This window comes from Culex quinquefasciatus, chromosome 1, assembly GCF_015732765.1.
Source record: "Culex quinquefasciatus strain JHB chromosome 1, VPISU_Cqui_1.0_pri_paternal, whole genome shotgun sequence".
NCBI lineage: Eukaryota > Metazoa > Arthropoda > Insecta > Diptera > Culicidae > Culex > Culex quinquefasciatus.
In genome coordinates, this window is record NC_051861.1 from 74,668,344 (window position 1) to 74,740,432 (window position 72,089).

The window sequence follows — 72,089 nt, forward strand, 5'->3', positions numbered from 1 at the left end:
TAAGCAAAAAGGCCAAAAACGTCAACAAACGAAAAAAGGCAGAACGAACTTTGTCAGGTAATGGCCTATCTACAATCACTTAGCTTAGAACATCTAAGTAAAGTAGTTACTTAGGAAAGTCTGCAACTTACGTTCGTCATCCACAATCAACTTAGAAAACTTGCTGGGCTGATATACGTTGCTATGCAGTTGTTTGTTTACTTTTGATATGGAAACGTCAACTTACCGTAGATTTTGAAATTTTCCAAACCAAACGTCAGTTTCTAATTGGATTACTTTTCCATTGTAGAAACTCAGATTCATTTCCATTAATTCCAATTTCTAAGCTAAGTGATTGTAGATAGGCCATAAGGCTTGTTTCTAAATAAAAAAAAAATACAAAAATGTCACTTAAGCGGTCATAACTTGAGACTGAGCGTTGTCAGATCTTCAATGTTTTAGACTCATTAGAAAGGTCTGTTGATTACCTAACCAACGATCGGTCGGAAGATGGATCCGGACATAGTTTACATGCATTTAAGTGAGATTCGGCATCAAAAAAGTACATAAATATCACTAAAGTGGTCATAACTTGAGACAGGGATGCCAGATCTTCAATGTATTCGACTCATTGGAAAGGTCTTTCGATTACCTACCCAACGATAGATTGGATGATGGATCCGGACATTGTTTACATACATTTAAGTGAGATCCGGCATCAAAAAAGTACATAAATATCACTTAAGTGACCATAACTTGAGATAGGGTTGCCAGATCTTCAATGTATTGGACTCATTGGAAAGGTCTTTTGATTACCTACCCAACGATGGGCTGGATGATGGATCTGGACATAGTTTACATGCATTTAAGTGAGATCCGGCATCAAAAAAGTACATAAATATCACTAAAGTGGTAATAACTTGAGACAGGGTTGCCAGATCTTCAATGTATTGGACTCATTGGAAAAGTCATTTGATTACCTATCCAACGATGGGCTGGATGATGGATCCGGACATAGTTTACATACATTTAAGTGAGATCCGGCTTCAAAAAAGTACATAAATATCACTTAAGTGGTAAAAACTTGAGACAAGGTTGCCAGAACTTCAATGTATTGGACTCATTGGAAAGGTCTTTCGATTACCTATCCAACGATGGGCTGGATGATGGATCCGGACATAGTTTATATACATTTAAGTGAGATCCGGCTTCAAAAAAGTACATAAATACCACTTAAGTGGTCATAACCCGAGACAGGGTTGCCAGATCTCCAATGTATTGGACTCATTGGAAAGGTCTTTCGATTACCTATCCAACGATGGGCTGAATGATGGATCCGGACATAGTTTACATACATTTAAGTGAGATCCGGCTTCAAAAAAGTACATAAATATCACTTAAGTGGTAATAACTTGAGACAGGGTTGCCAGAACTTCAATGTATTGGACTCATTGGAAAAGTCTTTCGATTACCTATCCAACGATGGGCTGGATGATGGATCCGGACATAGTTTACATACATTTAAGTGAGATCCGGCTACAAAAAAGTACATAAATACCACTTAAGTGATCATAACTTGAGACAGGGCTGCCAGAACTTCAATGTTTTGGACTCGTTGGAAAGGTCTTTTGATAATCTAACCAACGATGGGTCGGGTGATGGGTCTGGATATAGTTTACATGCATTTATGTGAGATCCGATTCACAACTCTGACACTTTTTTATACGTAACTTTTGAACTACTTATCGGATCTTCAAACAATTCAATAGTGCAGTATGGGGCACCAAACCGGATCGAATGCAACTTATTTGACTCAAATCGGATCAGCCAGTGCCGAGAAAACTTGGCAAGAATTTTGAGCACCAAGGGGAATACGCACACACATACACACACACACACAGACATTTGTTCAGTTTTCGATTCTGAGTCGATAGGTATACATGAATATAGGTCTACGAGCTGTTTTTCAAAAGTTCATTTTTCGAGCAGGATTATAGCCTTACCTCAGTGAGGAAGGCAAAAGATTAAGCTAAAATTTGGAATTTATTTTACATTTTTTTCAGTTGTTTAAATAGGCAATTATCTACGATTTAAGATTTTTGATCCAACTTTTGGTTGGAGATATTACCTCAAAATAAATACAAAAAAAAATTAAATTAGTTCATTTTTCAATCTTTTCAATATCTTTGAAATTATTAACACTGGGACGCCCAACGCATGTCCCACGGATGCCAAAGTCTCTCTAAAACGTTGGAAGGGTAACTTCAACTCACAGGTTTTCGGGCTTGTCTCCGAGGATTTTCGGGCGATTTTTTTTTACTAGAGCAAACAAAAGTTGGAACGACGTTTTTGATCGCATAAATTACAGATTTGATCATATCGAGTTCTGCAAAGTTTGAGGATCATCTAGACATCCTTATAATTCACTCAAAAAAAAATGTCCCGGTTGGTTGAGTTATGCCCGAGAACCAGCGAGTTGAAAGTACCGTTCCATCTTTTTTAATGAATTTTATTTATGTTGATTTAGACGGCATTGTACATAAAAAAATACCTACAACTTTGACGATGGATAGTAAACGTGTATTATATGAAATGTTATGTAATATAACAATCCGAACTGTGTAACCCATCAAATAAGGAATATATTTTAGACCAAAATATTCATCAATTTTTTTGGTGAATCTTAAAGTATGCATCGTTCGTTTTTTCGTTAATGGTTATTTTTTTTTATGTTAGACGTTTCACTTGCAAATGAGGTAGTGAAACTGAAATTTTGCGCGATAATCCTGAAATTGGGGTTTTTAGTTTCTTTGAACTTAAAAATATATTGCATGAGAGAGGAGATACAAGATATCTTGAGTTTGTTTTAAGTGTCAAAAGGAAATCTTTCGATTAAGATTCTTCGATCACTTATAGGACCAGCTACGGTAATTAGCTAAGATCTGAGATTTTGAATTTTTTTCGCAGAGAATCATTTTAGACACTTCATTTATAATACATATTTAGTTTTTGCCTTGTTACGAAAATCTTATAAAATTGTCAGCAATATTTATTTTTTAAGTTGTTCCAAAATAGAACTATCAAAGACTACATCTACTTTCAATGCAAATTTGCAAGCACATTTTTAGCTACTTGATACCATCAACAAAAAAATGAAATTGTGTTTGCATTTTGGTACGCATTTTTTAGGGTATATTAACTTTGGATACTGTCACTTTATTTTTTAACAGCTTTTAAAATTTGCAAAACGTAGTTACATGAGTATCGAAAAGTGTACATTCAATTACAGGCTCAAAGTATTGATATGAATCTGCCGAACTATACAATTCAATATTGAATTGGAAAATATTATGACATTGAAATATAAGTAATAATTTTAAACACAATAATTGTATGGTTTTGAAGTGTAACAAAAAATGTATGCATATAAGTAAATTCAAAGCGCGTATTTTTTTGTTTTTTTTTTTAAGAAAATATTTTTTTAAAGGCCACGTGGTCAGCCGTCGACCCCCTCCCCATGGCTTTTCATGGTTTTTCGGTCGGATTTCGGACCCCTCCCCCTAAGGAGACCACGTGGTTTATGCACGACCCCTTATCGCAGTTTTAGTGAAAAAAGTCGATTTTTTCCCGTTTTCGTCATTTTCTCATTTTTGTGCGTGGCGCGTCGTAAAAACCCAGTTTTTATTTCCTAAAAATCGTATCTAATTGTATTGAAAACATAACTTCACCATTTGTTTATATGTCATGTAAAATTTTTCGAGGAATCTGATAAAAATATTTTCAGACAAAGCTTCTTTGGCCCGAGACCTTCAAAACAGCATTTTAAATTTTTTTTTCCACCTTTTCAAATGTTAAGCTAGATTTTTGGAACTTCTTACTATTTTTCACAAATAGCCAAACTAATCTCTTGCGCCTAAGACAGCTAAAATCGGATGAAATGGCGCGGAGATATGATTTGAAAAAGTGGTTTTTGCGAAAATCGACGAAAATTGCACTTTTTTTTTCGAATCATGCTGTTTTTGTGGGGAATTGCTGATAAGCCTTTTAAGGAACAATTGTTTGAAGGCCAAAATTTTTTGCCTAATGTTTGAAAATGTTGTATTGTGGTGTTTATAATGGCGTTTTTACAGTTTTCAAGAGTCTGGAACATAGGCTCTTTGTTCCAGATACGGTAAAACGCAATTTTAAGTTTTCATATGACATTTTAAAATGTTAGGCTGGTTTTTTCAGCCCTCAACTTATTTTTCCTTGAATGGCCAACTAATCATCAAATATTCTTCCCTACAGTTACGATCAAACGTAAACTGTTCATGATCTTAATTGACTTTGCTTTCTTCGTAACCAATTGCTACCAATTTGACCCCCATCGATCGATATCTCGAATTATTTTGCTACCTTTTCCGCTCCATGCCTCGATCTACGATCTTGTCGTCGTTGCCTTCCCAGGCCGCCATCATCACCGCGATCATTTCATTAACGACATCGCGAATTTCGTCGCCTAGTAATACTCCCAGGTCGCGCCCGCGTTCGTTTCGAGGGTCCTAAACAACTCCCCAACCGCCAAAGTCGTCGTCGGCGACAGTCTATAAAGCTAGGTACTGCCATCGGCCCATCGCTCAGTGTTCAGTTTGTCGCGGAACGCGGATCAATTCCTTCTTCACGCGCGCACAGGTCGTCGTGCGTAACTTTAACTCGAAGAGGAGGAGGTATTCCGGCAGTTTGTGTAGTGTAACATCCACGTGGCCACAGGTCAGTTGCCGGTACGGGCCAAGTTCCTGACCGAAGACTTGGACATCAATTACCCGCGTGCAGCAACAACAACTGCAGTGTCTTCAGCTACAGTAAGACCTCGATGGATTGACATTGACTGTTGCTTATAAAATGTTGAGGAAGCATATAAGATTGATTTTATTAAACCAACGGGGATCACTATAAAACGTGTCAACAAGTTGCACAACTGTTTTCACGACCGTTGTTTAACTAAAATAAGTTAAACAATAGTCAATGTATCTGCAGTTCAACAAGTTTACCCAACTTAAGAAATGTCAAACCATCAGGGTCTACTATACTCCAAGGAGTAGGAGAAGTTCGTGTTGCGAGGAAGAAGCTCGGCAAAAACAGTGTGTACAAATTACCTGGCCAACTGCTGGCAACCCGGCGGGCACAGAGGGCGGGAGAAGGTGGTGTTGGACCAGGCCACAAGACTCCCAAGCTCAAGAGACCACTTTCATTTTCGTTCGACCAGTTGCCGCGTGCGGAGTGTGTGCAGAGCTCACAGAAGTGCCACGCCACAGTGCTGCGGGTTTGTGCTGTGCTTTGTAGTGTTCGGGTCTTGGCCAGCGTCACGTCACGTCACGCGTGACGGTGGTGGGTCTCGCGTAATATGCGCGCTTCAAGTGGTGGCCAAGTGAAGAAAACTCAAAACCGCGTGCTTCCCTCTTTCTCTTTCGAACAACAACAACGGACTGAACCGAATCGAGACCCTCTCTTGTTGCTGTTGTTGCTGCTGCTGCTGCTGCTGCATTGCTGATTATTATTGTTATTGGCGTGTTGTGATGCCTGACTGTTGATAATCGGCGTTGGAGGATGGCACAGTGAAAAATGTGCTAACAATACATGTGATAATCAAACTGGGTTATAAGGGAATAAATCCGCTTGAAAAAAAAACAGCTAATATGGGTAAGATTCTATACTTTCCAAAAAAGTACCAGCAGCTAATCAAAATTTCAGCCAATTTTATGTTCATGTTTATAAAGGTTTTTTATAACATTTGTTCATAATTAAGCTGAAGATTTTTAAGTGTTTCTGTGAAAAATTACCATCTCATAGGTGATTTTTTAAATTAACTTGTCGATTTATTATGTCCTTTTTACTTTTGACTCAGTTGGATTTTTTTTACCATATGGAAGTAGTGTTTAAAATAGACATAAAAAACAGATTTAATAATTATTTCCAAAAATTTATTATAAGTTATATATAGTGTTTATCTCCTATACCTTCTTTTTATTTCCAAAACATGAAGGGGCAAATAAAATCAAGAATATAAATTTTCATTAAAATAAGATTAATTGACTGGTTGCAAACATTATTGAATGCATTTTTTTCAATCAATTGGGCCACTTAATTTTTTTCGAAATTTTTAATATCTGAACCATAGATCAGAATATCCTTTTCCTGAACCTGAATGTATCAATATTTTTCATTTTATCGCAATAGAATAATCTCAAAATTTCAAGTTACTAAAAATTTTATGAAATCCACTGAAAAGATGATTTCCATTCACTCCTGAAAGTTTCATGATTACAGTGAGTAATAGACGAATTAAGTGTGAAGTTGCGCGAAGCAAAATGTCAGACATTTTGAGCATTTTTCTCGAAACACCGAGTTAATTTTCGGGTGCCACGATATCTTGAGATTGGATGAACCAAATGGGCTGAAATTTGGGGTGAAGGCTCTCAAGACATATCGAATGTGCATGACGAAGTCTGATTTCAAAATTTTGCTTAAAAAAATACAAAAATAAAAAATAGACGTTTTTATTTGAAACATAATTTTAAAACATATCTTTTAGTAAATAAACCTTTTGAAAAGCGACCATCGTCATGCACACAGGACCGGTTTAATGGTTCAACAGAGTTTTGAAAATGTTTATTTTATGTCAGGTGAAAAAAAATATTAGAATGAAAATTTTCATCAAGTTTAGTGGATTTCAACATTAAGGCTATTTAGTTTGATACATTGAACGCCTAATGTATGGGTACATTTTAAAGCTAATCAATTTTGTTTAAAGAGATTTGTGCATGATATAATTTGAATAATTTTTTGAATAATGCATTTTTACAGTGCTCCAACAGAAAGAGAAATGTGCTCATTTTCCATAATTCCCAGTTCAAATTATTTAACATTTCGGCTTCACCACCCTCTAAAGCCAGCTAAACCACCACGCCAACAATAAAGCAGAAAACACAAAGACGACGATGGTGATGGCTCGAAAGAGATTTCGCATGGACCGGTTTTTCTAAGTTTGTGGGTCGATCGGAAGAAAATGCACCCCCGAATATAAAAGTGGGTCCACTCTTTCTCTTCTTCTCTTTCTCCTTTGATTTGGAGATTCCAGTGTGTGCTGTCACAGTGCCCGAGTGAGAGTGAGAGTGTGAGTGTGAGTGTGAGTGTGTGTTTGTGTGCCGGCTCGTTAAAGGTTACACGTTGTCTGATTGAATTGCAGCCAGCCAGCAGTGTTGCGTAATTTTATGAGCTGCTGCTGTTTGAATCTTGTTTTGTTTTTCCTTGGAGAGTGCTTTGAATTGGATAATGCTCAAGAGTGAGCGGATCGCTTTCTTGTGTATGTGTGTGCGTTTGTTCAGTCAAGTGTGATATGAATTATCTTTTAGGGGGACCGAAAAATTGACGATTAGAGATTGCGTTGCGTCAGGGCCTTTCAGTTTTTCTCTTTTGAGAGTCGATAATTGCCGACTGCAATTTATTACCGGAGTTGACCAGGAGTGCAATTACGGCTGATTTTTTTTTTTGCAAAAAAAATGTTAAGCGTTATTAATTGAAGTTATGATGCAAAAGCATTGTTGAAGACTGTTTGTTACAATTTTGTTTTGAGCTTAGCAACCACAGGTAGTTTGATGAATTGTTTACTTTTGGTCTGGCTTTTGAAATATTGAATTCAATAATTGGAGCCTAACATTTCAAAAGGGCACAAAACTTTTGTAAACAATGGTGTATCCCTTTCACTCAAATGACAGTTTACATATGGTATGAAAGGGACACAAATCAAAGCAATCCACTTTAACGACCCCCGGGTCTTTTGTGGGCTCTGTTGCAAGTTTCTGCTCATTTCTGGGCGTCCGAAGGTTATGTGTGGTGAGTCACTCAAAACCTCTTTTACGCTAATGGACCGACGTTTTGCTTCCCCATCCGATAGAAGGCGTGGTCAGGCAAATTTCGTCTCGAAAAATGTCCGTCTGGGATTGAACCCAGACCATACTGGGGTTTTTGAGGCTACCACGCTAACCACTAAAACACCGGACCCAGCTAACCACTAAACCACCAGAAAGGGACACACTCTTGTTTAAAAAAAGTTATGTGCCCTAATGATATGGCAAGCACGATTTTTTTAATTTTTGTTTTTATAACGTGCACAAAATTATTTCGTTAAGGGGACCGAAAAGTGTATATTGCGATTGAGTTAAGAATGAGGATTTTTTTTCTTATTGAAAAAAGCTAAATTTATGGGTACAAATTCAAATTAGTAATCGAGAATAATTATAACTTGTTGTTGCTGTTCAAAGAACTTTGAGGCTAAAACTTTCAAAAAAGTTTTCAGTTCTTTTTTGTAAAAATATTTCATGAAGCAAAAGCACTCACCTAAAAAAAATTTTTGACAAGCTGAGAAAATTTCGATCAGTTTTCTTTTCAATTCTTAGTAGATAGAACTCTTGAAATTTCAAATCGGTGAAAAATTATTTTTTTCAGTATCAGTGCCCTCATTTTTCAACTCGCGATTCCTGGAAGCTATTGGTTCGAATTCCACCCAGATCAAAATCCAGATTTTCATATGATCCTAGGTTTTTGTACGCACAAGTTTTTTTTTTCACAGGCCCTTTTTGTGGCACATAGACCTGATAAGAATAAAAAATCGAATTGTTTCATTATATTCAGTTGAATTTTTAAAATGAGTTTTTCAAATGCATTCACTTCTTGAACATAAAAAAAGAAGACTAAACAATTTTGTACGTTACAATAATCCATTTATCCACACAACTACACAACCCATTAGGGGGATCTGAGCAGATTGACAAACTGATCTCAAAAGTTGAAAAAATAACACAGAAAACCCATCAAACACCACCAAAGTGTGCTGCAAAGGGTCAAAAGAGAGAAAGTTACAAAAACTGCAAATGACAAGTTGCACATTCAGTAACGGAAGATGAGGTTCGGTTCGGTTCAGTGTTGGAAAGCTCATCGTGATACGGAAGGCAAAAGTTGGCCGTCGGATGTGAAGAGATGAGCGCCAAGTGCCACGTGATGAATGAACATTGTGTTGAAACAGTTGTTAGTTTTTTGGCCATCCAAGTGTGACTGTAACTTCTCACAATTAGTCTTTTCCACTTTTTTGTCTACTTTCGTTCAGTTAATCTTGTGCTGGTGCACTGACTGAGGTAAAATTTCGATCATTTTTTTAAACGAAGAAAAGTGCTGCCGAGAGTCGAGAAGAAAAAAAATAAAACGAAAGATTGGATAAGTGCATGTCCGAGCAAGAGTCGTGAAAGAATCCTTGTTGCAAGTGTTTTTTTTTTTTTTACTTCTTGCTGCAACACGGACGACATCGGGAACAGCTAGTTGTACCGTTGTTTGATTAATCATCCTGTTTGTACCCTGTTCCAACGAGAAATCGGAAAGAAGCTTCCATCTGTAACTGGATTATTACCTTTCAGCAAAATTACCTCTAAATATAGGTCATCGTCAAACTGCCTATCAACATCAGAATTAGCAGCAGGTCGCCTCTGTCGGTGAACCCGGAAATTACGAAATAATATGAAGGTAAGTAAAGAATGCGAAAGTTTGGACCGTACAACTGTATAAAACTTTCGATTGATTTCGGATTGGCAATCAGCTAAGGCTTTTTTACTTGAGTGATATTTTCATTTTATGTTTTCTTGAAAACCCATTTTTTTACTAGCCACATGAATGTAAAATGAAAAGAAACATGGAATGAATCATTTAAGTTGATCGCGGTAATATTTCATCAAAAATATGTTACATTCAATATAAACGAAGTAAATAACATCTAATTTTAAAATTTGATTCTAAAATATTTAATTGAGATATATTTTCTTTAAAAATTACCTTACGATTGCAATGATGCAGTTTTTCAAAGTTTTTGTCATCTCATGGCATTGGCGTATTTAATGTTTATCTTGACATCAGTGCTGATTCCGGCAGTGCTTCGAGAGTAGTGTGTGCGTATGTGTCTCACGTTTCACATCTCAATTCAACGACCCAAAGACTCTGTCATCAACCAACGAACCCAACTTTGCCACCACAACCACCTCAGGAAGTTCGTGTCGAACATATTTTGTGCCGACAGTTTTCTTCGATTAACACATAGACAGTCGTTCGGTGGAGACAACTCTTTCTGCTCTGCCCGTTGCGTTGCGTTCGTGTTGGTGATAACGTAATCGACGGTGCCACCTGGAGAGCACGTTCGATGCCAACTCACGGTCCGTCGACCTAAATGCAGCTCGGCACAACGTGTGAGGTAATACTTTTGCGAAGTGAAAAGGCCGGACTGATCAGCTGCGTATCTTCATCGGGGACAACTCTCACTGTTGACCGAGTTATCATTTTGTTGGTTGTTTGCTTTTCTTCTAGATTTTGAATGCGACCATCAAATTATATGGTTTTGTTTTAGTTTTTTGAACCACCCTCAAACCACATTTTTGGAAATTCTAGACAATCGCCAAAAGTGTTCACGTGGGTTTTTATGTCCCCTGCCATATTTTTTTTAGTTTCAATTCAACTGATCGGAAACCGGAACTGTTCGCATTCGATAAATTTATTAACAGTTCGACGTCGTCGTGCTATCTTGTCGCACCCGCCATTTCGACGTTCCGAGAAAAACGCGTTTTAATGTTTGACCTTGAATATACAAAAACGAGAGCACGCAATGTAAACAACAACAAACACGTTTTGTTTGGCTCACCATTCTGTGCATTGTCCCAAAGTTTGGTTGAAGTTGTTTGCTGGAGTCCCGAGTTATAATTATAAATGTTTACGGTAGTCTAGCTTTTACGTGCGACAAACGCATCCTGACTTTCCTGGCCTGAAATCCCTTTGGCCTTTTGTCACACTTACATCAATTTTCATGGAGTGACAAGATAGCACGACAAGATTGAAACTACTTTCATATATAAAGTGACAAAAATGCACGGAGTTTTTTCGGTTTTTGTTGAATATCTCAGGATTGAAATCGAATTTTGGGGATCTGTGACGGTCAAAAGGTGGGGCATTGTGAGCTGCACAATATGGCGTTCTTAATTCAATTTGGCCCAAAATGCACGTACGACAAGTTAGCACGATGGCGACGAGTTACTGTCGTGGATCCAAAACGTGTTTATTTTATTTACCAAAGCGGTTAATCAGTTTGTCTCGTACCGGCGAAAGCACTCTATCAAATAAAGTTTTTGGTTTGTTTTCGATTGCTGAAGATGGAATTTCAGAAAATATTGAGATTTTTTCCATCGGAGCATAGGCTGAGGTGTAAACGTGAAGATTACCTGAACAGGTGGAAATGACTAGAAAAGTTCAAGTTCTGTTATTGTCTGCAGGTCAGAACTTGTATAAAACACCCAGATTAGCTGTTATGATAACACAAAATGACAACAGAGTTTTATAAAAAAAATGTCATCCTGTTATCGAAAATTATTGAAAGAAAATCAGATAACAGAGAAAAAAATGTTCCCGGAATTAATGAGATATGATTTTCGTATTAGTAAATAACTGATTTTGATATTGTTTTCTTATTTTTAGTTTTTTAAAAACAAAATTTTAATATATAAAATCTTCTATATAAATAAAAAATTTCGACAGTTTTGTTCGAACGCGAATGTGCTATTTGTTGCGTTGGGTTCGTATAAGTCCAAGGAAGGTTTAAACGCTAACTAATTAATACTTTGGCCACTCTGGAACCGATTCCGGAGCATCGGCAAATTGTATGGTTTATGTTACGTAAAATCAAATTTTGATCACAGGAGGCTATAATAAGCAAAAAAGTAAAAAAACGTCAACAAACAAAAAAAAAAAGGCAGAACGAAGTTTGTCGGGTAAGGCTTGTATATATATATATATTGCTTGGTTTCAATAAAATATTGCTTTTTTTAAATCTGAATGAATGATAAAATGGCTCTCACAAGTCGTAGCTTCAACCAATCAGGCTAATATTTGGGGGAAAGGTGTATCTACTGGATACACGTCCGCCATAATAGTGGCTTTGGTTATGGACACTTCCTTGAAAAGATATTCATTAATGTTTGATTCTGCGGTGTAAAAGTATATTTTGGACAAAATTTACGTTTTCGCTCGTCTGCTGCCATTGACACCAAAACTAATATCTCTTCGATTTTTTTTCGACATCTCATAGGAAATGAGTTGGGCTACAATAATGTCTTTTCATCAGGTTCGATCAAAATTAAGAATAAACCCAGAATCCAGGGCTGTCTCATTGTTCCACACTCCTTTCAGTCTATGGGTAACAATGAGTCACTTTGATTTTTCTTCATTGAACTTTTCAAAATCTATGTAAATCTTTCAAAACATTAATTGTAAGTGATTTTTTGGCATATTTATTGAGTTTAAACTTCATTTTAAAAACAATATAAAGTTATTTGGTATTAATATATAAAATTTTTTAGCATTGCGTGGCCGAATGGTTACGCTGTCCGCTTTGTAAGCGGATGATTCTGGGTTCGATTCCCATCTGCTGCAACCTTCCATCAGATGAGGAAGTAAAATGTCGGTCCCGGCCTTGGTTGTTAGGCCGTTAAGTCATTCCAGGTGTAGGAGTCGTCTTCATGCCATAAGTACAAACAACACACCAAACCAAGCCTACTCCGGTGGAATCGCTGGCGGCGGTTGGACTCGCAATCCAAAGGTCGTCAGTTCAAACACTGGAGTGGAAGGTTCCTTGGAGTAGAAAGAGGTTTGGGTGCTCTCCCCATTCAAGCCTTCGGACTCCTAGGTTCGAGCAGAAACTTGCAATAGAGACCACAAAAGACCCGGGGGTCGTTAATGTGGATGGTTTGATTTTTTGATTGATATGAATTTTACGACGAATTTTGCCTTCCCCACTGAGGTAAGGCTATAATCCTGCTCTAAAAATGAACTTCGTATAAAAACGTCATAGACCCACCTTCATGTATACATATCGACTCAGAATCGAAAACTGAACAAATGTCTGTGTGTATGTGTGTGTGTATGTGTGTGTGTATGTATGTATGTGAACAACAAACTAGCTCATGTTTCTCGGCACTGGCTGAACCGATTTGACCCGAACTTGTTGCACTTGGTTTAGGGTCCCATAGATCGAGTTTTATACAGATTGAAGTTTCGATAAGTAGTTCAAAAGTTATGTATAAAAATGTGTTTTCACATATATTTGGATCTCACTTAACTGTATGTAAACTATGTCCGGGTCCATCATCCGACCCATCGTTGGTTAGGTAATTAAAAGGCCTTTCTAATGAGTCCAAAACATTGAAGATCTGGCAACCCTGTCTCAAGATATTGTGTGGCCGGAAATCCACTTGGGAAATCACCCACCACGGAGCACCGACGCTGTTGCACATCTTACCTGTGAGTCTGTCTGAATACGAATGCCCTTCGGCATCCGATCGTCGTCGTCGGGAGACCGTTGGTCGACATAGAGATAGCGTTGTAGTCTGGCCAATGCTATGTCGACTCAACATATAGTCTGGCGGACGAAGATACGCATCAACCCACACATCTCCCTTCCTTTCTCAAGAAAAAAAACACAAAAAAAAGTTCTAGTCATAATTTATTTTCCTTCACTCAACAGCCTGGTGCTTTCCGTCTTGGCCATCAAAACTCTTCCTCAACCGCACGGATATAATCCGAGAGGTGTGAGGGGATCTTCACTGTTCTTCTCGGCCGCTGTTGATCAATCTCCTTTACTTCCTGATCATGACACCCCAGCTCGTCGGAACGTTGGGCCTCTTGGATGATCGGTCGGGGTTCTCGCCACTGCTGAACCTTTTTGGTTTGTGTAACATGGCGTCTGAGCTGGCGGCCATCCGGATCACAGACAACCAGACTGCCGTTACGCTCCTCCATTACCGTGTAGCGTTTAGGATCAAACCGAGTTTCTCCCTTCGCCTTTGACTGGCGCTCGATCAAGACCGCATCCCCTGGTTTGACTGTACTCCGTTTAGCTCCACGGCGTGTGTCTTCCCGTGTCTTGGATTTTATCTTCGCCTCGTGATCCCTGGCGTCGAACACCAAATCATCATGTTCCGTCCTACCGCGGAGAAGTAACGGCAGACCGCGCTTGATTTTGCGACCACTGAAGACCTCTTCGGGTGGTACTTTGGTGACTGTGTGGTCCGCGGCGTTGTATGCTTGTACCGTTGCTTGAAGCTCCTTCCGGTAATCGCTACCCGTAGAAAGTGCAGTCGACATGGCTTTGTTCACGTTCTTCATGAAGCATTCTACAAGGCCATTCTGTTGTGGAAAAAACGGCGTAGAGAATACGGTCTGGATACCTCGTTCAGAGCAGTAGTTCGCATAATCCTCTCCATTAAATGGTGGGCCATTGTCGGATTTCATGGCCCGTGGGAAACCTTCTCTACCGAAGATCGCGTCTAGTACTGTCCGTGTGTGTTCGAATCCAGTCGACTTAACAGGGTAAGCCATCGCATAGCGGGATCTAAGATCAATGATGACCAAGATCAATATCCCACCAAGCCTTGCGTATGGCCCGTTGAAGTCAACAGCCACGGTATCCCAAACGGCCTTTGGAGCGAATGAGCGCTGCATGGGCGTTGGCTTCTCAGGTCGTCCGTTAACCGCGCAAGTCGAGCACGACTTGACCCACTTCTCCGCATCTCCAGCCATCCCAGGCCACCACACGCGTTTGCGCAGGATGCTCTTGAATTTTGCTTCAAGGGATGTCCTGCGTGCGCCACTTCTAGGGCTGATTCACGAAGGTTCGCTGGAAGCACCGCACAACCATTTTTGCTCAACATTCCATCACTGTAGTGAAGATCGCTCGCGATGGCTTTAAATCTTAACAACTCGTTCGACCACTTCCCTGAGGCCAGCGAGTCAATCACCTGAAAAAGAATCACAGTTTTGAATGATACCTTACTAAATTGAATTTGGCCTCCGTGGAAAAGTACCTTTTGCAGGGTGTCATCTTTTGCAGTACACTCCTTGATCTCGTCCTCAGTCAGGAATTCCACTCTGTTCAGCTCGAGTTGGCACACCTCCCAAGAGTTCGCCCTCTCATCAAATTCGTCGTCCTCTCCCTGGTACAGCCTTGACGAGGGGTCCGCAATATTGTCACGTCCCTTAACGAATTGAACTTGGTATCGGTACGGACTGAGCCGTAGCGCCCAGCCATCGGCCCTTGTCAGCGCTCTCTTCGATTCCTCACGTGGCCGGTCGAGTATGAAAGACATTCCTTGTGCATCTGTCCGTAGAACGAAATGTCTTCCCAGCAAGAAATAAGAGAAATGCTCCACCGCCCATATTGCTCCCAACGCCTCTCGCTGATTCTGTGCGTACTTTCTTTCAGTTGGAGAAAGGGCCTTAGACGCAAAACTGATAATCCGGGGTGTCGAATTATCGTTTTCTGGGACTAGTACAGCACCAAGAGCGTATGGTGAAGCGTCCGTGTACAGGATGGTTTTGTCGCAGTCAGAGAAGTATCCCAGCGAAAGCGTCGATTGAATTATGTTCTCCTTCACCGCCTCGAATGCGGTCTGCTGTTCTTCGCCCCAATGCCACTTGTTGTCGTTGACCACCGCCCACAGGGGGCCGGACATCCCGGCGAAGTTCTTTATATACGGGCTTACGAAAGAGGCGAGCCCCAGGAAACTCCGCAGTTCAGATGCTGTCGATGGCTGTCTGAATTTCTGGATGCTGCTGATCTTGGATTGCTCGATGTTGAACCCTTTCGCGCTCAACTCATGACCCAGAAACGTGACTTGCGTCTGGTCAAACTTGCACTTGGCAGTGTTGAGCGTAAGATTGTTCGCTCGTAGTATCTTCAAGACCTCTGCGGTAGTTTTCCGCAACTCGTCAATCGTTTTAGCGAAAATCAGAAGATCATCAATGTAAATGATGATATTCTTGACGTCCTTGAAGATTCGTACCATCTCGCGTTGGAAAATTTCTGGCGCAGCATTCACACCGAACATTAGTCTGCAGAAACGAAACATGCCACTCTCCGATAGGAACGTCGTCAGATCACGTGAGTCCTCGCACAGTTCAAGATGATAGTAGGCGCTTTGTAGGTCAAGTTTTGTGAAGTATTCAGCACCATGCAGCTTTACTCATTTCGTCCATCAGCGGTAAGCGGAAATACTCCCGGAGGACCGCTTTGTTTGGTGCTCGCATGTTGACGACCAGGCGGAAATCGTCTTGTCCTTTCGGGACCGCCGACATACCGCTTATCCACTGTGGGGCTGAAGTCACCTTTTCTATTATTCCTTGTCGCTCCATCTCTGCAAGTCTCTGTCGTGCTTTGTCGCGATACGCAGCTGGGATGTTGTAGTAGGCGTTGCGCACAGGCGGTACAGATCTGTCAACACTAAAGCTTATCTTCACTCCTGGCATTTTTGGGAACTGATCCGGATTCTCGCAGCTGTTTATTGCACATCCCACCTTCAGCAGATTCAGGTCGCTGGCCGTTTCTCTACCAAGCAGTGAACGCCTCCCTTCTTCAACCACCAGGAACTCGGCCTCGATCGCAGCTTTGTTGGGTCCGCAAACTTCGATTGTTGCCTTGAAACTTCGGTCTACTCTCATGGGCTTGTTGGACGCATAAGCTTGCAAGTTCCTGTCGTTTGTGCATTTTGCCGGGGTCAGTTCAATCTCCCCTCGTTCAAACTGCTTCTCCAGAACCGACCAGTCTGCACCGCCCACGACATTAGCGTCAGAACCGGAATCGATGAGGAATTTTATGGGGTGGGACGAGCCAATGCGGCAGTCAACAAGTACGTCCTGGAGTGAAAGCGCGTTGACTTGCTGAAGAGGAGAATTCAATCAAGAAAAAAAACAAATCGTTTGTCTTGCACTGAAGTGACATTGTATTCAAATCAATCTTAATTTAAACGAAGTTTACCTGATCCTTCTTCTTTGCAGCTCGCTCTCCCGTGGTGCGCCCTGCGTCCTCAACCGAGTACGCCTCACGTTGGTGGCAGGCAATCGCAAAATGCCCAACCGTGCCGCAAGCGAAACATGTCCTTCCGGCCGCTGGGCAGTCTTCTCCCTCATTGTGAATCTGTTTCCAGCATCTGCTACATCTGCTACGGCGTCTGATTGGCGCCCTTGACTGATTGTTCATGGATCTTCCCTGGTTGAAACGGGCTCCACCTTGGTTGAACTGCGACCGTCCCTGGTTAAACGTTGAGTCTTCCTGCTTGAAACGTTTCATCGGCCTACGTTGGTCTTCGTACTTCCGCTTGGATGGACCTCGATGTTCTTGAGGCTTGTCGATCGCGAAAACGTTCGTGTCGGGTGTTGCCGGTGGACGTTCATCACGGAAGGCTTCGGCGCGAGTCGCTGAAGTCACGATGTTGTTCGTGTCCAGGCCATATGTGCGTGCTGCCTTTTTCAGCTCTTGGTTCCGGAGTCCTCTCATTAGCTGAGCTCGCACGAAACGGTCCTCGCTTTCTCGGCCACCTGGGTAATCGCACAATCGTACCTTTTCCGCCAGCCGCGCGTGAAAATAGATGGCTGCCTCCCCCTCCTGTTGCACCATGTTGGTGAACTCCTCATGTTCAGCTGCTGGGTCCGTAAGTGATTTGAGGTATCTCCCAACGTTGTCCACGAACTCTTCGTAACATCTATCACTGTCCAGGTCCGGGAGCAGCTGTGCTGCGCGGGTGATGCTCTTCAACTGGGATCCCATAGACACGAGAAGTAGCTCGGCACGTCGTCTTGAGCTTTTTACACTAGAGAGCGTTGCAGCCATCTCAAAATCCTCAATAAACAGGGTCCAGGCCTCCCACATCTTTGTAGCGGGAACGTCTTTAGGAAACGCTCTGATATTATCCCAACGAAGTGCGGCCTCCGACGGCGTTGCAGGAAGGGTACCAGCGGTGCTGCCCCGGAAGCCGTCACCCGATGATCCATCGTTCCGAGGTTCTTCTCGCTGAGAAATCGAGCCATGAGTTTTCCCAACTGGGGTGACCGGAGCACCGTACACGGCGACTGTAAGATTCCCCTCTGCCGGAACCGGTGGGTCATCCTGGTTGACCGCATCCGCCGCCGGACTACCGCCAAGCGTGCTACTGCGAGTTTGACTCAGCTCCTTGATAATATCTTCCAGCTGACGCACCCTGGCATTCAACTCTGCTTGAACCTGTTGGGCTGTCTCCCACGGAGTGTCGTAGTGAGCATATGGATCGACCTCCCGGGGTTCACCCGAACCGTGGTCGGGACGACGACTGCGATCGAAGAGGGCCTGGTTCGGCGCCCGCACGAACTTTCCAACGTCGTGGTCATCCTCGCGGTCAGGTGATACTGACGGTGCGCGAACGTACCTTCCAGGTGCGTACATCTCTACGAATCTGTTGATAATAGAAAAACAAACCGTCGTCATTTCAGCCGTGTCGTTGAAGTTGCCAAGACCGAACCAACAGTCTTCCTATTTTTCTGCCAAATTGTGTTAAACGTAACAAAAGCAGTAGGCTCAAAACACTGGTACTTTACCACGCGTCAACCTCAAACACTTTTTAGGCGACTGTGTCAACAAGACTCAAACATCTCTATTAGAGAAATCTCAAGCTCTCACCAATACTACCAAAGCTCCGCTTTGACTGTTGAAGAGCAAGCAGCCGTTTGGTGGTTCGAGCAACGGCACACACATTTGAGTGGTTGTCAAAGCTTCGCTTTGTTCGTGGTTCTCAAACTTCACAAAATACTGTTCGATGCGCGATCTTAGCCCTCTTGTACACACATACGTTCAAGCGGTTCTCAAACTTCGCTTCTTTTGACCCGATTTTTTTTAAACTTCACGAAGAGCCGTTCGGTGGTCCTCGCGACCTCACCTCTACGGCGGGCACACATTCAAGCGGTTCTCGAACCTCGCTTTTTTTTTTCGTGGTTCTCAAACCTCACGAGTTGATGTTTGGTGGTCCGCGTGACCTCACCATCCCAGCACACACACATCCAAGCGGTTCTCAAACTTCGCTTTTCCCTCGTGGTTCACGAACCTCACGAGAAGCTCTCACCTTCTCAGCACCCACACATCCAAGCGTTGAGCGATTTTTTTTTGCCAGAAAGGTAAAAAAAAATCCATTACACTTTCGCTGTTCAATAGAGCTTCTGGAACATTTGAATTCATCCACACCACGCGCTTGTTTGTCCACAATGCCGCCATTTTGAAAAAAAATCTCTTGGCAAAATTTGGTTTATTCCACTTACCCCGCGCGTGGGTGATTTCCCGCGTGATAGTTTTTAAAAGGAAAACGCCGAAGAATAATCTTTGCGGTTTAAATTACTATTTAAACCACCTGTCACGGTCGCCAAAATGTGTAGCCGGAAATCCACTTGGGAAATCACCCACCACGGAGCACCGACGCTGTTGCACATCTTACCTGTGAGTCTGTCTGAATACGAATGCCCTTCGGCATCCGATCGTCGTCGTCGGGAGACCGTTGGTCGACATAGAGATAGCGTTGTAGTCTGGCCAATGCTATGTCGACTCAACATATAGTCTGGCGGACGAAGATACGCGTCAACCCACACAGATATAGCCCCTTAAGTGATATTGATGTACTTTTTTGAAGCCGGATCTCACTTAAATGTATGTAAACTATGTCCGGATCCACTATTCGACCTATTGTTGGTTAACTTATCAAAAAAACTTTCCAATGAGTCCAAAAATCGAAGATCTGGCAACCCTGTCTCGAGATATGGCCACTTAAGTGATATTTATGTACTTTTTTGAAGCCGGATCTCACTTAAATGTATGTAAACTATGTCCGGATCCACCATCCGACCCATTGTTGGTTAGGTTATCAAAAGACCATTCCAACGAGTCTAAAACATTGAAGATCTGGCAGCCCTGTCTCGAGATATGGCCACTTAAGTGATATTGATGTACTTTTTTGAAGCCGGATCTCACTTTAATGTATGTAAACTTTGCCCGGCTCCACTATCCGACCTATTGTTGGTTAACTTATCAAAAGAACTTTCCAACGAGTCCAAAACATTGAAAATCTGACAACCCTGTCTCGAGATATGGCCACTTAAGTGATATTGATGTACTTTTTTGATGCCGGATCTCACTTAAATGTATGTAAACTATGTCCGGATCCACCATCCAACCCATTGTTGGTTAGGTTATCAAAAGACCTTTCCAACGAGTCTAAAACATTGAAGATCTGGCAACCCTGTCTCGAGATAAAGCCCCTTAAGTGATATTGATGTACTTTTTTGAAGTCGGATCGCACTTAAATGTATGTAAACTATGTACGGATCCACTATCTGACCCATTGTTGGTTAGGTTATCAAAAGACCTTTCCAACGAGTGCAAAACATTGAAGATCTGGCAACCCTGTCTCGAGATATGGCCATATTGATATTGATGTACTTTTTTGAAGCCGGATCTCACTTAAATGTATGTAAACTATGTCCGGGTCCATCATCCGACCCATTGTTGGTTAGGTTATCAAAAGACCTTTTCAACGAGTGCAAAACATCGAAGATCTGGCAACCCTGGCCACTTAATTGATATCGATGTACTTTTTGGAAGCCGGATCTAAAAAATAGATGAAACTTGTGTACAGCCATTGTTGTGAGGAAGGCTCCAACCACATAGGTGGATTAAGTTAGTTTTTTTATTAAAGTTTAAAGTTGACAAAATTGCTTCAAGGGATTACATATATGTAAATTGACAGAATAGTCAGAGGTTGGTGTGAGCACACACTTAATGTTATTTAAAATCTGTTTTCAGGGCATTAAAATATATAATGTGAATTAGCATCGCCTATAAAAAAATACTTTTAATTACTTTTTGAACTATAGAATAATATTTATGGTGATCCTGATACTATTTAGCTGTATTTTAAACCTTCAAATAAGAAAAAAAAAACTGTTATGGTGCAAATTTTACAATCACGTGGTAGCTGTTTGACATGTGGCGTCGCGGTGTTCATCAAACATTCATAGCATGCTAAGGAAAATTTGATGCTTTTCTGGGGAAAACCGTTGTTTCCGAAAACCCCGGATGTATTGCCGTTGAGCTCGATGGGGGTTGAACGAATCGACCTGGTCTCTTAGGAAAAATTGTTCTCCAGATGATTCCGCTCATTTCTGGCCATCCTAGAAGTTTCTACCTATTTTCCCCAGGCCTGTAGGAGTGAATGAACGAAAATTCAAAATTTCCCATAGTAAATCCCATGTAAACTTGAACTCGCTTGAGACAAGACAGTTTTCAACCAAATGAGCTGAAATTTGGCGTGAGAGTCCTTTTCGGTATGCCTTACAAGGGGAACCACATCAGAACTTGATCTGAGAACTTTTAAAAACCCGTACCCACCCTAATATACATATTCATTTATTAACAAAACAATTTGCAGACATTTGGTTGTATCATTGCCGAGACATAGCTATTTCAATAAAGCAGTTTCAAAAAACGAGTGCCACGATATCTTAACACTACCTTTACCAAATCGGCTCAACATTTTGGTGAAGACTCGTTAAACCGGTACTGTGTGCATGACGAAGGCCGATTAAAAAAAACTTATTAAAAAAATTCAAAAATATTTTTGTGTTTTCCATGTCAAAAATCTTCAATTTTTGATTTTTTGTATTTTTTAATAAGCTAAATTTCAAAATCGGGCTCCGTCATGCACACGAGGTATGTCTTGAGAGTCTAAACTCCGAATTTCAGCCAATTGGGTCCATCCCATCTTTAGATATCATGGGACCCGTAAATGAACTCGGTGTTTCGAGAAAAAACGTTCAAAAAGTTTGACAGTCCGCTTTGCGCACGGCAAAATCTTCATGAAACTTTCAGGAGTAATTTAAAATCATCTTTTTAGTGGATTCAACGAATTTTCTGTAATTTGAATTTTTGTGATTTTCTTCATGTACGTAACCCCTTAATATGTTCAAGGCAAGTCACCTGTAATGTTGTTGTCGTTGATTTTATTGGGGGAACTTTAACCCTTTGGGTCTTTCGCTCCCGTTGGTAAAAATTAAATAAAATTTGTTATTCTAGGCCTAACAAACACGATTGTGTTTTGTGGTGATGCTCGGTCCGTTATGCTCGATGTCCGTATTGATCGCCGTAGCTGTTGCCGATTGAGGTAACCGCCGCTTGTTGTCCTAGCAGCACCTCCAACGCTGGGCTTGCTGTGCCGTCTCCTTGCTTCTTCCCTAGGAACAGGGGGTTAAACCCCCTTTTTGCGTCCTCTTCCAGCGGTAAACCGGGAGCCCGGGGTGTTCCCTATTCCACTCCTCCAAAGACTTGTGGTTAGGGGGGCCCCGAGTCTACCGGACTTCCCGTGGGTTCTTCTTGACTGATAATCTCTCAGGCACCCCGGAAGAGCCGATAGTTTGTCCCTGTTCCACGCCTCCAAGACTTGTGGTCAAGGGCGCCCCGGGACTTCCGGGTGCGACAGTGGTACGCCTTCGGGTCCATTACTCAGTGCTCGTAAAATTTTCGTAAAATTATTCATGGTCAAGATAATGTCCTTGATGGAATTTGTCAATATTTTTCCATATTTCTAATCATATTAACCAAAATAAAAAATAATAATGAAAAAAAAAAATAATAATCCACAATAATATAATTACGGAAAACTGGTCAAAATTTATCCATAATTACAGTAAAATTTTACAATAAATTTTAATAACATATTATGTAATGAGTGCTGCTTGCTTTTTTTTAAGTTGGAATATCACATGAATAACACGATTAATGATTGATTGATTTTACATATTTCATACATTGAGTTGTTATTGTCTTACTCTCTCATAATATCTGTTCCATAACAATGTTTAGACCAAGTGCTGAAAATGTTATTATTTTTTCTTCTCATTATCGTGATTTTTTGATAACAAAATTAGATATTTTAACAAGACTTGTTATTGAAATGACCAACCTGCTCGAGTACAGACTGTCTAGGGGAAATAGACTGGTCGATGCAAATTAAATAGGCACTGACAATGTATGTATTGAGCTTGCAACACTGCCAGTACTGCTGGTCGTAAAGGGCGTTTGGTGTTTAATTTGTTGTAGTGAAGGTGGGTGTGGGAAATTCATTTTCCAAGTGATTTTATTTTGAGATTAAAACGTTTTCTGAGCTGCATGTGATTTAAAAGCAATTTGATTCTGCTTCCATATCTCCATTGCAAAACAAAATATAAAAACATGCCATAAACAGAATTTTCAGTGAGGAATGCACAAAATGATTGAGAATTTTCTCAATGGTAACTAATATTGAAGACCACAATTATGCAATAATAAGCTCCATTGTCGTCTTTCAAAGCATCATAAAAATCCGGAAACCAGCAGCACTCCAACGGCACTTCTAATTAGGTGTACAAACGATAAAGTGCCATCATTACTGCTATCCCGCTATGCGATAGCTACTTATCAATTTCCACAGATCCTCCTTGTTAGGGACGACTAAGTCGTTTGCGGTATCTCACAAGAATACCACCCCCAGGCTAGGCACACGCTTCGACGGAGCTCCCTTCGTCCGGCAAGCACTCCAGGACAAGGACATTTCTGGTGAGGTAGACTTTCGCGTGCTTCGCAAATCCGCCCTGGGGAGAGATATGACATTGATCTTTATTTGGCAGGAATCTTCGCCTCTTCGGTTGGCGAATTCCGGGAACGAAATTTATCCTAAGGATCATATCTTTATAATAAATATAAATAATATTGATTGAATTAAACTATGAAATTTGAAATTATGTCTGAAACATTTTTGAACCAGCTTTCCCAGAACTTATAAAAAAAATATTTTTATAAAGTCACGATTTTAAAGAGAATTTCCTCAGGCCCAGCCTCAATAGGGATCGAGATTCACATATCAAAAAGCTGCCGAAGAAACGTAGTCCTACCTCTGTAAGAGAGGAAAAAATGACGAGCATGCAAATGAGCTCACAAACTCTTGAAGGAACTTTTCCATGCTGCTCGACAACAAAGTCTGTGTGAACGATTGAGGTGGTGGCGACGTGTTTGCTCGACAGGATCTCATTTGTATAATATTCAGATTGGCCCCGGATTTGAATCGGAAATAGTTCATTGACAGTGGGGGTTGGCTAGAGAGGAAGTCATCGTCGGACTAGAAATGAGCCTGCGATGAGTCGGTGTGACTTTTCCGGCCGCTTGAACTGATTTATTTTGCAAACTTGATGATGACACCCTCCTGAGAGTGGTGCCGCGGGGGACAGATGGTGGTGAAAATTGATTTGCTGATGGAAGTGAAACAGGCCTGGCCATAACTCAAAACGATGAGCAATTGCGTGCCAGGAATGATGAAAAGTTTACTGTGGTAGAAGTTGAAAGCGGTGGTTGTTGAACTTTGTCGTAAATTTTTAAATGATAGATTAACTTCAGGGACTTCCAGATGGTCTTGGAAAATTATTTAAACCAAATAATAAGCATCATGATAGTGGTCAAAAAGTTTAAATTCAATATACTTGGAAATTGTGATAGAAGAAGTCTTTACTGATTTTTCTACAAAACTAAATAAGTATGACAATCAATTTGCAGGTTTATTTTAAATATTTGCAAACATAGGATGAGTTGTGTTACGAATGTTGAAATAACTCCTTCAAATCTTGGAATGAGATGTCAAAAACCGATGAAATTTTTACAAGTGGAAGCGGAAGTTTGTATAATTCCATTTAAGTCACAAAAACAATGTTGCGATTCTCCGTAGTTCAATTATCCGAGATTCTTATTGAAGTTAAAATTGTTTGTATTTATGGTTTTCTTATTCATTAAGTCAAATTCGAGTTCAGTTACCGTTAACTTTGCAGCATTTTCTTTCTTTTTTGAACACAGCGCCTGAATACAAAACTGTTTTTTCGTGATGCAGTCATCCAAAGATGCGATTATCAGAAGTATTTTTTTGTGGGGAATTCGGATAATCTAGTCTGGACTGATAAATCTTTACTCATGTGTTTATTGTTTTCGATTATTATGCGAATTATTCAATATCTATAATTCAAAATAATATGATTAGGCTATTTAATGAGTCCTAATTCAATATTTTCACATAATTAGTTTTTCTTTAAAATAAGTAAATTTTATTTCAAAGCCAATAAATCTGCTAATGGTATTTGTCTCAATTTGCAATCGATATTTATGTCTTTGACGCTCCATTAAGTTTGAATTAACCAGTTGACCGGTCCCGGAACCCAGTCCAGTTGACCCAAAAGTTTCAACGTCTGCCACAGATTTAGTTGGTATTAAATTCCTCTACCGTCGTTCACGGGATCGCTTCTTCGCCGTAAATTTCTTCTCCGCTGAGAAATATCTTCCCGCAAAACGAGCAAAAGATTCTCTTTAAATTTATCGGGTAATTGCTTTTTTACACTGTTGAGCACTTTTATCGTCCATTTCGTACAGCCAGCCAAATTAGCATCCTTCCAATCCAGGAAAAAGGACCTTCCATGGGCTATACAAAGTATCAGCTTCTGGTGGGGTATTTGCGCAGCAAACATCAAAGATTACGTCCAATATAAACGGGATTTAAAACATCGCGGAATGAGCTTCCGGCGGGAATTCATTGGCCACGCGGGAAAGCGCCAAGGAATTTGATGATGATTTATTTAATTATGCTGGTGATGGTGGATGGTGTATGGAGTGGTGTTTGGGATGGTGGGGGAAACAGCAACACAGTGCCTGGAATTGTTGAATGGCCAATTCAATGATGGAGGTATTTCTGAGTTCTGTTTGTTTATCAATTAAGGACGAGTCGGCGAGTTTGATATGCTGTGCAATGTTTGATTTTTATTATGACGAGAAGTCTGCCACTTTGGAATATTGAAGCGTGACCATTCGGAAAATGAATTTTGTGTTGTTTAATTGAAACCTGTTGTGGATTATCTTATATTACAATTTCAAATGACTTTCGAGTTGTAATGAGATATGATTTCAATCGCAGATGTTATGCTTTGACAGATTTAAATTTATTACGAAAATTATGCTTTTCTGTGATTTTATAGCAATAGATTTTGACTTATTTGAAACTGTGCAACAGGTCAAGGCATTTTTGGGCACTCATCTTGTTTATACAATTTTAAAAAATATGATTTGCACAAAAACATGCAACAGAACTCGAAATAGCTTTAGTGAAAATAAATAAGGTTTTGCTGACAAGTGTCGATCAATGATTTTCAATTATATCATTATGAAACCAAAAAGCATTCCAGTAATTTAGTGGGCAAATCAATACAAGTCCAACCCATGCCCAACTAAGATGTTACCCAACTTCTCCTGCGTGCAACTTAAGCTTCCCATCGACCAAAACCGGCCACAGTCAGTATTGGCGCGCAGCCTTGAAACCAACCCGACTGGTTCTCCGATCGTGGAAACATCTTCCTGCTCCAAGTATTATAGCTGGGGCACACGAAATTTTATGGCTATTCGAGTACCTGCGATTGCAAAACACTTCAAAACCACTTTCTCCAACGTCAAGAGGCCAAGCTTCAAATCAAAGCTCGCTAAGTGGTAAGGAAACCTTCCGCGTGTGTGTACCCGTGGTTTGTACACTTGTACTATTGGGGATGCCCCCCTTGACAGTGCCAGGAGTGCCCATAGTAGGCGATGCCGCACCGTCGATGGTTATCACGCGTAGCCACGCATTGGGCTTCCGACTAGCTGGCCATGGCAGAGAAATTATATCATAACTTACAGTGGGCTGAAGTGTTCTTGTTATTTTTTATGAAAATTATACTGTTTAGAATTTTGATTCCTTTGTATTATTTTCGGAAAGGGCAAAAAACGCAATACGAAATACCCAGGCTCAACTCGAGGGGAAGCATGAAGTTTGGGGTCCTCAGAAACATTTTTTTTTTTTTAATATTTATGCAGGACCAAATGGTTTTTCTTCCGAATTAGTATGGAGAAATACGGCGGTTCGTTGCTCTTGCATACAACCAAAAAATTGCACGCAATATGTGAGAGTAGCGAAAAGCACTTATTCTACATACAAACCTTGGAGAAAAACCATTCTGGCCTGTCTAAACATTGTTGAAATATCAAAGTGCACGTGTTTCTGGGGACCTCAAACTTCATGTTCCCCCTCGAATTGAGTCCGAAATTTTGTCTGCAGAAATTTTGTTGGTCGGTGTTACTCATCTGATTGCCTTTTTGAATTAAAAAATCTGTTCTACCTGTCTACCTGATTTCCCAGAAGCTTGTGAATCTAGAAAACGATGCGCTTTTGTATCGATTCTCAGAATGCAGGATAAATAACACCACATTGTGTCGTTTCAGTTTATTCAGTTGCTATTAGTATTAATTTCTATAGTTAAGTTATTTATAAATTAATCACTTTCCAAATGTTTGTACATTGTTAAACTAAATTCAAAGTTCAATTTAAATGTTTTTTTTATATTTTCAAATATCATTACAGTTTTCCCAAGCGAAAAACATTTATCTTTAACTTTTCCATTGATATGTATCGTACACATTCAAAATGATGTCAATTCTCAGGAGTTTTTCCCTTTTTCTTGCAACAATGCATGCAAACGATTCAGGTGCAGAAAAATATACTGAGAAACTTGCACCACAAATGCTACTTAGTTCACCTGACAGAATCTGATTTTTATTCAAATTGCTTCTGGGTATTGAAATGTAGCAGATGTGTACTGAATCGCATTCTTTGCCAGGATTCAATTACATCTGATTGAATAAAGATGATTGGAAATCTTCTCAACGATAGCAAATGCAGATGATGGGTTGGGAAATAAATTATTTTGAGATCTTTGTAAGTAAAATTAACATTTTTTGTAAGTGAAAATACAAACGGAGCATGATGATCGCAATGAACATTTAAACAGAAATCAAGTTTCATCAGGAGCACGTCCAACTCTGTTTAACCAAATCACCTTCATTCAGGAGACAAATTTCACGAGAGAAAAAACTACGTTTTATTAGATTTCCTTTGCCTTCTGTTTGTTTGCAGGCTATTAGTTTAAAACTCGCTTACTTTTTTTAAAAGGTCCTATGTGCATAGGAAACCTATGGCGCATTTATTGTTTTGAAAAAGTACGCTAGAAAAGCAAGCTGTCGCCACCTGGCGCAAAGAAACCCCAATGGGGATAAAGGTACTAAAGTCCCCCGTCATACTACCACTCGTGGGATGAATAAAACATGATGGCTTTAGCATAGTTTGTGGGTAACATCAACGTAAAGCTGTTCCACGCACCCCAAAAAGGATTGTTTTGCGGTGATTTTGAGGTGAGAAAAGCTTTTTTTAAGATTTTGTTTCAAATTAACTTCAGGGTGAGCGTTACTTATCGTTTCAATCTCTGCAAGTCGATACAATCGGTTTTAGCAGGATTTATCGGAGTCTGATTGAATTGAAATTCAATGTGGTCTGGCAAGATTTTTTAAACATGACATTGTGCTTCACATTTTTCAAATCGTTTGGTATTGTCATGAAAATACCTTCGTCCACAATACGACACGCAATCAACAAATGGCCCAATCAGAACATGGTCACTTTTATGTTTTTGCCATGAAATTCAATATTCGCGAAAACGATTAGTACTTATGATACAGTGGCGTCCATTTTTTGGTTCAAAGGATTGGGTTTTCATCAAGTGGGTGCTCTGTTTGAACAATTGAATATAATCTGAGTACATTGCTCTAAAAGAAATGAAGAAACATAAAAAGATGTAAATTTACTCATTTTAGAGACTTTATTAATATTTTTTCGGTGCTATTTTTACGAAAAATTGCAAAATTTTAAGGCATGTACCGAGCACTAGAGTCTTCAAAACTTCAATGATGATGATTGCCTCTGAAACACGTACCACTAGGGTGCCCAGAATATGGGAATATGGGTCTCTGGGCCAAATATGAGCAAGGAGAAGTTTGTATGGAAAAAAATTTAGAGCAGGATTATAGCCTTACCTCAGTGAGGAAGACAAAATCGAAAAAATGCATGGAAAATTCAATTTTCATACGGATGGCTTTGCAGGGTGCGCTACTTTCATCCGAATATTCCCAAAAGTAAGATTCTCGTTAAAAATTTAATGCTCTACAACTTTGTACAACATAGTAAAGCTGTAAAACTCGATTCTTAACAGATATTAGCGATTTAAAAAACAACATTTTTTCACCAACTTTCGGTTCGGATATCAATGGGTTAATCTCAACCAATTTTGTTCAAAATTTGCACAGATGTCTAAAATATCCCAATGAACCGTTTTTCGCTTATGGGTCATATGGGTTTGCAGGGTGCGCTACTTCCATCCAAATATTCCCAAAAGTGAGATTCTCATTAAAAATTTAATGCTCTACAACTTTGTAGAACATAGCAAAGCTGTAAAACTCGATTCTTAACAGATATTAGCGATTTAAAAAACAACATTTTTTCACCAACTTTCAGTTCGGATATCAATGGGTGAATCTCAACCAATTTCGCTCAAAATTTGCACAGATGTCTAAAATAGTCCAATGAACCGTTTTTCGCTTATTTTTGAGTAATTTTTTGAGCACCCTAACGTATCACATACCGTCTTTCTGCATAAACGCGACATAATAACCCGTCGACAAATCACGCTATAAAGCTATTTCACTATCATCACTAAGGGAATCTGTGTACCTATGTGTGTGATGGTGGTGGACACCTCCAACCAAACCGCCAAACACCCAAACCACAATTCCACGGTGAAAATAACGTGCCATAAGTGGTACTTTGGCTGCACCTTGATGCCGGCAACCTGCGCTCCAGCTGTGCTATGGTTTGGCTTTCGGACTGACCTGACAGTGGACAGTAGGGTGACAATAAAGCAACTCATTCATGTATTTTCTAGTCAAATACTGCGTTTCCATGAAACAAGAGATATTCAGTACGATTCACAATTTCTCTTGATAGGTGATAATTTTGTGAAAAAAGGAAAAGGTTTTCTTTTTTTTAATTCGAGCACCATTTTAGTCACCCTAGTGTCGTCATCTACGGTCGGTGGCCGGGCGCCATCAGGCACGATATTTTACGTCGTTTTCGCTAAACTTCCGGAGATCCAGGAGGTATCGTGATGTAAGGTTGTCTCTGTGTTTGTGTTATGCCATTTTTGTTTCGTGTAAATTTTGGTTATGCAAAAGGCTTGGTTTAATTAGACAATTGAGCTAAAGAGCTATGCAAATAATAGAAGAAAAATAAATCGGGAAATTGATGCATTATGAACAAAAATCACTTAAACTTCAATTTTGAAGTGATGCATAGCATAGCATAGCATTGGTGTCTACCCGTAGCTGCTACTTCGTTATTGACCAGGACCCCCAAACATTGCTCCGTGGACCACAGATGAAAAGTAGGAACCAATCATCACCCCTTCGCAATTTTCAAAGGTCCCTATCGTGCTGATCAATACCGACGCCGGCCACGACCAGTGGTAAGACACGGGAAGTGGATGGGAATGTTAGCCGATACTTGAGTGATGGGACCGCCAAATCGACTGCGTCTCCGACAAAGTATCACATGAGTTTTGAGGGTTAGTAAGATGGGTATGAGGTCAGGATTCACTGTGGTAGGTGATGCGACCATGAGCAATTTGTTTATCGGTTGAAATTTTAAAATCTTAGGCAGCCGGCTGCGGAAAGATACCTATCTAGGGATTTAAATATAGTATTAATTCGACCGCGATTCTCCAGAAATTCTCCGTCGGCGTGCCTTCCGATCAACGGTGATGTAGGAAGGGCTTCATTCATTAAAATTATTTTATATCATAAGCCTTAAAACATATCCGTCGACGTGCCTTCCGATCCTCGATGATATGGAAAGGACTTAATCCAGCAATACGACTTGCTTGTCTCAAAAAACAAAAATCGGATCGTTTCTATCGAAAACTATATAAAGAGAACAAAAATAAAATTCATCGGCCAACGAACGCGTGAACAAAAAATTAATGAAAAAAGAAGAAGAAGAAATCCAATCACCCCATGCACTCGAACAGCGACATAAAAGAGACGGAAAATAACACGAAAAAACAGGACTGCGCGTCCACACAGGCACCGCACTACTGATGCCATTATTTAATTATAATGACCCCATGCACTCGAACAGCGACATAAAAGAGACGGAAAATAAAACGAAAAAAAAAACAGGATTGCGCGTCCACACAGGCACCGCACTACTGATGCCATTATTTAATTATACTGACCAATCACCCCATGCACTCGAACAGCGACATAAAAGAGACGGAAAATAACACGAAAAAACAGGACTGCGCGTCCACACAGGCACCTCACTACTGATGCCATTATTTAATTATAATGACCCCATGCACTCGAACAGCGACATAAAAGAGACGGAAAATAAAACCAAACTTCAATTTTGAAGTGATGAGTATCAAAAGTAAGAAACTTTTTCTCCGATCTATGGTTTCTTTGTTAATCAATCGAGATAAATCTGTACTTCCAAGGAAATGCAAACAGATTGATGGGTGAAATTGAATCAACAAGCACAATCAAACATTGGTTGAATTCTGGGAATCCAAGGAAATCGCATATTTAAAATGCCTAAAGCAGTTTCTCGGGACAGAGCTGTTCAGAGAAGAGTGGCACTGGCAGATTGAAAATGGAAGATCGTCTGGATTCATTATTTCACTGTAATTTAAAATAGTAGAAAAAAGTTGTTTATGGTTGCTTTAATATTTCGATGCCTTTATGCTCTCTTTTACAAAGTTTACTAGTTTTCCTTCCTAGTAAGCATAAGAGACCACAGAGGCGTCGATTTGTTAATCCAATTCAACTCAATTATGAATGTCACAAATCGACGTCGTCGTGCTATCTTGTCGCACCCGCTATTTCGACGTTCCAAGAAAAACGCGTTTTAATGTTTGACCTTGAATTAACAAAAACGGAAGTACGCAATGTAAACAATAACAAACACGTTTTGTTTGGCTGACCATTATGTGCATTGTCCCGAAGTTTGGTTGAAGTTGGTTGTTGGAGTCCCAAGTTATAATTACACTCAAACCCCGATGGTTTGACACCAACTGTTGTCAAACGAACGGGGTCACGTTTTAGTTTGACACCCCTTTTACACGGAGTTCACACACACTACCAAACGTTTGTTTTGATAGTGTGCGTGAGCGCCGTGTAAAAAGGGACAGTTCGTCACTTTTTAGTTTGACTTTGACCAACCAACGGGGTACAAACTAAAAAAGTGTCAAACGAAAAAGTGACCAACCACCGGGGGTTGAGTGTACAAATGTTTACGGTAGTCTAATTTGTACGTGCGTCAAACGTGTTCTGACCTGGAATCCCTTTGGCCAGTTGTCGCACTTACATCATTTTCAGGGAGTGACAAGATAGCATGACAAGATTGAGACATCTTCCATATGAAAAGTGACAAAAATGCACGGAGTTTTTTTGGTTTTTGTGGAATATTTCAGGATTGAAATCAAATTTTGGGGATCTGTGAAGGTCAAAAGGTGAGGCATTGTGAGCTGCACAAAATGGCGATCTTAACTCAATTTGGCCTAAAATGCACGTACGACAAGTTAGCACGGCGGTGACGAAATGAAAACAAACCTTGTGTAGAAATAACAAAAAAAAAACATTTTAACAGTCAAAATATCAGAAATATGAAAACGTTCTTTGATTTGGGGCTTTGAAAGAAGAAAAAAAAATCGCGGCAATTCCCAGATAGTAGCTAATTGTATTTCTGTAGGTACCAGATGTTATTACCATCGCATAATTTTCTTTTGATTTTGCCCGGGACATCTGAGAACGGTTCCATCAAGCTCCGCTTTGAATGACTTTATTGAGCGTATAACAGCCAATCAACAGCTTTCCACATATCTAGTTCCTACCTTAACCTACTCCCAGTAAACCGGGTAGTCCAACATCAAGAGCCGTTCATTCTGCGCTGTTAAACCTTCCCTGCAGTCCACGTAGTCTCATATATCAAATAAAGCCAAGACAGTGTGTTCCCTGTCATCAGCGTGTTTTCTGGTGCTCCTGTTCGGACTCCGGTGAGTCCGATCCATCTTGCCAGCTAGTGTTCGGAAAATTTACCGCCCAAAACTCCGGTCGATCCGGTGCGCAAATTCAGCACAAAAATAAGATTAATTAGAATCACTGATAATGACCCGTGTCCTTGTACTTGTCGAGCTACTCTCTCTCTCTCTCTCTACACTGCAAGAGTACCTTCCAAACAACCGGCTGGATTTATTAGGATTAGACCTTTGAACAAGTGCTGGGGCTGGGTTACGGCGTAGTATCAACTCCGGGTAATCGAATGGATAGTCAGTTTAGCATGGTTTAGACATAGGTGTCTATGTTTAGCTTCGGCCTACAAATAAAATGCAGCTTCTGAAGGATATGCTATGCAAATACAAACAAACAAGCTTCTCTGCACAAGGTTAAAATTATTCCACCATAAATCCAGCAGATTTTGTCTCTTCAAAGAGTGAAAACTATGCTGCTTCACTTCAGCTTCCATTCCCTCTCACTAACATTATTCCTCCCATGTTGACATCGAAATTAGAATATAAAAGCGACCATGAAATATTTACCAAGATCTTATCACCCCCGGCCTGTCAACCGGCCTGCAACATCTCGGAATTGACTTTGCTTTACAACCTTTGACGGCATGACCCCCATAAATTTGCGCGCGTTTGCTTTTCCAGAAAAATTCTAAGTGATATCTTTTTCTGCAAGGGAACCCCAACAGAGTCTGCAGAGAATGTCGAAAAGGCATACTTTAACTTGAATTTCTTCAACAGAATAGGCAGCAAGGATATGTGGTGTAATCACACAGAGAGACGGCGACGAAATGCGGATTTATCCCTTTCTAGTGTCTCACCAGACCGGACTGAACGATGCAATATGGGGGCCATAAATTACGGTCACACTTTTTCATTGCGATGCTGCATAGTTTGTAGTACCAGGCAGATTGCGATTGAAGCATTTTATGCAAAGAAAATAGTTTGAGTGGCATGTTGATTGTGTTTAATTTAAATAATTTTCTTGTCATGAAAATAGCACAGGAATTTTGAAGAAAATTATATTTGAGCTAGAGTAGTAAAACATTTCTCAAGAATGGTTCAATCCATTTGCCAATTTAATTTATAGTACTGTGGTTAGTTCTTTTTGATCCGTTCTGGTTTATAGATTTTTGGTGATTTCTGAAGCTCAATTTATTCTTTTGAAGATAAAACTTTCTGTCCTTGCAAATAATTCAATACCTTTGTTAGGTTTATACTTTTTGTAGGACTGTATTGTTAATCTTCTATGGGCTAAGATAGTATTTTTAAGGGAGCAAAAATGCAAAACTTTTGTTTTTTTCTGTTTTTTCTGCACAGTAAAAAATTGTGTAAATTTGGAGGGTGTGATTTTACAAGGTACAATATTTCATCTTTTTTTATGTAATTTTACCTCAATTCAGAATGAAAAAGTGACAAAGAGCGGCCGTAGCTGACTGGTTACGGTGTTCGCTTTGTAAGCGAATGGTCCTGGGTTCGATTCCTATCTGCTCCCAACGAGATAGTTTATTAAACATAATTCTTGAAACTCTGGGACATGAACGAAAAATCAAAGTCGCTCGAGTCGGGGTTCGATACCCAGTGCTTTGGATTAGTAAGCAAAAATGCTAGTCACAAAGCCATCATGGCTTGGTGAGCTATGACTGGGATTAGGAATACTGTTACTACTAACTATATATGCGCTGGGTCTTTGTCCATTTGACAAGGGTTCGGAAGTTCTAAATAACGTTTGAATCCGATTGATGCAAACGTTCTTTAGGGCGGGGTTTGTCGATTCAAGCTGAAGTACCTCGCGCTCGGCTAGTCAGCGTAGAAACGGGTCACCGAAGCTCGGCAGAGCTAACACCATCCAAATGCCTATGCGAGTTATTTGCAAGTAAAGAATGTAAAAAAATAATAATAATAATATAAAAAATACATGGAAACAACTACATTTGTAAGAAGCGACCGCGTGGTCCCGTTTGGTTGATTGCTTACACACAATTTATAATGAAAAAGTGTTATTACACCAGCAAAGTGGTAAAATTGTTTATTTTCAGAGGTAAAATCACACATTTTTCTGACATAAAAGATGTCAGATGATTCTCAGGTGTAATATTACCATGATTATGTTAATGTGTGTTTCAACCCATGTGAGTTATTTAAAATTTTCATTATGAAAATATCCTTGTATTGCACCTTACGCACAATTTGCACCACGCAACCTAATTCTAGGAACGCAACTGGATCTGCAAAATATTTCTGAATCTTTCCTGACACCACCTCTACGCAGGACAAGTTTCAACGAAGGATAACTTAATTTTCAAGAAACTCGAGAGTGGCTATTAATATTCCTTGCGACAACTAGCTGGTTACCGTGCTCGGTAAATTCTTGATTCTGCCTAGAGCTTCTATTGCCAACATTGCACACTAGTTCAAAACAAATATTTTTTTAAATATTTTTTATGTTTACCATAATTAGTATGCACATTACAGGTTCTACAATTAAATATTTAAAATTGATTTTTGTGTAATTTAAACAAATTTTGTCCAATAAACCTTCTGAATAACCTTCAAGACACGCCACCTTGTAAAATTACCTTCTTCGACACACTTCGCTGAGCGTAAAATCCGAGCATGAGTTGAGCATGGCTCCCAAAAAACTCCCCATCCAGCAGGACGTGCCGGAATAAATGTAATTTATAGCACCAGCACCAGTTTGTCAAAAGGAACTCGACGCTTAAGCCACTGCATTTGCATCCAACCGTGAGAGAGCACAACTTGTAGATTTTAATCTGGGCCACCACTGAAAGTCTACTGCAGTTTTAGTTTAAAAGTGGAGGAGACTCACGTTGTGTGTTCCGAGTTCTATCTTGGAGAATCGGTTTGAACAACCGATCCAAGAAGGTCACGTCTGGAAGATGACATTTGAAGGATGGGACCAATTCTGGATATTGCAATTAAACTTTTCAAGTGCCAAGCGGGCACTCAATTTGACTCTGTAATCGAAATTTGAATTGCTACACGACAATTTCGGGACCATCTATAAATCACATGGACACTTTTTTTTGGAAATCTCACACCCTCCTCTTTCATGGACAATTGTCAAAAAAAAAAATCAATCGCAAATGTTTTGGTCTTTAAGGTCTTTGATCTTTTTAATACTTTCTTTTCTAAAATGATATGTGTTTTTAAAGAAATAATCCTTGCATTCAAGCAATGTAGGATCATTAACAAACGTTCAAGGAGAGACAAAAAAGCGAAAAGGGAATCACATAAAGTGTATTTCAATGCTTTTGAAATTACTTTGTTAAACTACTTACTTTTTGTATCATTCTTAAAAGGCCAAAAAACACTTGTTGCATTAAAAGCATAGACTAATATTTCGAGGACACTATAAGTTTCTTTTTTAATATTCTTCTGCAACGTATTTTTTTTTAAGGTTGTCGTTTCCGGTTTCATCCAAAAACAGAGACAGATCCATAAATCCACAGCATTAGAAAAAAATCCTAAATCCAACAATTCCATTCTTCAACGCAATTTTCACGGATCTTTCGCTTTGCAGCATCATTCGACCGCCCTGTGGCCCATTTTCCAGCGATGCTATTTTTAACTCCACCGACTGAAATCCAAACCACTAAACGCACTCAACGCGCGCGACTTGTGGAATCCTTTCTGTCAATTTTCCCTCTTCACTGACACATAAATTCCTAACTTTGGCGCGTGGGTATGACAGCCATGATGGATAAAATGGCCACCCTCCTGGAAGGGCAGCACCCTCGTACAGTCGCATACATTTTGCAGATTTGAAGAATGAAGTTGTGGATTTAGCCTTTCCACATTACCCCCACCCATGCCTTGTTTATGTCCTCGTTTCAGTCCGTTTTCTCGTGATTCCGAAATACTTTTCGAAATAATACGGAAACGGAATGCAGATGATGATGCCCTTCGATGCCGGTGCAGTTGGCTCTTTGAAAAGTTTTTCAATCATGAAAATGGAAACGGGTTGAAATTTACTTTTAAAGTGCTCTATAACGAGAAGTGTGCTTCGAATTGGCTTTTATCTATACTCGGAAGTATTTTTAAATTCGTCGAATATTGTCAGATAGTTTTCATGATTTAATCAATCATGAGATCAAAGACTAACTATCCCTGTAAGTGAAATTCAATGCACTAGAATGATATTCCATTTAACGCATACAATGAGATTCAGTATCATAGCACAATGACAATGTTATTGAATAAAGCAGAACTAATCATGTCTAACTATCAAGCCTCTTTTCAACATCATAACATTATTGCTCTATGTAATGGAGCATCAGAGTGGTCTAATTTATAGGTTTTACAATAAGCCATAAATTGTACAGTATGGCCCATAAAAAATGCGACATTGTTATTTGGTGAAAATCGGCCCTGTTTTGACTATTTACGATGTATGTAGCATATGTACATGTTAAATGGGATCCAAACAAACGAATAGTGCATTGAAATCCTTTTTTGCAATTCCGTCGTGAAACTACTTATTTTTCCTGTCATTCTTGAACGACGAAATAGCCTACTTTTCTGTACCAAAAATAACAGAATCGAATAGCAACACTTTTCAAAATAAATGCTGAAAAGTTCTACTTTTCAGCACTCAAATGGGTGCTGAAAAGTTGAACTTTTCAGCACTTGTTTCGAAAAGTAACACTTTTCAACATTTTTTTGATTTTAACGATTTATTGACAAAATACATGAAAATTTGACATAAAATTTCACTCAGTGTGTGTTTTTTTGGAATTGCAAAAAGTGTTGTATGTAACTCGTTACAAAACTTGATTTTTTCAGCACTCTTCGTATTTATCCAACTCGGTGAACCTCGTTGGATAAATGTACGACTCGTGCTGAAAAAATCCTCTTTTTTTGCAACTTGTTGCATAAACTACTATTTTAGCTTTAAAAAATGTCACAACACATTTGAACTTAAAATTCTCCAATTTGCTCCCTTCCCAGGCCATATAAAGGAAAAATGACTTTTCTATGTTGGTCGTTCTGAAGAGCCACCTCTGATATTTTGTATGGATTAAAAAGTAAACAGCCTCCAAGGTTACTGTTTTTAAGACGTGTCACAATTAGTTTCATCGAATTTTACACATTCTATTTATTTGATTCTTTTCAAAAATACCCCGATTCTGAAAATGCTTCAATTTTTAGGAGTTTGTGGAGCCTGCAATGATTCAAGGAGAAAAAATAATTCAACAAATGATGGTAATTGACTCTAACAGATGCTCTGATATGACTTTTAACAGTATAGAGCCGTTGGGCACTCTTTAGAGCCATTCTTCATAGGTTTTAAGTTATTACATTAATTTATTCAGACCGAATCACTCAAGATGATAACCCAAATGGCATTTTCCTCTAAAATGACTGATTCTATCAAAATTCATGATTTTTTTCGATTGGGCGTATTTAAGAGGGACTTCTAACGATGCTTTGGACACATGGTTGGATATTTTAACATGTTTCGTTTTGAAGATATAAGGTATGGAATTTTAGGTAAATTGTGTACCAAAAATACATCCATCATTGTAGCCCACCAATACCCAATTTTGGCGAACTGAAAAAACTGTCATGAAAATATCTTCAAAATATACCAAACTAACACCATGATGCATAACAAAATCAGTTTGACAAATACATTTTAGAATGGAACAATTTTTCGGTGAAAAAATGCACATGTCGCATTTTTTTATGAGCCATACTGTACAATCATCATTTTTTGATAACAATTTATTCTGGTACAAATTTTATTTGAAGTTTTTGTCTCCCCCCCAAAGTTGGCCCAAAAAATCAGGCGGCAAAAAAAAAAATTTTTTCAATACAAATTTAAGTACAATAAGTTGAAATCAATTTAAAATGGATTCCTCTGCGTTTAGAATCATTTTTTGCATGTTTGAATAGATTTCAAAATTTGAATTTTTGAAAAAATTTGCGATTATTATTATTATTATTATTATTATTATTATTATTATTATTATTATTATTATTATTATTATTACTATTATTATTATTATCGCAAAAAGTTGTTGTAATTTTTGATTTCGTCAAATTTTACATATTTTTAAAACTAATGATTGCAAAACAACTTAACTAGTGTTAAATGCATTTTAAAACACTTTCTTCATGCAAATATTGAACCTATGTCTCGTTATTTCCCCCCCCCCCCCTCTTCACTCGTCCCCAGCCAGAGCCGAGGGACAAAAACTTTGAAAAATATTTGCATTTGCCTTATGGATGATAATTTTGGCAGGAATAAAATGGAGCTATTTAATTTTATTTATTCATTTATTTCTTTATCAATAAAAAACATTTGCCACGATAATGACTAAATTTAATTAAAAAAAAAATTGTAGATGCTTCTGATTCTGTTTCGTTATTGAAAATAACTATCACCCTATTTGGATTTGGTAGCCCATCAACTGTATGATTGTGGGTTCATACAATATATCTTTTTGAAAAATGCAGCCTTCATCGTTGAATAGACCAGCATCCTTCCAACAGTCACTCAGATGCAACAATCTTTGCGTTGCACTGAGGTCAACAGATTGATTGGAAAGTTGGACTATTCCTTTGCACCCTTTAGTAACAAATATGTTCAGTGATGCTGGGAGAGCTTGAGTTGCGGAAAGAGTTTTTTTTTCAATTTGTTACATTATTGGCCTCGACGATGTCGCAGTTGTATGGTATCGAGAGGGTACAATGAAATGTAATTTGATATCTTCCTTAAATATGTAGTATCGCTTTTCATGACAGAATCCGTAATAGATTTTGTCTAAGAAATGTAAATCATAGCGTCTCTTTTAAATTTAGCTTGTTTTCTTTTAAATCAAACTCAGCTGCAATATCAATTTGAGCCGGTATGTCAACAACAATGGATAGTTTAAATTTAATTGGAATGTAATTATAAAACGAAGAAAAAGTTGAGTAAAATGTTTTAAAGCTTAGATGGATGTCCAGAATATTGTTGCACTTCAGACATACTCATTTATCTAGAGCCATTGAGGGCTTTAAATTATACGCTCAATTTATCAGCAGCTTACATAACGGTTCACGCGTAAAGTCTGCCAGGAACGACAACAACAAAAGCATCGGTATTAAACACTAATCACCAATCATCTGTAACCAACCATGCTCCGCAGGTTGTGAAGCTAACAGCTAAACGCTAATTCAAGCGCACTGCCATTCATTTTACTGCGTCACAACGTTTAAAAATCAGATTGTGAGTATATTTTGCGTTAACCCTTAACTAGTTTTGTTTTATATAAAATAATAAGGTGAAAAGGCTAATTCAAGAAAAAATAGTTTAGCTGCTATTGATATGCAACTGGAATTTATTATCTTTTCACTTTTTGTGTACCTTTAACACTTGTATACGCAGAAAAAAATTACACCTTCCAAATTTACATATTTTTTGGCTGTGTACAGCGCAAGTTTGTCCCTCACATAAGGCTACGTGTTAAGTTTTTGCATATGAGACATTTATGCTTAAAGGAGAAGTACCGAATAATTTTTACACGCATAAAAACTGCTCTGATTTCTAACAATGCTGTAGATTACACGATCACCAACTCACAGTAAAAAAAAACATTATTATATTACATCTGAAAAGGGGTACATCTCTTATGTCAGAAAAATGTGTAATTTTACATCAAAAAATGTGTAGCTTTATAACTTTTTTGTTGTACTGATACTTTTTCAGACTAAATTGAGGTAAAATTACATCATAAAGAGGTTATATTCAACCTTCCAAAATTACACCATGCAAATTTACACATTTTTTTACTGTGTAAGATTAAACTAACTTATTCACTACAGTAGTTTATGAATTACTTTGTTATGTTTTGGAAATCCATGTTATTAACTTTTTACGAGAAGTAAACTTGAACTATCTCGGATCTTCTTTTTAAACTTCGAATAGCATATTAAAAAATAATTCAAACAGTGTTCTTAGATTTACCTTATTTAATGCACACAGTTTGTTGAGGGTTAACCCAACCATTTGTCTGTTTGCCTGTTGGCTAGGAGTCTGACTTGCAGACGTCGCGACAGATTGGGTGCGCGAGAAAGGGCGCTTGGCTTTGTCGTACAGCTGATTGGGGAAGGCACCTAAGTTTAAGTAACGAAGTTTTTGATGCTGATGATGATGGGGGAACTTGTACTTTTACTCTTGTTGGCTCTTGTAAAGTGCGATTTGTTGCAGTGCAATTTTTCACCATTGCGCAATTTTCTTTGCAGTTTCTGTGCAACTAGGTTACCGCGGGGTCTGATTTGCGTTTGAAACATTATTTATTACATGCTACATAACGTAATCACGAGACTTTGTTGATTTTACCACAAACTGGTACAATCTTTACAATTTTTCAGTGTCTTTTCATTTTAAGGTTCTTCTAAAAGAATTGCAAATATGATTTTTATAACATTTTTTATTTAACAAATACTGCCCCAAGTTATTAAAGTAAACATTAACTCAATTAACTAGATAACCTTCTCTCTTTCTTTTTTCTAGGTTGCATTTCTCATAGTGGCACTGTTGCCACTGCTGGTGCAGCCAAAGCCCGCAACCACAGCGTTGGACGACGTGGAAATTGTGGAAGTCGTTCCAGCAACCAAAGACGATGCCATGGCCCGTGCCGATTTGCTCCGGGCCAAACGGTCCGGATTCAATCTCGTTTCCGGTCTCAAGAGCGTTAGTATTGCTGGTAGCATGGCACATTGTCGGCACAACTAGAGCACTTTTCACCCACTCAACCCTCCCCCACACACACACACATACATTTTTTAATTTCCTCTCCACTGCACTGAATAAAATATTCACCCAAAAAACAACATTTGTCACCTCACCACCACTACATTGGCACCTTTCAGACACTACTATCGGGAATAGGACGGGCGTCGGCCTCACTGGCGGCCAGCAGCGCCGGAACGGCTTCCTCTTCGCTCGCGATGCACTCTTCCGGGGGGTCTTCTAGCGGGGGGTCGTCCTCCAGTGGACACTCGTACGAAAAACCACACGTAAGTTGCACCACCGTCATCAGACCATCGATGTTTTGCTGTGTCCGTTATATAAATCAAAGCTGATTTTGAAAATATTATAGCAAGTGATAATTTACAAACTGAATATTTTCAATTTTGAATTAAAGAGCAACTGAAAATTTAGATTCATTAATGTCAAAAAAAATCACTTCAAAAAGTGTTTTTTTGAAGCTTCATCTATCATAATGTATTCTCAAAATAAAAAACCTAACAAATGTTTACAGCCATTAAAATATCAAGTCTTCCAAATAAATAAGTCAATTTTTTAAACATTGACATTTTCAAGAACAAAATAGATTCTAAATTTCACTTTGAAGCATAATTATTATGAAAATTAAAATATTTATTTATTTATTTATTTATTTTTAAGTTGTATGTCAGAATTATAAAAAAAGTCTTAACCTTTTACAAATTGCAAAATTAAGTTCAAAAACATATTTTGATCTTCCAATCATGGCACACAAACATAAATAAATACTTGCCACAATCATAGTTCTCGAAAATGTTATTGTTATGCTGCTGAGCTAAAGTGTAAAACTAACTGATGCCTCCCAAAGCTTTTATTTTAACGGCTCAAGCATAAAATCCACCAGATGCTTCCACGTGTTGCCACTACACGAAAAACAACAACGTCGTCGTCGTCGTCGTCCAATTTCTGGGGCTTTTTTTTCAGCTCCCCCACATCTCTGTACGCGAGAACAATTCCTGTCACTGGCAGGCAAACAAGCAAGCGAGCAAGCTCGGGGCATACAATACTGAAAGCTCTTTCCGGAAAATCAGTTCACCTTGAACGTGCAAGCATTAAGGAGTGTGCTTATTGCCATCTCGCTCTCTGAGTTCGGGGTAACAACTACACAACAACGAGAAACCACTTTTGTGACGGCTTTCGAGCAAAGTGTCACCAAATGGACTTTTTATATTTTACAAGTTCGAGGAAATGCTCACATATCCAGAACGCTCCTGGAGGTTGATTTTGAAGAGTTCTCCGAATGAGAAACAGCAACGTAAATGCATTGAGTGAACATAATAAAACTATTGAAATCTTGAGTAAGTCACTCATCATTGGTAGAATGAATTTCACAAGTATTACGACATTTGCATTAGTCGAAAAAGCCCCTTGACAAAAAATCAGTACATTTAAAGTGGTCCAAGAAATGACATCTGTTTCAATTGTTAAGGTGTACCTGATGTTCCAAACTTGCTGCAATTCACAAAACTCTTTGCACTACTGGAATTTGGCTTTTATCTGGCGTCTACGCTTGTTCCCTATTCAACATTCCACTACACAAAGTACACTTCATAAATAATTCATGCACGATGACGTTGGACGTGAACACGAGATACTATGCCATTAGAACCATGACAATATCAACGAAAGAGTTATTTGGTTTAGCTAGACGTCTCCGGAATGCTGACTGCATTCATCTTGAAACATTATATCGATTATATCGAACAAATCTTCAGTAACAAATACTGTCAACTGGGGCAAATCAGGACCATACTATTACAGTTTATTATTACGGACAGAGTTTTAAAACACTATTATGGTAAACATTGTACTATGCTTGTTTTTTGTGTCTGTTCTATCCGAATCATATAAAAAAAATTCAACATATTTTGCACAACATGATTTTAAAGACATTTCTCAAGATTCGTCCAGATGACAAAATTACAAAAAATAATGAATAGAGCACTTTTCATTTATATATTTAAAATATTAATACGAATAAGCGAACACGAAAATACGGAAATTAAAAGAATGCTTTTTTATACTTCGGAAATTTAATTCTGATGTTGATTCACGAGATTGGATTAAAAACATATTCAAATGACTTTTATATGACATTAAAGACGTTTTACAACACGTTGCACCACAACCAACTGTTTCAAATTTTTCTGTCCTTATTAAAATGTGGCAAAAATGAAAAACATATCATAAACTACTCCTCACCCTAAATAAATTCCAATTAACATCGAACCAATTTTCCAGGAAGACAGCCACTTTGACGGTTGGAGCTTGAAAAAGTCCATCTTGAACACGCTGTTCCAGGCAGTCAAGGCCATCACCGGTGGCGTCACGATTCTCAAGGGCCAGCTCATCAAGGGTTCCGGTTACGCGATCAGTGGCCTCGGCAAGGTCGTCGCGTCCGGTGGTGATGCCGTTTCGAACGTGGGCAAAAAGATCACCTCGTCGGCCCACCTGGTCCCGGCGCCGTCGCACTCGTCCGTCATTCATCCGTTCGCCAAGCTGAGTGGATCGCTGTCGTCTGGGTCGTCCAGCCTGATTTCGTCGGCATCATCTTCATCGTCCGGCGGTTCATCATCGTCGTCGTCATCGTCCGGCCACCACACGGGACCGTCCAGTGAAAGTAAGTGCCACCGCACGTGGCTATTACTACTTGGCTATATAACTTACCTATCCCAATTAGAGCGGCGTAACACCCAATTACGATTGGGAGATTTTATCACGTACGGTGTTATAACATGAGCATCATCTTCCAAATAACTTTATCTCAGCAATTATCGCAAAAAATAGTTTAGAATTTCCGAAAATTTTCTCAAAATTATGATTTTGAAATTGTACACATCTAAAGTTTATTTTTAAAAAGGTTGGAAACAAAATTTCCAAATGTTGAATGTTTTTGAAACCGCGTCAGGGGAATCACAGCACTCAATGAGCTTAAATTACACATTTGTTTATTGGATCTTTCCAAAACAAAATTCTTGATTAAAATTAAAATTATTATAAATACTTTGAGATGTGCTAAATAAATATCGTTTCTAAGGTAATTTTAATATGACATTATTTTACAACAGGCTTCACCAGCTACGAGGGACCAAGCAGCTATGATACTCACAGTTCGTCCCACTCATACATTCCTCCGAAGCAGTCTGCTCACTACAAGGCTCCCCTGACGTCGTACGGTACAGAAATTGAGTCTGATGGTAAGATTTATCTTGATTAAAAACATTTTTATGTTTAAATTTCCAGTGAAAACATGCTCAATTGAAACTCATTTAATGAATGGTGTATCTAAAACATTTAATAACCAAACTCTATTTCAGCGCGACACCCCGAAATTGCATGACAATCAACAGATTTAACATTCTTTAACACTCTGGTTGTTCCGCTCAAACCGTAATCCATGGATTGCACAACCTCACAGAGGGCACAGGGCTTGCATATCGATGCACATTATACACTCGATGGTTGCCGATATTGGGCTGAGTGAGCAATTCTTTGTGTAAATGTGTTCCTGACATGTTATCGCATATTTTAATGAGATTATGCCAGTTGCAGCATGTGTGGACCTGGTTGGGACAAAATGCCAACGGCACACCGCCATCACTCCGGAAAGATACCTCCGCGGGGAGTAATGACGGTCACATTTTGGGTGAAAATTTTCGTAATTGAATTGTCGATGTAAAATTGGTTCTAGATAAATGGGGTGCCCAATAATTAAACGATTAATTATGGTTTTTAAACGCTGCCAAAGTGATTAAGTTGAAAAATAAATATTGACGTGCTAAAGGGTACTTTTCCAAAAATATGTTCGTTTTCGGTCCGATATATCAATTCATGGAATTGCAATGTGAGAATCACAATTATATTTTCTCCTGCCATTATTTACAAAGAAAAACCTTTTTAAAAATGTGTTTGAGTTTTATGTTTTATGCCAAATTCTTTTAAAAATTAAGTTGTTGTTTATTGAATTAAGGTGACTTAAGTATTTATTTTATTTTCTTCATAATTATAAATTTAACTATTAAACGTAAAAACTTTGTTTTTTTAATGTTTTGTGCGTGCTTGGTTGTTTACTTGTTTTTTAATAGTCAATCTTCATTAAATTATTTGTGGATGTGTTAAAAGAACGTTTATTTATGATTAAAGTTATTTGTGGATACGTAAAATGAAAATGTTTATGTTGATGTTCGGATGTCCGAATGTTGTGCAACCCATCGTTCGGTAAGTAGTTAAAAGACCTCTCCAATGAGTCTTAAATAATGAAAATTTAACAACTACAGCATTTAAAAGGCAGTTTAATAAAATTATCTTACAAATGTGATGAAAGCAACATAACGTTATAAAATAATTGAATGAAGATTTATTATCTAAAACCAACAAAACTGATTAAATTACGTTTCTGTATAAATATTCCATAATTCCAGTAACTGTAAATCGAATAAAACAAAATTGAGGAAAATTCAAGATTATTACAAAAAGTTTTCTCTCATTCAAATTGACCGTTATTGTCTTGACCTTACGCATTATACGGGTTGTTTTAGATTGACGTACATTCTTAAATGTTAGACATTTTCAATTTATTCTGGGTTAATTTTGATCAACTTTTATAAAGAAAACATTTCTATATGATAAGTTAAGTGCTTTGTTCAAAAAATTTCACAATCTATCATGTATTTACTGGTCTGCTATCAATCAGTGAAGCAGCTGTATGCAAAATTTCCCTGTAAGAACGCCTGTCATAAAATCGTTTGAATCAACACCACCCACTGGTTGCCCAATAAAACCAACAACGTCACACGAGTTATGAATGGAACAGCTTAAGTGGTATTGCGGAAGAAGAAGAACCACGCTCGTTTTCCAGGTAGCAGCTGTGGGAACATTTTATGAATGAATGCCATCGCACAACAGCAAGCAAGAACCGACCGCACAGATGACCGATTAAGACAATCATGGGTTTTGAGCGGTGTGTGGTGTGCCATTTGAACCCGTGTGTGCAGGTGCATCCGCCGTAAAACTGCAATGCCTTTTTTTTGCTTTCTGCCGTAATCGATCCACGTGGTTGATGACGACGATGTGGGAGTAGCTGTGATGTACGGTAAATGCACCTTGTGACGGATGAGTGCCGCTTCAGCAGTCTGGCGGTCTGGTGGTTGGCCACTGATGATCATACTTTTTGCGGTTTGCCGGAACGATGGTTCCAGGTTGGATATGTATTCAAATTAAACAGATACTCCCCCCTGTTTGGACAAAAATTGGTTTCCGGACGGTTAGTTTATTGAGTTTTAATCATTTCACATGAAATCAACTATTCGTTGTGTCACATTAAGTTGACCGATTGACAATGCTATTTGAAATAAGGTTATTGTGTATTTTTTAATGTTTTTCTTTTCACCCGGTTTAAATTTAACTTATTGAGAAATGCTATTCATCACTGGCACTGGTCTCGTGGCACATATAATAATCACTTTATTTTCAATGCCGTTGATTATCATGAATTCCACTAATACATGTTCTCACTGGCAAATCGTTACCACAGCCAATAAACAAAATCATTCACACCAACGTTTGACTGTTCAAGTTGTTGCCAACATAAACATCAGACAGATGTAAAATGACCGTAAAGCTTTAATTTAAAGTTGTCACTCTGTTGTTTTAATTTATAACGTGCGGTAGTTTGAATCTCATAATTCTTTTTTTTTGCATACTGCATTTTGCACAAGTTATGCAACTCAATACGTTCGCTTTTATTTTTGTTATTTTTAATTTGATTGCTTATTTGTCGCGAGGGCTTGTATGTACTAACAGCCAACTTAAATAAAGTTAAACGTTAGGTAAAAATTCTTGACGCTTAAAAAACGATAAGTTGCTCGATATAACATTTGCATGATTGTAATAATTACAGATTGCGAAGCCAAAAAGAGAACAACTGACAGGTAAAGTTTTTGAAACGTATAATGTTGAACACGTGTTTGAATGGTTCTTTACCTTCAAAGCCTGGCCAAAAATACAAGCGAAGTGACGTAACAGCCTAGGGACCCAACAAACCAAGCGACGCGTGTTCGTGTTCCTTAGGTGGCCACTATCCCGAGCAGGGGTAAATAACACGGGAATACCAAATTTTGGTATTACTTGAGCAAATAACAGCGACCAAAATGTGCCCTTGGTTGCCCAGTAATAGATTGTAAAATACCATGAAATCATACCAAAATCTTGTATGTGTAAGGGCACAACAATACCAAACCATGTTATTCCAAGGGTAAAATAATACCTCAAAATAGAACCATTTCAATACCAAGTTGAGGTCTTCTGGATTTTTGAACATTGCTTGAATACCAAAACTTGGTATTGCCATGGTTTTATTTTTAGGTATTCCCGCGCCCTTGGAAAATCATATTTTGGTATTTCTGTGGTCTTTCACATACATGATTTTGGTATGATTTCATGGTATTTCACCATCTATTACTGGGCAACCAAGATCACATTTTGGTTGCTGATATTTGCACAAGTAATACCAAAATTTGGTATTTTCATACCATTTTTAGTGCAGCAGATGCAGTTAGTGAAAAAACGGAAATGATCCATATGCAACAGCCAAATCTACTCACCTGATGATTCCATGTTGTTCTTAGTGATATTCTTCACCACACCGAATGCATTTGTCATTGATGAACGGCTTGTGTATGAAGTTCTTGAAGATTCTGAAAAATAACAAGATTTAAAAATAAGTGTTATTAAAATAAAACTGGATTGAAATTCACCAAAATTCAATAATCTTTCGATTGACTCGTTTTTCAAAGTATTTGGTTTTTTTTCAAGTCATTTTATCGCAAAATTTATTATCTTGTCCAAATTGGTAAAAAAAATTCCATAGTTTTAGAGAAAATTGATGAAACCTTTCAATACCAAAATAATACCAAAATGTGCCATCCTGACTTTGAAAATTTTCCACAATTTTAAGTCATTTCTGTAGGGGGTATATCAAAAATGTTTAAAATCTAGTTTGAAATTTCAGTTTTTCAATGAAAGCATTCACTTTGATACATCATTTTATTGCAAAATTAATTATTTTGTCAAAATTGGTCAAAATTTTCCCATAGTTTCAGAGGAATTTGATAAAGCACTTTAATACCAAAATAATACCAAAATGTGCCATCCTGACTTAGAAAATTTTCAACAATTTCAAGTCATTTCTTTAGGGGGTATATCAAAAATGTTTAAAATCTAGTTTGAAATTTCCGTTTTTCAATGAAAGCATTTGCTTTGAGACATAATTTTAGCGCAAAATTAATTATTTTGTCAAAATTGGTCAAAGTTTTCCCATAGTTTCAGAGGAATTTGATAAAACACTTTAATACCAAAATAATACCAAAATGTGCCATCCTGACTTAGAAAATTTTCAACAATTTCAAGTCATTTCTTTAGGGGGTATATCAAAAATGTTTAAAATCAAGTTTGAAATTTCCGGTTTTCAATGAAAGCATTTGCTTTGAGACATAATTTTAGCGCAAAATTAATTATTTTGTCAAAATTGGTCAAAGTTTTCCCATAGTTTCAGAGGAATTTGATAAAACACTTTAATACCAAAATAATACCAAAATGTGCCATCCTGACTTAGAAAATTTTCAACAATTTCAAGTCATTTCTTTAGGGGGTATATCAAAAATGTTTAAAATCTTGTTTGAAATTTCCGTTTTTCAATGAAAGCATTCACTTTGATACATCATTTTAGTGCAAAATTAATTATTTTGTCAAAATTGGTCAAAATTTTCCCATAGTTACAGAGAAATTTGATAAAACACTTTAATACCAAAATAATACCAAAATGTGCCATCCTGACTTAGAAAATTTTCCACAATTTCAAGTCATTTCTTTAGGGGGTATATCAAAAATGTTTAAAATCAAGTTTGAAATTTCCGGTTTTCAATGAAAGCATTTGCTGTGAGGCATAATTTTAGCGCAAAATTAATTATTTTGTCAAAATTGGTCAAAATTTTCCCATAGTTTCAGAGGAATTTGATAAAACACGTAATACCAAAAGAATACCAATATGTGGTGTTCGACCATTGAGAAATTCTGCAATTTTTCAATATCAAAACAATACCTTAAATTGGTATGATACCACATTTTGCTCTTGCATAATCCTCAAGACAAATTTTAAAGGGTCCAGGAATACCAAAATTTGGTATTGATACCAGAGAAAGGTATTATTACGCATTTCCCTTGTTATTTAACAATGCTCGGGATAACTAGTATCAATGGCTAGTGTCATGGGGGCCTTCGACAGTTAGTCTTTTGCGTCTGCCCGGGATTCGTGCAACCTCTGAATTGTCAGTCCAGTGCGCGGTCCAATTGATCAACACGGGCAGGCTGTATCCAGGTTTTAAGTGAAGATGGCGTTCGAATGGTGAACGTCCCAAATGTCAAAAATGTGGCTGTCATCTATGGCACACATTTTTCGTAATGTTGGTATCACTGCGTGATTTTGACATTTCGGGCGTTCGTCATTCGAACGCCATTTTCGCAAAAATCTGGATACATTCATTGAAACACACCTGTACCAAGTATTGCATGAGTTACATCAATAGTTCCTTCAAAACATTATAAACTAACACCATAGTGTGTAACTTTTGTTTTTTTAAATGTCACTTTTAATTATAGGTATTTCCTAAAATTGAAATTCGTACATAGACCATGAACTGTTTAGCCAACTGATATAAAAGAACTGTACTTAATGTTTAGATTCAACGTTCGTTTTTAAATCCACTTGAAGGTTCCAACAGTTTTTACTGTTCGGTATCGATTTGCTACCATGTTCAAACCTTTCTAACGCAGTTATCTTTTAGTTTATTCATCGGCACCACACCACCACCACTACACACTGCCGGGAAAACGACATCCGTCGTTGAGGCGTCCGACGTTCTGAGGCAAATTCTGAACCAGAAAGTTCCCTCTCACAACAGTCCCTCGACATCGACCGGGTACAGTTACAACAGCTACCACCACGCGACGGGACCGATGAAGTACGAGAAGCAACCCAAGGCCACCCCAATTTCCCAATACGACATCCCGAATGATCCCTTCCCCCCACCATTCAAACCCCTGAAGAACAGCAATAACGCTTACCTGCCTCCGTTATACGGCGCTCCTCACGGACCTATTGAGTCCGTTACGCATTCGCAATCGGTGGTGACCGCCTTCGGAGCACCTTTTAATGGTGGCCAGTACCACGTGGAATCCGAGTCGGAACCTCAATATCCACCATCATATGACATCTACCGCTCGATGAGTGTCAAGATGGCCGGTAAGAAAGAGAAGATCGTTACACATCAGTCTCATTCGAGTCATCCCGATCCAAGATCGAAGGTCACCAGCTATACCACCAGCACCAACTCCCTGTCCTCCTACCTTTCCCCTCCGAAACCTACCGCACTGACCAGGGACCAGAAAGAACGATTCCGTGACGATCACCACTCCTCTGACGACGATCACCATTCGGTCCATGAACAGCAACTGCACGATCTAAGCCAAAAGTTCGGGCCGGGGATTGAGGTGCAAAAATCGCTCACATTTGAAATCACTGACCCCGTGGACGTTGCCGGATTGACCCAACACATCGCGAGTCACGACCTGGAACGACGATCGGACGACAAGGACGGTCATCTGAAGCCGCCTACGACGACGACAACAGCCAGTACTGGTGCCAGTAGCAGCTCAAATGACCAAACAGAGAAGACTGCCACGTAGACCAAGGGACGACTGACGAATCAACCATTTTAGTCATTTGGACTTAGTGTACCATTGAACTCAAGCGCGCGATAACGAGATCCAGGTAAAGTGTGTCTCTGATCATTTGAGCGTACATTTTGACTAACTCACACCAAACAAACACACACCCACACGTACCCTACGAGATGAAGGAAAGCACTAGTTGGAAGTAGCATTGAAAATCTAGAAACTCTTCGATTTCCATTTGTCTTTTCACACATTCATATCAAGCACTTCTGTAGAAGATTTTTTTACGTTCTTAGTATTGTAATTGAAATATGTACTTCATCCAGATCGGAGAAGCCCATTTGCACCTTAAAATAAAAATTGTTTATCGTAATTGTCCTGCACAGTCAAGAGCTGAAATCACTTGTATGGAAACAAGCAGCATGCTGACCCAAGTGACAAACACAGTATTTGTTTATATTTGCCAGCTTGATGGCGGTTTACATTTCAACTTCATTGTCGAACTGATATCGATTTACTTAATTTTCGAGGAATTTAGTATTGCAATAGCACAAAGAAGTTCTCTTTCGCCATATTAGTGTAAAAATTCATAGTTTTCAACATAGTTTTTGATTCAATAAAAAATAATAGCTGGTATTTAGTTGTTAGGTGATGGTGACGAGCTAGGATGATCTAAAAAATGAGGTTTTTACCACCACCAGTGACGAGACATTGTGTCTGGGAGGTGAGAATGGGTCCAAGTGATTTTTTATGTATTTTACCATTTCTCAGGATCATCTCAATGAAACTAAATTCTGTCAAAATGGTTGTCACCCCTCTATGGCGTTAGATTGTGTCAATTTTCAAACGATTGGCATTTAAGGTAGAGTTCATCAAATTTCACTATATTTTGGGAACATGTTAGTATACTTTCTAAGAACAATAATTAATATTAATTCTACGTTAAAAGATTTTCGATGTTATTTTTTAAAAAAGAAATTAAATTAAGAAATTACGAGTGATGTATCGTTTTTTCACCCATAGTCATCCCCACTGGCGGTACCTAAAATTTCCGCAACAACTCAAACAAAATTTAAAAAAAAAACAAAAGGATAGTTGCTTGGTTAGTACGGTAAAATTTATGCAAATTTGGACCACAGCGAGAAGTACAGTTGATTTGAATCCAGCTGGGAATTAAAAAAAACAATGTTGAGTTTATTTTTTATCAACTTTATGAGCAACTGTAAATTGGACGAAAACTCGAGCTCATTAGGCCAAATACATTTTCCATACCATTTTGTATGGAGAAAGTCACTTTTTTCAATAACGGCCATATTTGACCATTGAATAGTATCAAAGCAATGTAAACACACATTTATCTACATCACCTTTCCCAAAATCTCTTTCAGATGATGATAACTACGCCAAAATAATTGTAGGCTAAGTCCCAACAAAAACAACAACAGCAAGCTGCCTCTTCTTATCATCGACGCAATCAACGTGTTCCACATTCCAGCGATGTGATCGAAACGCGAAACGGCAATACTCAAACAGAAGCAACCCACCCCTCAGTCGTCGTCGTAGGGGCTGATATTAGTCATCATAAACAAAAACAACAACTGGAAACTCCGCCAGTCTGGGGAGCCGGTAGTTTTTCTTAGCTTGCCTTATTTTTTTCGTTTTGCAACGATGACTGCGTGCAAACTTGAGCTTTCCACCACGTGGGTTTGTGTGCAGGTGGAAATATTTACATTTTTCACTTTTGATTTTCACCCTTTTGTTTAACACGACGCCGGCTCGGCCACTAAAGTCTACGTTTTAGTGAAAAATGCTCATATTTTAGAGGTTAGACAATAGGGAAGCGGGAAAACAGAAAATGCATGAATATCAGACCGACTTATAGAAAAAGTAAAACTCAAACATAGTTTTAAGCGTTGAAATGATTTCCAGCGAATTGCATTAGACAGTGGAATAGTAAGCAAAAATGTCGTAGTGATTGTGAGTTGAAAAGAAAAAAAATGAAACCCTTTATCATTTCCTAGTGAACCGTTATTTAAATTTACTACCCTATGCTGTTATCTATAGGTAGCATTGTTGTTAATGTCATAGGTTACCATTAAATGGTCTGAAGGTGGTACTGTTTAGCGAAAGCAGCTAACACCATTGTATATTCTCTTCTTTTTCTGTATTTATTTTTTACGTTTTTAGAAATGGTTAATAAAAAGTAATGAAGTGTAAATAATGATGTTTTAAATTGCTGAGATAGATATCACAGTTGCCTGTTTTTATTTGGGCAAAGTACAACAAAAACAGTGTAATATCCATTATGTGTTTTTTATGTCTTTTCAAAGGCTGTGTAATAGTTCAGTGACTATACGACTACAGCATCCCAAAATATTCTTTGACTTCGACATCTTCCTCCATTAAAAAAAAAAATAAAGTGGGGAAACTGTTACTAGGTCCCCCCGACGCTCCTAATATCCTCGCCAGGATCAACTTCAACGTCATCCCGCGGCCGCTCAGAACGTGGAACGCACTCCGCCTAGACTTTCATCGTACTCAATAGGGACGTGGCGTTACATCGTGCTGCCATCTGGTTTTTTTAAGTGCAAGAGTGTAAAAGTGCTGAGTCATCGTCTAAAAATAGACGGCGTCCTATCACGCCCAGCAAAATGAAGTCGATAAAGTAGTCGGTTTCGATGAGAAAAAGTGGAAAACGTGGTCTAAAAATAGATACGCCATCCCCCTATATGGACAGCAGGAACCTATCCGGGCGATGTGTGACGTTTTCAATGATTTTGACGATTTATTTGACTACTCGATGTCTGTAGATTCCTTTATTTCTAACTTACGCCGTACTGTTTTTGTTTGGATCTAAGTTTATATTGTATCTCGTGAAATGTATTGACCATGTTTAAAAGAAGGTGGGTTTTATGCCTATTCGAGAGTGGTGAATTTAGCGAACCAACTCGAACGGGCTTTTACCACCCAGTCCATTAAGACAGATAAATGTCGGATGGACAATTATATAAAAATAACAAATAACAAATTAAATAATCAGCTCTGACTTCGGCTTCTCACAAATTGACGACTGCAACTTAGAGATGAAGCGAAATATTTGAATCATATTTTAGACACCACTTATTGATTATTTCTCAACGTTGAACTCAATAAAAAACTTTCCTTTTATATGATTTCAACATCACATTTAAAAAAGACATAGTAGATAATTGTAAGTTGACTTTCAAATTAAACCGATTTTTATGTTTTATTAACTAGTGTAGTCATCCACAAAGTAACACAGAGTGACCAGTCTGAAGAAAAGTAAATACATTTTTTGGCTCCATAAGGTTTGCTGGTAAGCGTGATTGCCTCTCACCCAGTCGGCCTGGGTTCGATCCCAGACGGTCCCGATGGCATTTTTCGAGACGAGATTTGTCTGATCACGCCTTCCGTCGGAAGGGAAGTAAATGTTTGTCCCGGACTAACCTAAAAAAAAGGTTAGGTCGATAGCTCAGTCCAGGTGTAGGAGTCGTCTCCCTGGGTCCTGCATCGGTGGAGTCGCTGGTAGGCAGTTGAACTAACAATCCAAAGGTCGTCTGTTCGAATCCCGGTGTGGATGGAAGCTAAGGTGTAAAAAGAGGTTTGCAATTGCCTCAACAATCAAGCCTTCGAACACCTAGTTTCGAGTAGGAATCTCGCAATCGAGAACGCCAAGGCAATGCTGTAGAGCGAATAATTTGATTTTTTTTAAGGTTTGCTGGTAGCAGGCGTGCGGTGTACCTGCGATATACCATAAAGTTTAACTTTGTGTTACTCTGTGCTACAATTTGGTCTTTTGTAATCAATTTTGAATGATTTTCTAACAAGTTTGTTCATATTATATTAGAAATAAACTGAGTTTCCAGCAGTTAGAAGCAGGGTAAAGTTTGCTTCAAATTTCGGACATAATTTTATTCGTTCATTTTAAATACAACTAGAATGACTTTTATAGCCAATATTTATATTCTTGAGTGCACTTTTGGACTTTTTGGAAACAAGCAAGTTACTACATTACAAGTAAAACATCTTAAATTAAATCGTCTCTTGTGTGCTATCTTTTGACACATCTGCTGAAAAAAGATAGGACTGATCAGAAGAAAACGACAAAATAGCCTGACTTTCCCGCAATTTCGATTCCGGTCAGCAGGTATTGCATTGTACCACATACACACACAACTGCCATGCCAATTATACAGATAAATCTGTATTGTACAGATTTTTCAATCCCAAAACAATTATTTTTCCAAATTTCAACTTTTTTGTAATTTTATTATTCTTTAATAAAGCTTAAAGCATAGAGCCGGGACCGTGGTGTAGGGTTAAGCGTGATTGCCTTTCACCCAGTTGGCCTGGGTTCGATCCCAGACGGCAAATTTTGAGACGAGATTTGTCTGATCATGCCTTCCGTCTTACAGGGAAGTAAATGTTGGCCTAGAGGTTAGGTCGACAGCTCAGTCCAAGTATAGGAGTCATCTCCCTGGGTCCTGTCTCGGTGGAGTCACTAGTAGGCAGTTGGACTAACAATGCAAAGTTCGTCAGTTCGAATCCCGGGGTGGATGGAAGCTAAGGTGTAAAAAGAGGTTTGCAATTGCCTTCGAACACCTAGTTTCGAGAAGGAATCTCGCAATCGAGAACGCCAAGGCAATGCTGTAGAGCGAATAATTTGATTATTATTATTATTTTTTTTTTTTTTTTTGAAAGCTCAAATCTGAGTTCACGGGTCCCCCACAGACCGTTATTATGAAAAAAAAATCCACCGAAACCAATGATTGGACATGGTTCCTGGGACCATTCTGCACCTCTGGGCCGAGTTTCAAAATATTTGCCGGCAGAAATTTCGAATACGGTCAGTTTTAGTGTTTTGAGTAGAAATTAAGGGGATATCGCAAATAAAATGCGTCGGAAAAGTTCAAACCTTCGATGTTTTAATTCTAAAACGTTACTGGTCATGGTTTTAAGTTGTTCTTACAGTTAGCAGAATGAAATAAAACGATTTACCGGACTGACTTAGCCGGATTAAGCTTAAGTTAAGTGACTTAAGTACATAAATAACAAGTTTTTACATAAATATCTAATAAAAATTTAATTTTTTTTATTTCAAGTCAAGGAAAGCTAGATTACACAAAACCAATATAAAATGGGGTGACTTTGAGCCAAGGGGTGACTTTGTACCAACTTTACGATTGCATAATAGCTATACAGCTTAACTACAAGCTCGATAGGCTCCCAAGTAGCACTCATAACTTGTCGACTGTTGAATAATAGTTAGACAATTGTTTTTGATAAACATACGAGAAAAAATCTGAACATAACTTAAATAAGAGTTTGTTTCACTGCTTGTATATCTGACTTATGTAACTATCGTGTTTTGTGCCACAAAAGTGTTAAAACACAGTCAACTTCACTCTTTTCCAACAAAACACAACATAGGAAAAAATCTCGCCTATTTGGAGGGTTCCATCCAATTTGCTGATTTACACTGTTTAAACAACTTATTTTGGAACACCTTCGATAAAAACTTGCTTGCTCACTTCCGTTTGAGGTATTTATCACTTGATTTCAGTCGAAAACGCTTTTTATGAGCTGTAACTAAACGTCAAAATCCTGAAATGCCATGATGCTGTTCCCTCATCTGCATTGTTTTCCTCGAAAACAGTTTGTTGAATAAGAATAATATTGCACTGTTTGTTTCACTGCTTATCTAACATTGTCATGTGACGGCATTTTCTGAAAAATGGGCGTGGCCAACCATTCTATAAATAACCTTAGGTTTTCTCGCATTGTTACACAAATGTTATTGGAGAATTGGTTATATAACTGATATTCAACAAACATATCCAACTTGACATTGCGTGTTGTTAGGTGGTGTAAATTTGTACGTGAGGTATTTAGAGTTTAAATACACTCAACCCCCGGTGGTTGGTCACTTTTTCGTTTGACACTTTTTTAGTTTGTACCACGTTGGTTGGTCAAAGTCAAACTAAAAAGTGACGAACTGTCACTTTTTACACGGTGCTCACGCACACTATCAAAACAAACGTTTAGTAGTGTGTGTGAACTCCGTGTAAGAAGGGTGTCAAACTAAAAAGTGACCCCGTTCGTTTGACAACAGTTGGTGTCAAACCAACGGGGTTTGAGTGTAATGTTTATTTATCGAAGATTCCAATAATTTTAATTGTTGACCGATTATTTATAAAAATATCGCCGGTGAAAGCTACACAAAATATCAGCTTACGAAATTCATGATAGAGAAAACGACAAATTAAAATCACACCAATTTTCAATGTTACTCCGTGGTACGGTAATCGAAATGACTGTTGAAACGGTTTGTTATAACAAAGTTACATACATTTTTTTCATGCAATTTCAATTTTTTTCTAAATAAATCGGGCAGAAACAAGCGTACCGAAATAGTCAGAGATACTATTCATTAGCCCGGGTCAAAAAAATAAAAGTTGCTCAAATCAAAAATTATATGAGATTGCCCGAAAGAGTACTAAAAATGGAGGCTCAGGCCAAAATTTCAGCCCATTTGGTTGAATACTGGCTTGCCTTGAGCAGGAAGAAGTTTAAATGGGAATTAACCCGTAAAACTGGAGCATTTAGGTAAATTGCTATGTACAAGTCAGCCGTTAACAAATGACGACTTTTGCATACCATAGGGTCCTGGGGTATGGTCTGGGGAACAATTCCTCCGAAGGGTGCAAGACGATCCGAGTCCCCTGGTCTTGCCTTGAACCGGATTCATTCCGGCGTCGCAGAAATTCTCATGGTCCCAGCTAAATGTAAAGGGAAAAATCAAAGCACACTAAGGAGGCTGCCTAGATCAGAAGACGCCACATGGCAATCAGCCACCACGTGGCAGGAAAATAACTTCAAATTCGGCTTCAAAAATATATTTAGCGTTGTTAAGTTGTTTTTGATCAAATATCTGGTTGAATAAAGTGTCCTAGGAATAACAAAACCACTTTAAAAGCAAAAATTGATGACACCCTCCTACCACGTGGTGGCTGATTGCCATGTGGCGTCTTCTGATCTAGGCAGCCTCCTTAGTGTGCTTTGATTTTTCCCTTTACATTTAGCTGGGACCATGAGAATTTCTGCGACGCCGGAATGAATCCGGTTCAAGGCAAGACCACGGGCCTCGGATCGTCTTGCACCCTTCGGAGGAATTGTTCCCCAGACCATACCCCAGGACCCTATGGTATGCAAAAGTCGTCATTTGTTAACGGCTGACTTGTACATAGCAATTTACCTAAATGCTCCAGTTTTACGGGTTAAATCCCATTTAAACTTCTTCCTGCACAAGGCAAGCCAGTTTTCAACCAAATGGGCTGAAATTTTGGCCTGAGACACCATTTTTTGTACTCTTTCGGGCAATCTCATATAATTTTTGATTTGAGCAACTTTTATTTTTTTGACCCGGGCTACTATTCATATTGGCTTCGTCTTTGATTGAAATTCTGATAAGAACTGTTTGTTTACATGTAAGTTGGGTAACAGTTAGACAACTGTTTTCAATCTATCTTTCCTTTTCAGTGTGCGCTTTGATTTGACAGCACAGCCGTTAACCACGCCCCCTTTTTGTCCACGCCCCAGTGTTGTCAGATACATTTGTACAACTTACTCTGATAACTTGCATCTTATTCTGGCAAGTTATACAACAGAAAAAAGTGCGCTTTTTCCAATGCACAGGAGTTGTAGAACAAGTTGTGGTAACGAGGCCGTTCGGTTATACAACCAGTTGGGAAATACGTTTATCTGACAAAGTGTGTTGCTTGGGCTTGAATTGTATGGTTTAATCGTTGCAAATATCGTTCTTAGTTTATGTTGCACTCTCCCAATATTTCCAAAAATGCCATAAAAATTAGAGAATAACGATAAACTTAAAAAATAGATAAAGCTTTAGTGTTATTAGCCTTATTGTTTGAACCCGACATGAGTTTTAGGACACAAACTACAACTACAACTACTTACATAGAATTCATGCATCGCCCATCGTATGTAAGTATTTGTAAGCCCAATAGTTTACACATATTTGACTATACTATTTTCAAATTTTCATAAGATATGCCAAGCTTGTTAAAAGAGTAAAAAAAAGTAAATCTTTCCCTGTTCCTGAGGGAAACACCCGTGAAGAGTATCGGGGCCGGCATTTACAAAGCGGATTCCGTGACAGTTTATTATTAATCAACTTAATGTTAAACATGTTACGGTTAATGTTAGCATTCCATAGGTTGTCTTCCTAAGGTGTCGTGATAAGGTCCAGTTTGTGACGATACACTACCTTCCCATTACTAAGTAATCGACTCCAGAAGGGAAAAGATCACCAGTTGTTTTGGTCCGAGCCGGGATTTTAACCCCGATCTACCGTTTACGAGGCGAAAGCGTTACCACTGGGCTACGTGGCTCGGTTAAAAGAGTAGATGAGTGATTGTGTTTTCACGTGAGGCAAGAATAAGTTTTGTTTTGCAAAATATATTATTAGCAAACGTACGCTGATCAATAATATGTTTCAATGAATTCTAACGATGATCAAACTTTATCAACAACACTTTATTCAATTATAGGATACAATATTTTATTATGATAAACATGTTTAAAATTCATAATTGGTTGGAAAAAATAACCCTATAGGAAGTTGAGACATAGAACCTTTTCTATTAACCGCTTCCCGCCCAGAGCAAAATCGAGATTTTTTTCGTTTTTCTTCATTACTCGTAACTGGATGGACCAAATTGGATGAAATTTTTTTGGTGATAAGTTAACATTCTATATAAACTAATGCAGGTTGAACCAGGTTGAATAAACGCATGGTTGCAGAGAAATTTAATTTTGAAGACAAAAATTTGCGGTGCTCTGGAGTAACCATGGGCGTGAGAGGGTTAATAACACAACAAAAATGTATGGGCTAAATGATAGCTGAAGTACACTCTGGATTTCATTCGTAAGTTTCAAATTTGTAAAATTTTCAAAACAAAAAAGGAAAATTTATTTTGCAATTCCACAAATTTGTCACGTTACAAAAGTTGTTGCCCTAATATTTTGATGTTTTATTTGGATTCAGTATGAATTGATTCAGAAAAATTTGCGCATGGTTTTCAAATTTGTCACTTCAGTTAGACTTTAAATCAACAGACCTTATTTAAATCGAATTAGCAGATTTGCGTAGCAATATCATTAAATTGTTTTTGTGGGAACATAAATAGACCAAATCAATACATCTACAAAGTTTGTATATATTAACTAACATATAATTCAAGTTTATCAAAATAATCTTTAGTCGTTTGTTGGTACAAAGTCACCCCTTGGCTCAAACTCACCCCATTTTATATTAGTTTTGTGCAATCTAGTTTTCCTTGACTTGAAATTGCCTAATGTAGGAGTTTTTATTAGATATTTATGTATAAACTTGTAAATTATATACAGTATGTAAAAAAAGTATTTACACCCCTCAGGCACTATGCACATTTTGTGATGAAACATGTAAACAATTTAATGTTGACAGAAACCTAGTACTACGTTTTGTTCAGAAACTCATGCCAAACATTTTGCTGCAAAAAGCTCATGAAAAGATGTTTTCTATAAAAGTTATATAACAAATACTATAACAAAAATAAAAGGTGCAAAAAAGTTTGTACACCTTTCGAAAAATTAACATAAATAAAGTTATTTATTGACAAATCACCATAAATCAGTTTCTCAACTCCAAATAGGCATCCTTGACTGATTAAAAAATAATTTGGATTGAATATAAAGTTTACTTATTACTTAGTATAAAAGTTTATAAAACTCTGGAAATTCTATATAAAACTTATCTAAACTTAATTTTGCACATTTTAAATTTAACTAAATGTCAATATATTACCATAGAATTGCTAAATAAACATTGTGGAGTGGGTTTAACACCGTTTTGGGGGTCTTTGTATCGCTAGAATAGATTTTTCGTTGGAATTTCGTACCAACCCGGAAATACGTCGTCGGTAAATCCGCCGGCATCCGAACCGGTCCACAATTCACAAGTTAACCTATGTGGCATCGAAAAGAGCATACAATTTCCGATCTTTTGATACCCAGACATCTAGGTTTTCTATAAAACCCACGTTTTTAAATACCTAGGCAAAAACGTTGTTATGGTTTCGTTTGAGCAACCTGCCAAAAATATATGGAATTTCGTAATTTTTGTTCTCGTGGATCAAACTTACTTTTTGCCCAGGTATTTAAAAACGTGGGTTTTATAGAAAACCTAGATGTCTGGGTATCAAAAGATCGGAAATTTTATCCTCTTTTCGATGCCACATAGGTTAACTTGTGAATTGTGGACCGGTTCGGATGCCGGCGGATTTACCGACGACGGAACGAAAATCTATTCTAGCGATACAAAGACCCCAAAACGGTGTTATACCCACTCCAAATGTTTATTTAGCAATTCTATGGTAATATATTGACATTTAGTTAAATTTAAAATGTGCAAAAAGATAAGTTTTATATAGAATTTCAGAGTTATATAAACATTTATACTAAGTAATTAGTAAACTTTATATTCAATCAAATTATTTTTAGTCAAGGATGCTTATTTGAGTTGAGAGACTGGATTTATGGTGATTTGTCAATAAATAACTTTATTTATGTTAATTTTCGAAAGGTACAAACTTTTTTGCACCTTTTGTTATAGTATTTGTTATATAACTTTTATAGAAAACATCTTTTCATGAGCTTTTTGCAGCAAAATGTTTGGCATGAGTTTCTGAACAAAACGTAGTACTAGGTTTATGTCAACATTAAATTGTTTACATGTTTCATCACAAAATGTGCATAATGCCCAAGGGGTGTAAATACTTTTTTTACATACTGTACTTAAGCCACTTAACTTAGGCTTAATCCGGCTAAGTCAGTCCGGTAAATCGTTTTAAATCATTCTGCTACCTGTAAGAACAACTTAAAACCATGACCAGTAACGTTTTAGAATTAAAACATTGAAGCTTTGAACTTTTCCTACGCATTTTATTTGCGATATCCCCTTAATTTCTACTCAAAACACTAAAACTGACCGTATTCGAAATTTCTGCCGGCAAATATTTTGAAACTCGGCCCAGAGGTGCAGAATGGTCCCAGGAACCATGTCCAATCATTGGTTTCGGTGGATTTTTTTTTTTCATAATAACGGTCTGTGGGGGACCCGTGGAGTTGCATTGTCAATTTGATTTTGGTGAAACGAGGTAAATTTTCTTGAAATAATTCGTTGTTGTCAAACTGTCAAAAATTGATCGCGGTGGATACTTTTCTACCTCAGTTTTTTGTGATAGATGCTTTGTAGCCTTGATTACTTCGAGGGTCTTAGAATTTTGGACCATAGGCTGTCATCCGAAGTAGATCGGTGTCCTCAAGCCTGGCTTGGGAGCGATCCCTAAACTGTACAGTTCTGGTCTGTGTTCTAAGAATGAGTCTTCTTTATTTGGTGGCTCCTGGCCCTTTTATATGAGTTTGGTTATATTTCTTACATCGTATTTGTAGAGTTTACTCATTGGAGACATCTGGAGTTGGCTCTCTCTGTTTATGGCCTGAAGTGTCCTTTGCGCTGGATCAGCATTATCCAGCGCATGGCCACTTTGCCGTAAAACCCGAAAAACTGTACAACCCGAAACAGTCCCATGCACAAGCACAGCAGTTATGCCAGCGCATATTGAACCGATTGTTATGTAATTTGAGTCCTGGGCCTGGCTGTGTGTGGCTCACTCAGCCAGGCAGGGCAATAAATTAAAATTGAAGTGTGAAGTAAATGATGGGTTGCAACTAATTAGCTATGCAGGGTTGGTAAACCCGTGCAGGGGTGGTAACCTATCACACTTTGGTGGATTTTTGAAAGTTTGAAATATTTCAAAAATTACCGCGGTTAACCAAAATCATATTAACAATGCCACTCTGCTGTTAAAAATTAAAAAGATAAAATAAAGAAAGATAAAATAAATAATTATTTTAAGGAAATAACAGCCAACCATAAACTAATTTGGCATCGTTGACACACAAACACGATTTAGAAAGATAATTAAGAATGCTATAACTACGTGTGAAATATTGTACACAATGTTGAATGAAACAATGTATACAAACTGCGTGTGTGAAATTTTTCCATAAATTTACGGTTGAAATGTTCCACATGTTAAGTATGCCATAATAAATTTTACAAAATGAAAATTTTTAGTACTTAGTTATAAAAAAAAGCCTTTCAGGAGTTATGGTTGTAGAACGTAATAATACATGTAAAAGTTTGCTATAATAAGTTCGAGAAATTCGAGCAGTAAATAAACATTTCATTGAAAAACAAGCATACCAGTAAACAGTCGCATTTCCATCGTCCATCGTAACATCCACTGTATTGTGAATATTGAATGAAATGTTGCATCAGCTATCTTTGACTTACCATGTCGATCAGATGTTTAACGCAAATTGAGGTAAGCTGACTTCACTACATTGTTTTCATTTGAACACTTTTATTAGTACAATGAAGTTTGTACTTGTATAAAAAGTTTGAACAGATTTTGCATTTTCTCACATTACCGACGAAAGGCTTCAAAACACTTGAAATATTAACTTCTTGTTAGACCTCCTAGACGCACACTCGCGTATACATATCTACTCAGCAGTGTTGTAAACAATCAGTCTTCCCGAATGATCCGGTTAGGCTATGTTCAACTATGAAATTGGTTCAGCGTAAACATTTCGAGCCTGAATAAAAAAAAATTGTACTATAATGGGGAAATGCCTAAAAGGGGCCGAAAGTCACGTGTTTTTGCGTTTCTTACAAGTGCCCTTACAAAGTGTGTACAAAGTATACGTATTAGGGTGGGTACGGATTTTGAAAAGTTCTCAGATCAAGTTCTGGTGTGATTCCCCTTGTAGGGCATACCCATAGGGACTCTCATGCCAAATTTCAGCTCATTTGGTTGAAAACTGGCTTGTCTCAAGCGGGTTCAAATTTACATGGGATTTACTATGGGAAATTTTAAATTTTCGTTCATTCGCTCCTACAGGCCTGGGAAAAACACGTAGAATCTTCTAGGATGGCCAGAAATGAGCGGAATCGTCTGGAGAATAACTTTCCCTAAGAGACCAGGTCGGTTCGTTCAACCCCCATCGAACTCAACGGCCATACATCTGGGGTTTTCGGAACCAACGGTTTTCATCAGAAAAGCATCAAATTTTCCTTAGCATGCTATGAATGCTTGATGAACACCGCGGCGCCACATGTCAAACAGCTACCACGTGAACTGGTATCGCCTATAAAAAACTACTTTTTATTACTTTTTGAACTATAGAATTATCATTTATGGTGATCCAGATACTATTTAGCTGTATTCTAAACCTCCTAATAAGAAAAAAAACCGTTATGGTGCAAATTTTACACTCACGTGTGTAGTAAACACACCTATAAAACCTTTTCTTTGCTCACCGTGAAGCCATTTTAAAATTGAATTTGCAAATCGTCGTCAAAAGACCTTCCGTTGCAAAATTCCAAACCAGACTGAAAACCTGACAGGCTGACACTCAATCACGATCATTCCCAGAGTTCACACACACTTACGAATCTCACATATTCTCTCTCTGACGCAACGCGTTTCCAACCGTCATCGGCTGCGCTTGCATCGCAGCAATCATTGACTTCGTTCGTTCTCACTCTCACTTTGCGTTGCGCATACAAACGACGCACTCACACTCATACAGACAAACGCGCGTTGCTGGCCCATAGAGGAGAAAATCGTGACGTCAGAAATGAACTCAAATCACTCAAAGTTCATTTTGTGAGTGACTTTAACATTTTGGCCTAGTTTGACAGCTACCTCGTTCCCAGGTTTTCTGTGGGAGAGAAAAGGAGGCGAATACTTTATGAAAATCATACCTGTCAAAATTCCTAGCCTCAAAATTTTGTCGCGAGTTGCTTTTCTCCTCTATTGCATGGCACACGACCACGAGGTTGCTCTCGCTTCGTTCAATTTCGATTCTAACATTATAAAAGGTCATAAATGATTTCTAGTATCTATTTTGCAATGCAATAATTAATTTACAAATATATTTTGCTAATATTGATTATCCCCGTCTTATTCTCTACATTATCCCCCTTCTCTACTCTTTTTTTTTTGCTTATTTTCTTTGATTTCTTTTGACTTTACAATATTTTAACATTAAGAGCCAATAAATCGTATGTTGTTTGAAAATTACCTTAACACTCTTGCGATTATAAATAATTATGCTGTTCTAAAATCTATGTTTTATTTTTGTCTAAACTGTAACCACCAAGAACATATACATATTTTTCATAGTTGTCTCAGCACGAATAACAATGTATATTTTTTTCTCTGATGATCATTTCTGATTCAAGTTTGATCAATATATTTATTTTATTCACTCTTTGTGAAGCAGTAAACTTTTATATGTTCCCCACAATATAGTTATCTAGGACTGATCTCACGCATACAAGCTTACCATTTGTTTTTACTGGCGGGTACAAATTTTATCCTGAAACCCTTCGTGTACGTACACGCAATACATGCGAAAGGAGATAACTCTATTTACTGATGATAATTCCCAGGCTTAAAAAAATCTTCAAACTTACTGAAGTTCTCAAATATTCTTATACTTTTAATTATTCTCAGTCATCTTCAGCTTTAAATATTTTAGTGTAGGTTTCTTATAATTCCTCTTCAAACTAAGGGTTAAAGTTCCCCTAATAAAATCAACAACAACAACAACTTTTCAAACTGACTGACCGTATCAAATTATTGTACTTTCCAGAAATTCCGAAAAACAAAGTTGACAGCCATAGTCAGTTCTTCATCTCCTATAGTTTATTTTCTATGATTCCGATTTTCTGATTAATTTGTTTTCATTTCATTTATAAAACTCTTTTTTTTAACAGAATTTTATCATTTCTTACATTTTCTTTGAAATTGACTGAAATTTTGAAATTTATTTTCATATTTTCATTGACAGATATTTTCACTTTTATTCAAAATCATGTTGGTTTTGTTTTCACATTGAGAAAAAAAATCACGTCTGCAGTCATCCAGAAGATCAGTTAAGAATATTCAAAATTATTCAAAATTCTTTTGTTTGTCTTTTTCTTGTGGAAAGTATTCTTTTATTTTAATTCTCATTTTCTTCATTTATCAAGCGTGCTGCGTAAAGATTTCACAGCTACCTATCATCTATTTTTTTTATTTGTTTTATTTTATCTTCAGAAATTCAGTCCAGAGACTTGCAAATCGTTCAACATAACTTCGCTTCTTTTTTTTTAACTTGCACTTCATCCGTTTTTTTTTTAACCTACAGAGAAAGTCACTTTTTCCTTTGTTCTCCTGTAATCCAGTTCAGAGTTCAAATTTAAAACATGTAGATTTTCAAAAAAATCGTTATTTGCATTTCCCTGACAGACATATCCATTCATTCCAAAATATGTTGGTATTTTCATTCTTCAAGAACGATCATTTCAGTACAAAGACTTTTAGCAGGATCATTCCAAATTATTTGTTTCCTTTTTTTTTGAAAATTATGTTTCAAGATTCTTCAGAAACTCCGTCCAATAATTTAACAGAAAGCGTGTCGATTTTAAAAGTACAGTCCCTTTAATTTCAAATTATTTTGCTCTTTTCTTGCCTTGTACAACACAATCTCTACGATTTTTTTTAATTATTATTATTTCTTCGCAAACATAAGCATATAATAAAACATAAAGCTTGTAGATTTCAAAACTATTAATTTCATGATCAGGTATTTCATTAACATTTAACATTTCATTTTTTTAACAGATTTTTTTTTCAAAAATTCAGTTCATTCAATTGTATTATTCTTAAACAGTATGTAGTTATCAAAATCATTCTCGATTCTCCAGATTTATAGTTCATTGATAAATGTAGATACCAAGCTTCCATTCCTTCCATCTTTATTTTTTTTTTGTTTTATTTAAACCAATAGAAATTTTAAAATTAAAACCAAACTTATTTGCTCCATTTAATAAGAAAATCAAAAAACTATTGGCACTACGCCCCCCGGGGCATGGCCTTCCTCTAACGTGGGATTTCTGCTCCAGCGCCTCTGACGAGACAGGAGAAAACCGGGACCGACGTTTTACTTCACCATCCGATAGAAGCTCAGTGGATAAGGCGGGAATCGAACCCGCGTCTTATTCAACTCTCATCTTTTCTTAAGAAGATATTTTTGTTTCTCCTAATTTGAATTAATTTCAACGATCAAGTATTTCGCCAGAATGAATTTGAAATCATTATCATGTATGTTTCCATATTACCGTTTTTTTTACATTTTTCTGACATAAATTTTCAATCATTCCGAAATGTGTTGGTCTTTTCTTTCTTTTATTTTAATCAACCAAGTAACATCTGTACCCAATTCCTGTTTTCTTGTATTAAGAAAACAGAATTATCGTTTCTTATCCTGACAGAAATCTTTGAAATCATTCCAAATTATACAACTCTTTTTTTCAGAAATTAATTTCAACAATCAATTATCTCATTTACAGAAATTCATCAAGAACTTCGGTTCATTCGATTGTTTTCTTCTTCACATTCTGTAATTATCAAAATCATTCTCTATTCTCCAGATATATAGTTCAATAATAATGTAGAAACTAAGCTTCGGTTACTTTCATTTTCTTAGTTTTTATTTAAACTGACAGAAATTTTTAAATTTATTCATAACAATTTTACTCCTCTTGAGAAACGTACTTCTATTTGATTTTACTTCAGAAATTCCGTTCAATTATAAAATATAAGGCGTGTAGGTTTCCAAGCTACCGTTTCTTACATTTTCAGAGTTTACTATCAGAAATTTCTAAATTAATCCAAATTGTTTTGATCTGTCATTTAAAAAACTTCCTCATTTTTTTTTTGCCTTAACGTTTTTTATTTGTTTTCAACCTCTTCGGGATCAAATATAAAGCGTGTAATTTTCAAAACTTCCATTTTACACACTTTCTTTTCAAACTGACTGAAAGTTTCAACATCATCCCAACTCATTCCGCGTTTTCATCTCAACTCATTCCGATTTTCTCTTTTTTTTTTTTTTTTTTTTTGAGAAAAAACAATTTCATTTAGAAATTCTCGCCAATGATCACCAGATGCTTTGACGCTGAAATTTCAATACTCTTCCTTTTATTAGAGCTTCTCTCCGAACTGCTCATGCTCAACCATTTTTTTTACATTTACATGATATTACGTCCAAGTTCCACGCTGTTGTTTTTATCCAATTCACGCTCATAACCAACTTGTTGAGGCATTCGTGGTAGCTGTTTGACATGTGGCGTCGCGGTGTTCATCAAAAATTCATAGCATGCTAAGGAAAATTTGATGCCTTTCTGGGGAAAACCGTTGGTTCCGAAAACCCCGGATGTATGGCCGTTGAGCTCGATGGGGGTTGAACGAATCGACCTGGTCTCTTAGGGAAAGTTGTTTTCCACACGATTCCTCTCATTTCTGGCCATCCTAGAAAATTCTACGTGTTTTTCCCAGGCCTGTAGGAGCGAATGAATGAAAATTCAAAATTTCCCATAGTAAATTCCATGTAAACTTGAACCCGCTTGAGACAAGCCAGTTTTCAACCAAATGAGCTGAAATTTGGCATGAGAGTCTCTAATGGTATGCCCTACAAGGGGAACCCCACCAGAACTTGATCTGAGAACTTTTCAAATTCCGTACCCACCCTAATACGTATGCAACTACCGGTGGGCTAAGAAAGGTATCTGAAAGATCGTTCTAACTAGCCCAAAAGATTGAAGATCTGATAGCCCTATCAAAGGTTATGAGCACTTAAGAGCAGCGATGGAAGAATCATCATAACTTATGAGCACTTAAGTGATATTTATGTACTTTTTTGAGGCCGGATCTCACTTAAACGCATTTAAACTATGTCCGGATGCATCATACGACCAATCGTTGGTTAGGTAATCGAAATACCTTTCCAACGAGTCCAAAATATTGGAGATCTGGCAACCCTGTTTGACGTTATTAGTACTTAAGTGATAATGGTGTACTTCTATCTTCCGTCTAACCGTTAGTTAGGTAATCGAAAAACCTTTTCAACGAGTCCAAAACATTGAAGATCTGGCATCCCTGAGCCCTTCAGTGATAAGTGTGTTTTTTTATTCCTGATATAAACAAAATAAGACGAAATTTGTGTCCAAACCCATCATATCACATATCACCCATTGTTGGTAATGAGTGAGGAAGGCACCAACCACTTAGGTGGATTAAGTTAGTTTTTCTTGACTAAGATCCCAACATCATAATCTATATCATTAAGGAAGTGAGCACCTAAAATTCCTCGACATGACACCAAAGTGGGACAGGCTAGTATACATGTATGTTCATCATCTAGGGCGAATCAGGACTACAGTATGAATAGGGACAAACGTATTTAGAAAACATAAATGCTTTAAATTTTGAAATCGATGCAGTGATTATATTGTTCTGTATCTCTTCTTGGCGAAACCACTCAAAAAATCCAAAATGTTGGGCAAAAACATAGTTATATTAAGAGTCCCAATTCGCCCTATGTATCCTGATTCACTCCAGATGACGGTTTGTATGTAGTTATTCCCCCCTCTCCTTTTTAGGTTGAAGGACGTTTGTGTTTTCAAGTTAGAGTACGCTGTAATAGAATGGAACGGCTTTTATATACTAACTTTGGATTGCGTCCCTTCTATTATCCTGTGCTTTTATATTATAGCGACACCAAGTGGCGATCAAAAGCACTGCAAAAACAGAACATTTCGGTGAAAATAACACTTGGTTTGTGATCCAAAATGGGTTCAAACGAAAATTTATTTGCGCAATATTGAATCAACAAAGAAACTATGAAACAAAAACTACAAAGAACTTACAAATTGTTCAACTGAAGAAATGAAAATTCATTGAACATTTACATTGAGAGGAAAATAGCGACCAACATTTCAATATTCTCATCAAAGTTGGGCCGATGTTCAAACCCGTCGCCAGGTGGCAAATGGCAGTATATTCACAAGCGTTACGAAATTCTCCCTTATCCTTGGTAGAATAATAGAAAAGGGATAATTTCGAGCAAGAGAGTGCAAACATACATGCTCACTCGATGTGGTCTCCCTATTTTACTCTCTGTTAGTGGTGGAATTTGCGATTTATACACACGAAGTCCTTTTCCCTTTTCAAGGATCAATTTTCTGTTCCTTCAGAAGGGTTGCAGCATCCGACTAATACGGTTGTTTGGGTTTGTTTTGGAGATAGTGTGATGATTTTCGTTTTTTATTTTGCTCTTCAAATACGAGGTATAATTTTGATATGAAACTTTTGTTTTTGTTTTTGTATACTTTTTTCTAAGTTTATTTTGTTTGATTAAGATTCTGATTAAAGAGTCCATCGGATCTGAAGCTTAAAAAAATGTGTGAAAGGATATATGATACAGGCAAGTGTTACAAAACTAAGAAATAATAATTTCGATTAACATTTGCTGCTTGGCCAATTCTTTCAAGGCGAAAAATTTACGCGTGGACCAAACAATTCTCAACAACATCTAAAACAAGAGACTATATCTGCTATATCTGCATAACTAATGTCTGATACAAACTATATTTTCCATAATTTCACTGCCAGTCAGCGCGTTTTAAATTGAACCACACTAACACATAAGTAGAAGGTATCACAAAATATTATATGCATGATTTCATTCATGTAACTTTTTATTAAAAGTTTGCGAAATATAAATATAAGATTTTTTTCTGTGCTTTGTACAGTATCAACAGATTTGTTTGGACATTGCAAAGATTTTATTTCGCTCCTCGAATGAAAATTTCAAAAATAATTCAACATTTGAATATATTATTATGAAAAAATTATAAAGTATTGTAGCTTTAGTGCATGTTCAAGTAATTTTTAAGGACAATTTCCAATGTTTTTGAATCGTTTGATAAACAAAAAACAAAGACGTAAGAGCCAATGGTAAACAAAGCCTTTTTTGCATCGGTCTTCGATAGAACTTTTGTTACAATTTGGAGAAAAACGAATATTTGTTTCGGGGGTCACGTTGGCTAAAATTGCTGCCTGATCTTTACCAGGAGAGATTCAGAAAATGATCTGGCAGCATTTTTTATTGATTTGACGTTATGTCGAGGGTGCCGAAAAGTTTGGTTATGTTCTGTTTGCAAAAGACAATGAAATCACGAGTTGAATTGAATTAAAAGTTTGTATCGTGTTAACCCGAACATGGGTAAATAACAAGGGAAATGCAAAATAATACCATTCAATGGTATCAATACCAAATTTTGGTTTTCGCGAGCCCTTGAAAAAATGTCTAAAGTGTAAGTTAATACCAATCATTGGTATTATACCAAATTTTGGTATTGTTTTGTTGTTGGGAAAATTTTAAGAAAATGTCGAATTTTGACATACTGTTTCTTACTTACATACTTAAAAACGCAAATCTACTCCAAATTAATGCCAACTAATTTATTTTGGTCTAAAAAAGTAATTTAATGATCTTTTTGCAATTCCATCGTGAAACTGCTTACTTTTCCTGTCATTCTTGAACGACGAAATAGCCTACTTTTCTGTACCAAAAATAACAGAATCGA

General features: G+C 37.9%; 1 protein-coding gene across 1 annotated transcript; it reads left to right on the forward strand.

Moving 5' to 3' along the window:
* Window positions 1–5,223: 5,223 nt before the first annotated feature.
* On the forward strand, window positions 5,224–53,675 carry LOC119765184 (serine-rich adhesin for platelets). The gene is given in 8 exon segments (XM_038248547.1): window positions 5,224–5,281; window positions 9,122–9,531; window positions 41,453–41,632; window positions 41,812–41,958; window positions 43,970–44,348; window positions 44,797–44,955; window positions 50,598–51,554; window positions 52,846–53,675. Coding segments are annotated over 6 exon segments (1,743 nt in total). The 5' UTR covers window positions 5,224–5,281; window positions 9,122–9,525; the 3' UTR covers window positions 51,470–51,554; window positions 52,846–53,675.
* The last annotated feature ends 18,414 nt before the right edge of the window (window positions 53,676–72,089 follow it).